General features: G+C 41.5%; 3 protein-coding genes across 6 annotated transcripts in view; all 3 read right to left on the bottom strand.

The window, feature by feature from the left end:
* Positions 1-10,015, bottom strand: part of LOC138616879 (circularly permutated Ras protein 1-like) — an 11,161-nt gene extending 1,146 nt beyond the window's left edge. Inside the window, exons 1-17 of one of the 2 annotated variants that reach the window (XM_069691458.1) lie at positions 9,331-10,015; positions 8,276-8,542; positions 6,649-6,861; positions 6,441-6,557; positions 6,279-6,359; positions 6,102-6,175; positions 5,654-5,839; positions 5,527-5,568; positions 4,474-4,563; positions 4,201-4,352; positions 4,010-4,091; positions 3,372-3,502; positions 3,158-3,242; positions 1,524-1,630; positions 1,250-1,362; positions 633-750; positions 1-114 (exon numbers count right to left, since the gene is read on the bottom strand). The exon at positions 1-114 is cut by the window's left edge and continues 27 nt beyond it. In XM_069691458.1, coding sequence (XP_069547559.1) covers positions 1-114; positions 633-750; positions 1,250-1,362; positions 1,524-1,630; positions 3,158-3,242; positions 3,372-3,502; positions 4,010-4,091; positions 4,201-4,352; positions 4,474-4,563; positions 5,527-5,568; positions 5,654-5,839; positions 6,102-6,175; positions 6,279-6,359; positions 6,441-6,557; positions 6,649-6,861; positions 8,276-8,542; positions 9,331-9,421 — 2,063 coding nt within the window. In that variant the 5' untranslated portion in view covers positions 9,422-10,015. The remainder of the gene's footprint in view (positions 115-632; positions 751-1,249; positions 1,363-1,523; positions 1,631-3,157; positions 3,243-3,371; positions 3,503-4,009; positions 4,092-4,200; positions 4,353-4,473; positions 4,564-5,526; positions 5,569-5,653; positions 5,840-6,101; positions 6,176-6,278; positions 6,360-6,440; positions 6,558-6,648; positions 6,862-8,275; positions 8,543-9,330) is intronic. The other variant, XM_069691459.1, reaches the window with a different exon arrangement.
* Positions 10,016-10,755: 740 nt separating this feature from the next.
* LOC138616883 (protein kinase C and casein kinase substrate in neurons protein 1-like) lies at positions 10,756-17,887 on the bottom strand. Of its 3 annotated transcripts, none has more exons than XM_069691464.1 (11): positions 17,706-17,887; positions 17,218-17,382; positions 15,958-16,051; positions 15,688-15,844; positions 15,210-15,445; positions 14,236-14,391; positions 13,702-13,877; positions 13,472-13,592; positions 13,080-13,147; positions 12,875-12,954; positions 10,756-11,370 (listed from the first exon to the last, which is right to left on the bottom strand). In XM_069691464.1, exons 3-11 carry the CDS (start codon positions 16,012-16,014, stop codon positions 11,258-11,260), a joined length of 1,164 nt encoding a protein of 387 aa, XP_069547565.1. In that variant the 5' UTR covers positions 16,015-16,051; positions 17,218-17,382; positions 17,706-17,887; the 3' UTR covers positions 10,756-11,257. The 3 variants fall into 3 exon arrangements, with proteins under 3 accessions (XP_069547565.1, XP_069547563.1, XP_069547564.1); XM_069691462.1 differs by having other exon boundaries at positions 15,958-16,028; XM_069691463.1 differs by lacking the exon at positions 17,706-17,887 and having other exon boundaries at positions 15,958-16,028; positions 17,218-17,394.
* A 3,175-nt stretch (positions 17,888-21,062) lies between these two features.
* Positions 21,063-66,800, bottom strand: LOC138616875 (SH3 and multiple ankyrin repeat domains protein 1-like). Its single transcript, XM_069691454.1, has 28 exons — positions 66,405-66,800; positions 55,957-56,008; positions 53,460-54,018; positions 49,351-49,554; positions 46,705-46,776; positions 46,500-46,608; positions 46,136-46,287; positions 44,518-44,685; positions 44,184-44,225; positions 43,367-43,483; positions 43,184-43,261; positions 42,963-43,029; positions 42,532-42,707; positions 42,247-42,377; positions 39,860-39,999; positions 39,285-39,398; positions 37,854-37,932; positions 32,537-32,619; positions 32,241-32,365; positions 30,490-30,625; positions 30,232-30,312; positions 29,590-29,616; positions 29,439-29,495; positions 29,151-29,272; positions 28,432-28,558; positions 25,124-28,337; positions 24,127-25,023; positions 21,063-23,851 (listed from the first exon to the last, which is right to left on the bottom strand). Exons 3-28 carry the CDS (start codon positions 53,913-53,915, stop codon positions 23,800-23,802), a joined length of 7,026 nt encoding a protein of 2,341 aa, XP_069547555.1. The 5' UTR covers positions 53,916-54,018; positions 55,957-56,008; positions 66,405-66,800; the 3' UTR covers positions 21,063-23,799.
* Between the last annotated feature and the right edge of the window lie 4,383 nt (positions 66,801-71,183).

The following is a 71,183-nucleotide window of genomic DNA, read 5'->3' as shown; positions in this document are numbered from 1 at the left end:
AACTCTCCTTCCCCTCTGGCGTCGAGGAAGCGACATCTGACAGCCAGAGCGGCGCTGGCCTGTGACGAGTTGAGCTGAATGATGGCCAGAGACAGAGAGGACAGGGCTGCCGAGCTGAGGAGGAGGGCCACTCTGTTATTATGAGAGTGCTTCTCAACATTTACAGCATCAGCCTTGCCATTATATTCCTGTGCAAACACACTCAGGGGCCACTTTGTATTGGCTCAGACGATGAATTGCATGACCTTCATTCAGTATATGAAGCAGGCGGACCGGGTTGAGTGGTTCATTTACTGTGTAACTAAATGTTACAATGGAAGAGAAATTATTTACATGGTGTGATCACTTCTGCATGAAAGCTCCAGTATCTCAGCAACAGGCTGTCTCCTTGGATTTTTAAAACTGCTTAGCCTAAAGGTTCACTGAGATTGGCATGAAATAATACATCCAATCAATTGTCGTCCTGAGGGTGAGAACGCCTTGTTGATTAAAGATGTCAGAAGATAATGACTTGTTTAAGCTTATGAGAAAGCCACAGGCATGCAGATAGCTCAGTGTAACTGTAGTGTGTATGAGGAATATTCAAAACAAAAGTAAATGAAGCATTGTGATTATAAAAATATCATTATCACCTGTCATTAGTAACATCTCGGTCTGCGGTTATCACCCTAAACATCCTCTGTCCGGTCCTTTTCCTGTACCTGATCTGCAGCTGGATAGACACACGGCTACCAGAGACCGGTAATGACACTGAAAAGAAGCAGAAAATTAACACGACTGATGTGAGATGAAGGCTTTTAAACCAACAATCATGTACAGACAAATTACATGTTGCTTTGTGGCTGCTTGGTGGGGTTCATAGATTTAGATTTATAATTAAAATGGAGCAAATGTACACCAATTAGCCACAATAACAACAACAACAACAAAAACTAATATTGTTAGTGTCTCTCTCACTCTACCAAAATGGACTTCTGTAGCCAGGCAGCCTTTTTACAAGGTCCATTTTGGTTTTTTTCCTTGTAAGTTGTTATTTTCAGATGTGATGACTCACTTCACATGTTGCTGTCTCTCTTGCGGTGATCTCAGACTGAGACTTACGGTTTTCTTGATTGGCAAAGACAGAAATCATCACATTTCTCCATGTTCTCGAGACGAAGCAGCACACATCACTCGCCTTATTCCTGGGAGATTATGTACGACTGGAACTGGGAAGATAAATGAGCCACTACCAGTTTTCTTTTCTCACCTTCTGCATCCTGTTCATTGGCTCCAAACTGGAAGGTGATCTCTGTATTTGGGTCCACGTTCCCCACCTCTCTGGTCCCTTTGTGTGCGGCCTCCCTCTCTCCTCTCATATGCCTGCAGCACAGGAGAACATGAGTCAGTGCTTTCTGCCTTATACTATTAATGTGCTCACAATTAAAGTGCATGAATTCCTTTCATGTGCCAAGGATCTCGAGAGACCAATTCATGAAGCAAATACTAATATTATGGGTATTGAAGCAGAGTACAGATCTTACAGTGATTTGGGCAGCAGAAGTGTTACAGTGCACTGCGTAGCGATGGTCCTGTTTTGAATGATCTGTTCAAACTCTGAGTGCAACCTGCTGGGACTGGCTATTACGACCTGGATACCGAGAGACAACACAAATTGCCAACATGAGAAATGCATGATTTGTGTTGAGTGATATACATAATTAAAACGGCAAGCAGTCCGAAATATGAAAACAAGGCATGTCGTCCTAAATATGATAAAAAAGTCATACTGCATGTCGTCCGAAATATGATAAAAAAAAAGTTACACTACAGCATGTCGTCCGAAATATGATCAAAAAGCCATACTATAGGAACACGCAAATTCCACATAGAAAGGACCAGCCGAGTATCAAACCTGGGACCTTTATAATGAGATGATAACACTGACAATTACACCATTGTATTGCCTGCCATTACTTGAACGGAAGTCATACTTATACCATGTCGTCAGAAACGGCACAAAAAAGTCATACTTATTTAATGTCGTCCAAAATGTGAAAAAAACATATAACTTATATAAGTCAGACAAACATGCAATAAAGGCAGCACAATTTTACAGTTGCTAGCATTGTCATCTCACAATCAGGAAGTACTCGGATCGATCAGGGGCTTGGGACTCTGTCTGTGGAGGATTGCATGTTCTTGCTTGGAGTGTGACTTTGTCACATTTACGACTACATGCATGATGTTTGTTTTACATCATGGACTGCATTGCATAAGGAAGTCATCCATGTTTTGGACAACATAATTTACTCTTAGGTTATTACTTATGCAGGAACATGCAAATTCCACATAGAAAGTCCCAGGCGGGTATTGAACCCAGGACCTTTAGACTGTGAGACGACAACGCTGACAACTGCACCATTGTGTTGCTTATAGCATGTCGTCAGAAATAGCACAAAAAAAATCATACTTCTTTAATGTCGTCCAAAATGTGAAAAAAATTTCATACTATAGCATGTCATCCGAAATATGATCAAAAAGTCATACTATAGCATGTTGTCTAAAATATGATAAAAAAAAAGTCATACTATAGCATGATATTTTTTTTCATATTTTGGACGACATGCTATAAGCATGACTTCTGTTCAAGTTATTGAAGCTAACACAGTGGTGCAGCTGTAAGTGTTGTTGTCTCTCAGTCTAAAGGTACTGGGTTTGATTCCTACTTTGGATGACATAATATAGTATGACTTTTTTTAGATATTTTGGATGAAGTTTAGGTCTTTGTGTTAAGACACTTTTTTTTTTAATGTAGGTATGATCTACATGTCCACCGAATTTTGTGCATATAGGTGAAAGTAGGTGCCGGGGCTGCAGTTTAGGGGGCGCTAATGAGACATTTGGCCACGCCCACTCGCAAAACCACTACAATACGTCAACCTTTGCCACGACTGACACAAGTTCCAAGTTTCATGAGTTTTTGAGTATGTTAAAGCTGCCAAAAAGGCGATTGAGCTTAAGGAACGAGAATAATAGGGAAGAAGAGTTCCTTGAAGAACAATAGGGCTTTCGCACCATTCGGTGCTTGGGCTCTAACTAAAAGGAGTGGATATAAAAAATTTGACTCAGCTGTGGAAACAAATGACATGAAGCACAGTGTAACTCTGTCTCTTACTTTCCCTCCAGTGCGATCAGCGAGCCTTCCCAGCTCATCCAGCCTGCAGTCTGTTCCCTCTATGGACAGCACAGACACTGTCACACTAAAGAGAGGAGGATACATCAGAATGACCTTCATCACAGAATATCTGGATCAACTCAGCAGCAGCAGTCCTCCTCCATCTTTTAACACTTGTTCCCATTTTTTGGGATTTGGAAAAAAAAGTACCAACCCCTGATTAGCAGCGTACTCCCCCATCTCCTGGTAGAAGATGGTGGATGAGAGGAGGGTGTGAGCATCGTTGTCCTCCACCTCTAGATTCCCCAAGTCTGTGTTGGCCTTCCCATCTGTACAGATAATCACCTTTAAGATCAGCAGGGATAACAAATCAGCGTTATATTGTTTAAAAAAACAGAAATATAATTGTTCACCACAGGAAGTACTGACATGTTTTTATCCATTTACTATGCCTAAAATTTCTGTAACCATAATTCAGTTCAAGCCTGGAATGCAGGAAAGTTATTATATAACCCTGCTAACTAAGGGTGTCCTGGTCAGCAAATAGTTGGAGTGGTTTGAGTCCTGCTGTTGAATATTACATCCCTCATTCTCCCCCTTATTCCTGCATCTATTCAGTCTGCTATCCATTAGAAGACAGAAATTCAAATCCCTAAAATCCTGATGAACATACATCAGATTAAAATTCCTGTTTAAAATCATTATTTTAATATTTTTCATGTCTACACATCTGTCATGAAAACTTTATAAGAAGTTCTATTACTACAGGTTGCTTGTAAAGTACATGTGACCTCTAAACTAAACAGTGCAAGAGACAGACACGTACTGTCAAAACTTAACAGTCAAATTTACCTTTGAGCCTGGCGCTCTGGAGGCCATTGTGATTGCAAGAAGAGAAGCTGGACCAAGAGCTGTGGTTCCATTTGCAGATAAACTTTCAACAAAAGGAGTGACCAGATTACATAAATGTAAATATAATGCAACGCATATAATGCAATTGTCTACAAAAAGAGAAAAACAACTGATTGCAGTTTTCCGCGTACCCCATAACTTGTCTCTGCAGGTAGTCCTTGGTCTGTGAAAGAGGAGGTGGACTGGAGAAACTGCCTGCAGCTTCTTTCAGATAGTTGCTGTCAATCAACTCGGCACCACTCAGGGAATGTGATGTGAAATTTTCATATCCATGCATTGTCACCTGCAGATCAGCAGATGAAAAAGGCCACAGTAACGTCTTTGTTCGAGATAATAATAAAGTGAGGAGAATCAGGGAGAAAAATGTTCATCCAAATCTAAGAGAGTTTTTTTGGAACATGTACCTGATAGTTGAAGGTGATGAGCCCCACTCGTACATCAGGCTGTTCTTCACTGAGTCTCTGAACACACTGGAACATGGCCTCCTGGACAAACTGTTGAAATAAAACTTTGTTTTAATCAACAGTGGCTCCTTGATAGCTTCTCTTCACAGCTGTTAATATTGTAATAATGCATGTACACGAGCAACACATTTCCTGTTTTGTAAGTCTTAATTTTCAAGACAGCTATTGTTACTTCAACTGTAACATGGAGGTTCATGTGGCCTCTTTTAAAATGAGCTCTAACTGGAATCACAGTATGTCAAGACTCATTTACAACCTTCCAAATGTTACTTTAGAATTATAAAACTAAAAGTGAAATTTTGGGGTTGTATGCATCTACCAACCACTCAAGTTGCAGCTTTTATCCATGTCTGTTAAGACTCCAATATGTACTGAAGACTTTGACAGAATTTGGCCAATAAATCTGATTTTGATAGAAAATGAGGTTGCAGCTGTGACAGTAGATGATGCTTCAAATGTAAATGTTGCTGCAAAGAAACTACAAATTCTAAATTATGGATGCTTTACATATCTTCAACCCAACAGCACAGAAGATCTACACACTCACCACAGTTTAAAGGTGGACACCCAAGATTGACTGACCAATTCAGTATCTAGACTAACTAAAGTTTATATGTGGTCACAATCTCTGCTTCTGTTCCTCAGTTATGTGTGTTGCGTAAGGGCCATAAAAGTGCTTTTGCAGAACATAATGTCACAATGAAATATTGACTTTTTGAAATGTGATCACGCCATCATTTTGTTCTGTAAAACATTTGTGTGAAAATTTTTCATAATTAGCACATTCATTCTTGAGTTGGCGACACTCACAGTCACAGTGACCTTTGTCCACCAAAATTTAATTAGTGTATCCTTGAGTACAAGGGAACATTTGTTCCAAATCAGAAGAAATTCCCTCATGGCGCTCCTGATATCATACACATGGGACTGATGTACAGATATATGTTCCTTAGATGCCGCAGCTGTTGCCTGCACAGAGGCATAAAGACTCACCTGGAGACGGGATCTGTGGATGATATTCTCTCCCTCCGACACCTGGAAGCAACAGAGTTCGATCATTTGAAACACTGAAGTTTGACCTCATGATACCAAGAGTAAAGTGTCAGTTATGTTGTTGTACCGGAGAGGTGATGCTCATGGAGCCTGAGATGTCGATGCAGAACAACAGCAGAGCGTCAGCGGCACACCGGGGCTTTTCATCAGGGTTCAGCAAAAACAGGCCATCCTGGTAACCATTTAGTGGCCTCTGTAGTGCATTGGCAGAGCTGGTCGAATCCCAGGACTGACAGAAGTAACACACACTAACCTGCAGTACAGCAAAAGGAGGGAACATCTCACTGAGAAACTGGCTTGCAGTCATCAATCAGACTAGTCCAATCATCTGTTGTTTCATTATGTTGTGATCAATAATACTTAATATGCTCGACTGCCTCCAGAAGTTTGTCATATTATATTTCCCATCAGTAATAACCAGCAGATTTACAGGTGTAATTTATATTTGAGATCAATGACTCTTAATTGTGTTTCCATTTATCAGTTTCAGACTAAAGGTCAAATGTGATTATTACCACGTTGTCATAGCAGGAGTCCAGCAAAGAGCCACACTGGGAGCACGAGGTGGGTTCTCTTTGTATGGGATTCACTGGAAAAACAGGCAGCATAATCATCATAAGTAAATCTAAAAAAAAAAATCAAACCAGATGGCTGATAATGGAGGTATGAAGTTATGATAAAGGTTTACTGACCTTTTTCCTCTGAGAGTAATTTGCCTAAACTGACAAGGACCACGTTGGGATTTCCTGGCAGAGGACCTTTATCCTCTGATCCTGCGTTGGGAATAACACAACATTATTACCAAGATATTGGTCATTGGATAGCTTGGCAGAGACTAATGTAATTACCTTTACCTTCAAGTGGTTGGATGGAGGAAGACTTTTGAGAAGATGAAGGAGATGATGAAGGTAACAGCACCAGGTACTCTGGCAGTAGTTTCATAAATGAAGGTCTTGGAGGTAGAGCTGGGGCTGGAAGGTAAGAGCAGAAGAAACTGTTATGTACGGGTTGTGATCTTTAACCCACACAAACTGGAATCAAATTATAAATTAAGTCTTTTACCTGATGTCTGCACGATGCCAGGATTAGGCAGCTTCACCTCAGCCCCGGTGCCCTCTGGTGTACAGTAGGAGTACACCCAGGGAGGTGCATTTAAATCCGGCTCACTTTTTGGCAGGTCATAGGCCTGACTGTTGGTGTTGAGGGAGGCGAGTGGCTGGTTGTGAAAAAGGGACGGGTTACTTGCTGCAGGTCTCATACGTGGTGGAAGAAGAGCTGGGTAAAGCAGACAGGGGCAGAGTGTTAAAGGAGTAATTGATCCCAAAATTAAAGATTATTATTGATCTACTCAACTACCAATTGGTTCAGTTAAATCTCATCACCAAACACAGTGATGTACATCCACATCTAGAGATACACCAATCTAGTTTGTCAGATTGGTATCAGAGCAGATGTAGAGTGTCATAATTGATGCTATATATTTGGGCTGGGGGCAGAAATCACAGATGTTGATGTATCAGAGCTTTATTGAACTTATTAAGCTGTTTAGGTATCAGCCTGTGTGACTGAAACATATGTTACACAGTTTTTTTTGTCAATGTCACTGACATATCTGGTCTCATGTTACCTTACAGACTTCTAATTTGTAAAAAGAGAGCAATGATATTCAAGTTGAAATCATGCCTTCCTCACATCTGATGGTATCAGACCATGCAGATTAGTTTCCCCCCGTGGCTGCGTGGGTTTTTATTCTGGCTTTTAGTCCAAACTCATGCATGTGAGTTTAATTTATGACTCTAAATTGGCCGTAGGTGTGAGTGTGAATCCTTGTACGTGTAAGCCCTGTGAATGACTCGCCTTTTGCCCAATGTTGGCTTGGATCAGCTCCCAGGACCCCCTGCAGCCCTTTGGATAAACAAGTAAAGGTGATGGATGCTCAACATCTGTGATTTCTGCTTCCACCCCAAATATGAAGCACCAGTTATGCTACTGTATCTCAAACATGCACAAATGAGACCAGGACCACTTGCAGGATTAAAAAACAATAATTAAAAGAAGGTACTTATTTATTTTGTATTTTTGGCTGAAGTTATCTTTGAATACCCCCATATAAATTCAAAGAACTCCCCCAAGATCGGTCTGGGTAATCTGCTGTTTCAAAAGTATTTCTGACTCGAATAATGTGTCCAAATTTAAATGAAAAATTTCACATTGTTTAACTCACATTTTTCTTTGACATACCTCTGGACACACTCATAATTCTGCCTTTTTTGTTGAATATTCGAAGAAATAAAGTAAACAGGAATTTAAAGCTCATGATAAGAACCTTTGATGACAAATGTTGCTGTGGAAATCGAAGGTACATTAACACCAGCAGGATAAATCTGGGCACATGAAATGAAAGAGCAGCACTTGCCTGAAACATCTCCAGTGGAGCTGCTCTGTGGCCATTAGTGGCCTGTGATTTTACAGCCATGTGTGTGTGACTGTGATGAGAAAAGATCGACTCTTTTTTAGAACCTCACAAAGGCTTTTTGAATGGCTGCATTTAAGTAAGTGGGAGAGCAGCACCTCTTCTGTGCATTCAGGAGACCTCAGTGTTGTGTCAGGTATCTGACATAATGAAACAGCACAGAAACTAACCTTCTTCAGGCATACAGCTACAGTAATAGTGTTACAGTCACTGTACCTGTCTTTCGTGGAGGTGTTGACTGTTGAGGAGTTACGCTGCTGGAAGAAGCCACCTCCAGCTTTTTGTGAAATTCAGCATTTTCGTAGAAGACACTGGGCTTCATGACCTGCTGCACCTTCTTCTTTTTCAGCTGCTCGATGATCTTGGGAGGAGAAGTGAGGGGCTTCGGTGAGTTGGCTTTTACAGAATTTGTTGAGGTAGGAGGAGGAGGAGGAGGAGGAGGAGGAGTGCTAGGACGGATCCGGTTAATGGGAGGAAGGAGAGCTAGAAAGCATGAAAATCAAGAAATTAATACATACATGGGCTGTTAATCTGAAGGGAGCCTCAAGCAAGAAAAATGTGAGCACAGACAAAAACAACTGGCGCAGCGATGACCTTTATGCTGTGAAGAAAATGTGACTCAGGTGGCAGATGGCTTTTTCTGGGTAAAGCAAAGTATGTGAAAGGAATATCTCCTCGAAGACAGACAGGAGAGGTTGTGTGTGTCACTGATTGCATAACACATAATGGTACTTAACCAACCAGTCACCCAGAAGACTCTGATGAAAAGAAAAATACACCTACAGACACTTTTACATAGTTATGTATCATCAATCTTTGATATTCAGAGCAAACAAGTGCTATTTTGTGATTACGTTTTAGAATATAGTTCTTTAATCGTTCTCTCAACTTCACTTAATGATTTCCTACATTTCCCAGTATTTATTTGGACGTCCTCCGGAGAATGGAGAGTGCCAGCAGGTGACAATTGAGCAGAAAGTAACAGCTTTGTGCGTCTTTGATGGATTTTTTTCAAACTGGTGAGTCATCAAAGACGCTGTTTGAATCTGCAGCTGACACTAAAATCGGATGTTTCCCGTTCCTGTTATGGATAGCTGAAATAGGTTTTGTCAAACTTCACTGAAGCTGCAAAGTACCTGCGTGTTTTGTTAGTGATGCGTGGAATTGGGAAAAGTACAACTGAGAAGCCAAGTGGACACAGAAATGTGACATCTGTCTTTTTTTTAAAGGCAGCGTCAGTGTTTTAACTTTAGACTTGAATGAAATCCCACCTGAGCGTTTCACGACATTGGCATTGGGTCGCTGGCTGTCCTTCTGACTCAACGACGGTTTCACATAAACAAACCTACAAGCAAATTCCATCGTGATTCAACCTGCCAGCGACAGAGAGAACATGATTTAAGAGAATGTGACGACCAATAACATAACATCAGTAATCACAGGAGCACATGTGTACATTCAGCCTCATATAAGAAACTTCAACAAGAAGATAAAATTCACAAGTCCTCTAAACATGAGAACATCTGAAACATACTTACCGATGCAGAGTCATCTGAATGCAGATTTTACAGTACAAGTACAGACATCAAATACTCCCAGGTCTTAGAAATGTTACAAAGGCAGTTTCACATCTTTTCATTCGTCAGTTGTACCTAAAAAATGTCATCCAACAGGTTTCTTTCCTAAAGAGTCTTCTGTCACAACACACTGTGTTGTGAGGCTGGCTGGTTAGTTAGATATTTATCACTTGTTGCACATCTCTAGTTAAACATTTCACAGATATAAATGAAATGGGTGGGTGAAGTAAACCAGGGCAGTAAAGTGGCAAAGGTCAAAAGGATTAATAGCCTTTCAAAGTAAAAGAACATCCAACACTCATTGTATTCTTTCATGTTTGCAACTGAATTCTCATGCTATTATGCTCTCACATATCTTTTTATTTAGAAGATGTTTTATTTGTGTAATTACATAAATTTTTCATGTCCAAAAATTACCTGGTTATGTTATCAAATACATTTTAAATTTTCTTTTCAAAATTATTAGATTAGATTAGATTTTACTTTATTAATCCAACAGTGGGGAAATTTAGTCGTCACAGCAGCATAGAGAAAGACACAAAAAGTGCACACAATATGAATAAATGTACAAATATTTATGAGATTATGGCACATATGAACACATGTATGTTTTTGTTTTTGATCTGTTGCTGTCACTGTACGAAAGATCCTGTCTGGTCAAACAAAAGTACTCTGCTTGGAATAATAATTTGCATGTAATATAATTTAACCAGAAAGTTAAATTGCTTTGTTGAAATTTTTTTAATTACATTTTGGCCTTCTGCCAAAATCCAGAATCTCTGAATGTGCAAATCTCCTACTTCACTAAAAAGTCAATTTTCATTATGAGCTCAGGAGGTTTCAACTTTCCTCATTATGTTTGCGTTAGATATATAATATATGGAATCAGGACTGGTTCTGAAACTAGTTGTTACATCACAAAATGCATCCCATATGTCTTCATCTCAGATTTTTAGGTGAGCACAGAGAAGCTTTTCTGCTTCAGTAGATGAATGTGAAAACAATCTTCAGGGAAAATCAATAGTGTTTTGTGAAGTTCAAACGTTTAAGTGAAGGAACAAGAAGCAAATGGTATTTTTAAGCAGAAGAGGACTATAAAATATGTGTCAACAAGATGGATTAGAGCCATATACTTATACTTTTATTTTGAAAATCCATTCCCTTGCTCAACGGAACTGCTGTGTATTCTACATAATAATAATTATTAAGTAAACATTAACCTTGCCTGCACCCACCATTGTAAACTGTGGGTGGATAAACCCTGTCTATCTGCTTCCTCTTCATTACAGCGGCCTAATGACTCAGACATGATGGCAGTAAATAAATATCTTCTCTGGTTCTCTTTTGTTTTGTCTGAACATGCACACCTGCATGCAAACACACAAACACATATACACATTCAGCACAAACAGTACATTATAGTCTTTGATAAGTTAATTCATATTTCAGAAATTCTCAAACCAGGTAGGTTAGAATATTAAGGCCTTAAAACTTTTCATTTTAAAAACAGCTGGGAACAGATTATATCCGACTTTACACTCAGAATCAGTGTGACAACATCTTAAATGATAATAAATGTTATTAAAAAAAACAAAAATATAACATGTTTGACAGTGTGATTTCACTCGGCAACTTCAACATAATTGGCTGGATAGAAGCCCTCCTTGTCGTTGCTCAGAACTCCTCGACACCAGCCTTGGTCGTCCTCCTCCTCGACCTTCAGGAACACTTCACCTGGATTCAAAAAGAAGAAAGCACAGCTCACTCATGGTCACAATAGACAAGTGTTTTCAGACCAAACATTTCTAAGGACTTTCTTGAGAGGAACTATCCCCCAGAAAGTTCCCCTGACAGCTACATAGGTTCTAAGGCTTTTTCCAGTTTGCATTCACACTGTCAATATGAATTCTGAAGTGACATATCACGGCGTAACAGGGCGACTTTTGATTTTTCTCTTTGTCAAATGAAAGCTCAAGGCTTACTGTTTACACAGTTTTCAAACATGGCGGTTGCCTGTGCTCGAACAATCCCTTCACACTTATGTCACCACAGTTCTTATTGTGACGGGGGAGATAACCAGGGTGTGGACACACAATAAAAGAGGAACTCCCTCCCACTGTTCTTGCAACTGTGAAATAATTTATGCGGTCCAAAAAACGCCTATAGATGTTTTGCCTCTGAGATTTAACATAATCACATTATAAACAAACTTGTTTCAATAAGAAGCGAGTTATATGCATGAATGCAGAATTCAAAAGCAAGTTGGATTCTTAGTTTATTTTGACTTCCAGGAAAGTCAAAGGTTTTTGGAGTATGTCCATTGGCCACCTTGCTCATAATCTGACACTTTGACAATAAACAAACCTCTGTGCATAGTGTACATAGAGCAGCTAATTGATACAAACATGTTACAACTAATAGAAAAGTGCTTCAACATGTATTTCCTGTTAAGGCCACTCGATGCTGGATCTAAACAAACCACCTCTACTGTATCTTTGCCATCTTAAATATCTCTCATTTTACATGCGTTAGGATCTAAATTGTGGTTTGGAGGATATTTATAGAGGTGTTTTGCCTTAAGGTGGTGCATTCACCCTGAGCCTCATCAAATAGCCCAGATGCGGGTTTTCTGACTCCAAAACCACCGGCTGCAAGCCAAACAGTAAATCCAGGCTTCAAAACTTCCCACCAGAAACCTTGCAGATGCTACGTCCCATTTTCGTCAAGCAGAGTTTCAAACCAAATGAAAGCAATGGCAATAAATGCACTTTCACAAGCAAAATATCTTTCCTCAAGCAAATTTTAAGGACAGCTTTTGGACTTTGCAGAAACTGAGTGATCTTAACGTTGAGTTAGCTGAGGAAACTACTCTTCCACAAAACAAAACTTTTTTCTAGTTCCTTAACATATGCAGAGGACAGAGCATTTTTGTGGGCACACTTCAGATTTTTGGTCAGGCAGACATAAAAGAAACTCCACACAGGTCAGTTTTGTCCTTCAAAGCTACACCAGGCAATTTCCTTTGTTAGTAGCGACAAGTTATGAAATTAAAACTTCAGGTTTACAAACCACACAACACACCCGCCTGTCTGTAATCATTGTGGAGGGATGGATTGCCTTTCTGTCTGTCTGTACTGTCATTCAGATTTATGCGGATACAGGGGTTGTAATTCTGTATAAAAATGTTGCTCTAATTCTGAGATTTAATGATGTCATTGCATCACACTTAATGTGTCACCTGCTTTAAAGGACAGCTCATCACCCTCCTCTCCCACGTAGTCGTACACAGCTCGCACCTTCACACCTCCAATCATCACACTAAGAGAAGACATGTCAAACTCCATAAATAAGACTCAGGCTGAAATGCTTTGGGTTTAAATCTGGGTTATTATATTTTTCTTATTCATTAATCTGAGATTATATAACAAACCAACAGAACCTACGGTCGGCTTTCCTTTCCTTTCTGGTCTCTCTTCTTTCTCTTTAGCTTTTTCACTGGTGGGACCCATTCCTGGAGGACAAGACAGAAAATCATCTTGTCAACAAACAGGTCCACGAGAACAAAAACTGTACTGCAACGCATGTTTGTAAATTCAAATCACACTGTATAAAAAAAAATCCTAAGAGTTTTGTTTAAATGGGTGATGAAATGTCCTCTCCTACCCAACAGGAAGGACAATTTTCTGTCATAATAGAGAAAAGTTACCTTTCATTTATTTGTCTTTTTACATTTGTAATATAGAAATACCCACTCAATGAAAGAGTTAAAATTTCTTCAAGTAAATATTTTTGAATTCTTTTTGTCTTCACATTCTGTATTTTTCTGCATGTATACCTTAATCTTTGGCCAGTCGGTGGGCATGCCAGGACCGTGATTGTTCTTCCACCATTTGAGATCATCTTGTTCACTGATGGACATCAGTGTGTGGTGGAGCTCACTGTAAACTGCCTTCACACTGACACAAAGACACAGAACAGTGGCTACAGAGCACTTGCCTTTGTGGTGACTCAGTAATTTGTGCACCATATATATGGATACAAACAAGCACTCAGGTGGCTACTCACCTCTCGTTGTTGGTGACATCCAGATGTCTGTGGATGGAGAGGAAGGCCTGCTTCAGAAAGCTGATCCTTTTTCTCTCCTCCTCCTGCGACTGCTCAAAGATGGCCTCCATCTCCTCCATGTAGCGAGGCGTGTAGGACGTCACATCCTCCAGCACTTTCTCATATCGCTCTCTAGTCTGCAGGCATTTCAGGAGAAACCATTTCACGGAAGATCCAATATGTATAAATCATCTGCCGCTCTCCACTGTTCCCATGCTGGTCTCCATAAACACTGAGCAGACTAACAATAACACATCTCCATACAAGGGAACTGCTTGGAACTGGAGCTTGTGTTTAGAGTCGAGTTTCTCAACTGAATAAATATCCCCACATGCAGCAGGCCAACAACACTTTCCTGGAATGCCACATGTTTAACTCCATTAAATGTTGTGGATCAGGAATTGTGCATTTAGATGTGCTGTGAATGCATCCCTTATTTAACATGCAGCACTGACTTGGAGTGAAGGGCTGCAGTGTGTAAACGTCTCTACTCACCTTTTCCTTCTCCTCGGTGGCCTTCTCTCTGGCCCCTGCGATCTTCAGCTTTTTCTCTTCACTCATTTCAGAGTTTTCGTTTGCTTGCTTCTCTTTGTCAAGTGTTGCTTGCTCTCTCTGACAGGACTTGTGGTACGCCACTCGCACCTTCTCCAGCTGTTAAACCAAATTCACATATACATATTATTTACTTGATTGAAAACTTTGGGAAATATGCTTTTATTTCTGAGAGTTAGATGTTTAGTTGCCAGTGAGATGGTTAGCTTAGCTTTCCGCAAAAGCTTGAGAGAAAGACCTGGCTATGCTCTGTCAAAAAGTTAAACATAAAAATCCCCTTCCAAAACCTTTTAAGTCCATTAATTATGTTAACATTGTCAACATGTTGCCTCTTGGAGCCTTAATTGTAGCGGGCCCAGAGACTGCAAAGGCCTAGCCAAGAAATAGCCAGCTCACAAAACTTTCCATACAACAGGTTGCATTTTATGTAGGACTTCATTTGATATGATTTTGTGTCCATATTTTAAATTCAAAAGGCAAAATATTGGTCAACTAAACTTCCTTTACTTGATTTCAAACATTTATTTTTCATGGTTAGTTTAAGTCTATCGAAATTAGCTTTAGAAATTCATTGTCGTTAAAGTTACACATGCTTTAAATACAAATAGAGAAAAATATATTACAAGTTTGACATATATAATCTTATTTGCCTTGCTGCTGAAACTTAGATGAGATACTGAATACTAATCTCATTTGTCTGCAGTAAAATTTTGAGTTATGGCCGTCAACCGGTTAGCAGCTTTCAGCAGATGTTTTGTACGAAGCGCCAGGTAAAACAAAACTGTAAGGCATGCTGTCTCCCTATGTTTTTCTGTTAAGCGTTTTGCGTTAAGCTAAGATAACTGGCTGCTGGGTGTATCATTACAAGCATGTGCAGACACACATAGAAACATGTAAAGGATTTATGTGCGCTGGACCTTCATCAGCTTTTTGGACCAGGGTTTCTGGGCCTGCGAAAAGTTTGTGTTGTTCTCGTGGCTCTCCTTGAAGCCACAGAAGATTTTCTTTGGAAAGGTCTCCTTCTGCCAGGTTTTTACCCGCTCCCCTTCCTCTGTGACGAGCGACTGGGAGATGGAGGAGTGGAGGGCGGACAAACGCTCGGTGGAGGTGAAGAAACACTGCCACGCCCTCATGAGGGAGCCATAAAGTGGCCCTGGGGAGGCAGAAAAATAAAGGAATGAAATAACACAGAGCAGAGGTGAGTCATAGAACCAATAAAGAAATAATGACCTCCATTTATCCACTCGAAGTTTTCAAACAAGTACAGATGCTCTCATTTAATCAGAATCACGATGTAATTCTAACTTGATGAAAGCCGAGATGGTGAAAACAGCCTGGGAGTACATCTGGTTTTAGGCCAGCATGGCTCCCCATCGTGCAGTTTCTCATACTCACGAGAATCCACTATGGACTTCCACTTGCTGCTCCACTGGCTGAGCTGCTGGGCGTACTGTTTCTCTACCTTTGCTCTCTCCATGAAGCAGGCCACTATGTCGTTACAGGCCTGGAAGGACTGATCTGTTCGTTGCACTGTACGCACATAGTTCCCTGGCTGGGAGGAAAAGATGGAAGATGGTGATGATATGTAAGAAAAAGAAGTATTGATGCACTACTGTTTTGGTAATTTTCTTAGATCTTAGATTTAACCATAAATATATTCCTCACCATCCAGAAGCTCTGTTTCTTGGTACTCTCAGGCGGCTCTTTGGGGAGACTCGCCATTGTTGGTAACTCGTCTGTCTCAGAAGGCAGAAGATATCTGTGTTAAGTTGCCAGAAAGGTTAAAATGCAAAACATGCAAGGAAAGACTGCTTTTGATTGGCAGACACAAGACAATGATTATCGTGCAACAGGTTCAGTGAAATGTGTAGCCACAGCAGGATGACTTCCTGGTAAACAAAGCTGTTTCCTCTCTGTGGCACTGTGGCAGACATGTCTGACCACAAATTAGTGTTGGTTAAAACCTTGCATTGCACGTAAGTGTTGCTGAACTTATTGCCATTACAACTACTGATCCTGATGAAGTGTTATGTACTCTGTACAATACTCAGATACCCTCAAACCCGCCTGAGTGAGGGGAGTGTCCTTCCAGTGGCAGACTGGAATTCACAGGGGTGGGATCTGCCAGCAGGAATAGAACAGCTGCTCCAGCATTCTTCCTGTTGCCTTCCCAAAATAAACAGCACAGAAAGGTCATCTTTCCCTTTGCTCTGACTAATACAAGGCCTATTAGAACCAACTGTCTGCCACTCCTGACTCCTCCCGCTATTCAGTTCAGGGATCATAACCACAAGAGCGCAGTGGGGGACGATTTCTGATCCGGCAACATATTTTCAAGGGAATAAAGTTTCCACATAGCAGACATCTTTTGAACATGCATGTGCACATGAGGCAGATAGACAGGAAGGAGAAGGCAAACTGAACAAAAGAAGGGAGATGCATGCACAAACATGCAAGGAACAGTCACATTCAGGCATATTTCCGTCTATGCAAAACATTGACACATTGCTGGCTGAGTAATATAAAAGTGACTAACCACACCTTATCACAAGACTGAGCATGACCCAAAGTCATGCTCATCGAGGACCTTCTTTCCCTCAGCTAGCTGGCCTTTATGCTTACATGATCATGTGTTTTCAGATTTTCTTTCTTGCTTTCTATGAGCTTCTGCAAGTGGAAAGTCCCTGTTGAGTTTCTTTTTGACTTGATCCTCATGTTCTCTTGTCCATGCAGAAGTAAGGAAGAGAAGCGAACAGGTGCAAGTTTGAAACAGGACTCAGCAGCTCACCCTTTTGATTTTATCACACAGATGCATTCATATCAAAGTATTTTAATACTAAAAACTTCATTCAACAAGCAGAAACAAAAAAACAAAAGCAAAGAGTGGCAGCAGAACAGTCATGCCTGGGAGCAACCAGCACTTACATTTCTCTGGATCACCAGTGATTACTCAAGTGACCACTTGTTACTGCACTTCAAGGGGCTGCTGAGGATTTCTCTCCATGTCTGTCTCCCCCTCTCCTGGTGTGTCTCTCCTCCTCTAACACATGCTCCTCTCCCTCTCTCCTCTCTCACTGACCCAATTTCCCCCTGGCATTTAAAGTTACACACACACACACACACACACACACACACACACACACACACACACACACACACACACACACACACACACACACACACACACACACACACACACACACACACACACACACACACACACACACACACACACACACACACACACACACACACACACACACGTTGTTGATCTCAAAGTGGGCGTGAGACACTCAGACAATCCAAGCCAGCAGGAAAAAAAAAAAGAAAAGAAAAATTATCAAACAAATCAGAGCATCTGCATGGCTCAATGCTAATTGGCTTCAGGGCAAACAGAGGAGGGAGAAACTTACCTTTCTTGCGCTCCTCCCCCATCAGCTGTGTTGTCTATTTTGCAGTCATACCAGGATGAACTCTTCTTCCTCTTTTCCTTTACTTTAACCCCATCCTTTGCCTCTTTAACTCACTGGCTTCCTCCCTACAAGGTTGTTTAGCTCTACTAGCTCTCTGAGACTATCACCCTCTCACTTTGTCTTCACTCTGTTATTAAAAAAAACAGCTGGAAGAATCCCCCTCCTTCTCTCTCCCTGCCTGTCCCTCCCACTGTCTTTCTCAATATGGTGCTAATGAGATGCCGAACCTTCATTTTGAATGTTCACTGGTCACAGAATTGTGTCAGTGTGGCACAAGGTCATGTGAGCTTATTAGTGAGAGTATGTGACAGCAGGGAGGGGGAAAGTCCCATGAACTGCCACATTAGTCCTGTGCTCCTCTATGACCTGCTGTTCTCTGGTCAGGCCAAGAAAGAGAGCACAGGATGCAGCATGTTCACCCATACACTGTTTACTTCTTCTACTCTCTCCTGGATATGAGCCAGGAGTTAAAGAGAAACACCATTGTCATCCAGAGTTACAGTGTATTTGCTGCTGTCTCTCTCTGGCCTCAGAATGTATTTGGCCTGTTGGGAGCAACAAGTTGTGAACACGACACTGACATGTCACTTTTTAGAAATGCGAAGGCAAATCATTTTTAACTCATCCAGCAGCATTATGTGTAATTTAGTCGTGTTTCTGGTAGTACAGTTATTGAAAAGCCAATATTCTGTTATTTTGGCTCTCTTTCGGTCACCACTTAGCCTCGCTCTGCCCGCCTATCGCTCAAAGCTTCAGTCTGGAAACCCTGTTCACATGAAGGTTTGCTCAGCCACTCTGAATGGCAGACCAATCAGCGAACAGTGGGCGCGGCGATGAAGCTAAAGTTCCAACCACAGATTGTCTGTAGGAGGACGTAGCTTCCGGGTTGAAAAGTTAGGCCGATGCGGAAGCGCCTAAAGCTGCAATACCACCAAGAGCTGCTAGGGGTTTGCGCCAAAAAGGCTCTAGCTCCATAGACTCCTATTCAACTTCACTCATTAAATATCAAGTCAATACATATATTTCACAAATCCTTATGGTGTTATTCACTAAAGTGGTTCATCTGAAAATAATCCCGTCATTATTTGGAAATTAGGCCTTAAAAAACACGTTTTTTTTGGGGAGGTGTGTCTGTTTGATTGACAGGCCTGCGCTGCAGTCAGGTTTCCACTAGAAGTGGGCAGGACATAGTCACCTTCCAATCAGATCAAGTCAGATCCCCCGCTTGCTCCTCCCCAGCTGGCCCAAATACAGTCACGTCTGGCTCCAAATTGCTCCGAACTAGCAAGAAGGCGACAGCAAAAATCTGAACTTGAGGCTTCATAACATGGATTCTCAATGGGTGAGATTCCGATTGGCTACTGCTTGGTTCCAAAAATGGCAGCGTTGGTAGAGTTCCCTCCGCTCTGCTTCTACCAATCGGCTTGTTGCTCCATCGCTGCAAGCTAAACAATCTACTAAATCACGACTGTTTGCTGTCCTGGCTCCTAAATGGTGGAATGAGCTCCCCACCGACATCAGGACAGTGGAAACTCTGTACATCTTCCACCGCAAACTAAAAACACACCTCTTCCGACTTTACCTTGAACAGTAGAACTTTAGTAGCATTTAAAATGACACTTACTGATAGCACTTTGTAGTTTGGCTTTCTTGAAGAAAATGTATTTTCTTGATTCCTGTTGTTCTGGGTTTTGTACCCTCATGGTTGAAATGCACTTATTGTAAGTTGCTTTGGATAAAAGCGTCAGCTAAATGAAATGTAATGTAATAATAATAAAGTTAAACATTCGTGGTCAATCCGGATTGGTTAAAAGCTGCTGGAAGAGCTACAAAATGAAGGTCTACACCAGTTAGGTTGCACCGAATGGAAACATGCAGTAAACTTGGTAATACTTGGCCACCACCATCTTTTAAGGGAAATCGTAGGTTTTGCTATGTTCACGCCTCACGTCCGCACTATTCCTTAATCCGAAACTTTTATGCACCCATTTTGAAACGTTTTGGTCTGGTAAAGTGGAAACAGAAATGTCTGAAAATGATAAAAACTCCATAAAACCATTAAAGCATTTGGACTATTCTGACAATTGTTTCAATCATTATCTGACAATCTGTAAGGGTATCACCATTTTCCTGTGTCCAGACATAAAAAAACTGAGAACAGGAGACTGAAGTAAAATGATTTTAGACTCAACTTTTACCAAATGCATGGTAGCCTATGTCACAGTACTTGGAAGCAATTGACTGTACACACATTGAATTAGGTGTCTAATTCAGGTCTGTTAGTACGGACATAGGTTATTCCTGAAAGAATGCTATAACACTTGTGTGGACGGAGATAGTTTTCGTTTTAAAACGGCGATTAAAACAAAAACGTGTCATTGTCGGGACGTATAGCCTATGAAAGCCGTGAGAGTGAACTGAAAAGTTGCAGAACAAACAGTTAAACAATCATCTTACACAGTTTAATAGGGAACCAATACCCAACAGACATTCGATACTGTCTCTTTGATTGTTTAGCTTCACCACCATCATTGTTCCTTTAGGTTCTGTAGAGAATTTAAACAGGTTTCTGGTCTGGTTAAATTTGGTAACAATCAAAAATTTACAAAGATCAAATTATGACATATGTGAGTCTTAAGTTTAACATTCTACCAATAACCTTTTGCAAATATTTTCTCAAATGAGAGATTTACATTTCTTCCAGGGTTTCCAGCTGACATTAAAGAGTCATGTTATCCAAACTACAAAAACATAAATTTTGTCACTTGGTGGTTGTATCTAGTATCAGATAGTTTCTGCTTTATGTGCCCAGGTCTCTCTACGATTTCTGCTGTCACCCTAGGAAGATGCAGGCAAAAGGAATTGTGTTTGTGGTGCTCACAACTTTGGAAAAGTACTTTATAATATTTAACGACTAACAGCATTTTTCTGAATCAGTTCCCCAGTTTACTTTGCATATTCCACAGACCTCCATTCAAAACAGAGATGAGTGGGAAATTAAGGACATTACCAGATTAAACTAGGGAAGAAAGAACAGTTGCAGATACTTAATGTGCTGTGGCATTTGCGGTTGGAAATTTTGAAGCGATGTGTTAACGTAACACTCTGCACCACCATCATTAAAGCAATAAATCAAAGAATGTCTCGAGGAGGAATGGTGTACATCTTTCCAGTATAAGTGCAAACACTTGTTGAGTCTTTGGAAAAGCACAGAAGCTGTTCTGATGGCACATTGGGCCCAGCATGTTTGTAACTGATGGTTTCTCCTTTAATTTGTCACACATGTAATTTGTACCAAAGAAAAGATCACAATGAAAACTGCACTCAAAGATTAGTCAGATAACAAGATAAAGCAACTTTTAAAATCCCTAATTAAAGCTATGTGTGTAGTGAGGAATGTTTTTCACCATTGACGTTTTCTTCACACTGTGCAAAGGAAAATGCTGCCTTGTGGCTTCATCTGCACAGAAAAAAATCTCTGACTTCTGTAATTTTGTTAATTATGAGCAGAACCCAGCTAGAAAAAAACAAAGAACGGGCAACCCGGACACCTGGAAAAAACTTTAAATAAACAACAGCATTATATTTACAATTTTCTCCCATGAACCTTAAACTGTCCACCATGCCAGCAAACAGTCTCGTATTCATCTCCTTCCAAGTTGTTTTTCATTTTCTTCGTGCCTTACAGGTGTCTTTGGGTTTGCTGCATGAATGCAGCTGCTGCTTGCTTTGAATTAAGACATCTCATCTTCTTCCTACCCTGTGAGCTCCAAACTTTTGTCCTATTAGCTCACCGAGCCTGATGGGAAAACAATCCTAGACCCGAAAACAATGTTGTGTTCAACCACCGCAGGGCTGCGACGAGCTGCTGCCAAATGACTCAATTGAAACACAGCACTTTAAAGCGGATCATTACGTGAATCTGTCAGAGGAGGAAATTAAAGGATAAATGAGAATCACGACAGGGCCAGAGTTTATTTTAGCATTTATTTCAACACCTTAGTTGTACCTCTATCATGTTGTTTATCAGTATATAGTATATTTTATTTTAAACAATTTTATATATATATATATATATTTATATATATATATATATATCCTTTTATCTCTGCATACTTATACTGTATGTAGTCATATTCGTTATGCATCTCACTAGACCTAAAATACTCTTTTAAATCATAGTAATGTAATGCTTTCTACACTACTGCTCAGTCTTTTCACCTCTTAGAAAAGCGCCCATCATGAGATAGTATCGAGGCAACTTAGCTGGAGAATAAAGAGCCATAATTTTAAACTCACATGTAGAAAATATGCATTAACTAACGTGTCAGCTTCACTGGGGTCACCACAGGGCGAGCAGTATAGAAAGCATTTACAGAAAACCCAAAAGGAAACATAAACAAAGCTTCAAAGAATTTGCCCACACTATTTGGAAGACGGAGATTCTTAAAAATGTTTACATACCTAATATTATAATCTTTATTATACTATATTTTTATGTTATCATTGTCATCGTCTTCATCATTACATACAGAGCTATAAATGATTTGTTTTTGCCTTACAGTTGAAGTCACTGCAGGAAATGGCTAAACTGGTATGTTAAAAAAAAAAGAATCCAGGATGTTCACCTAAATGTAACATACAGTATTTTATCACAGAAAGTTCCGTTTTAAAAATGGGTCAGAGCATTTCTTTTCCAGGGATAATGTGTGGACCAGGGAAACGTTGGGATTGTCAACTGTTGCAAGAAAGAAAAAAGTTTTCTGACCATTATAAATATGAATTGGAAAAGGCATCAGAAAGAGAGAGGCGAGAGCATTTGGCTACCAACGCAGGCTGACGAACACACACGCGCAAAAATCAGACACACTGACTCACGGAGGCTGAAGGTTGAGGGAGTTAGGCAGACAGAGAAGCAGTAAAAAGCCCTTTTTGATCACTGCACCTGCTGTGTGAGAGAGCCGTCAACATTATGGCATCGAAGAAGATGGGTCCATCCCTTGACCTGTGCTATGGCCATAAACACCAGTAAAGTCTAAGAAAAGATGCTCTGAGATGACATGCTAACCTCTTTCTGATTCCGCTCCTTCCTAGGATTTCCTCTCCTTCCTGTAGAATAATCAGGGAAAAACATTCACAACAAAATTTTCTCAGTATTTGTATGTCCTTATTATTCACAATTTGATTTCAACAGTAATAAATACCCTGACCAGTTGGAAATGAATGATTGCGATCAGCACTTAGTACAAAACAAATGGTTCTACTAATAGTGAATCCCGTTTAACATGTAAGATATATTTAGCGCTCGCAAAGTACATACATACAAAGCTTATTGGGGCATCCTTTGGGGGGAATATGGCAATTATATAAAAACAGTACTATTGTTGTCTATCATTTTCTTCTAGCATCATTTACAAACAAAACCCTTTCTATCATACTCAGACTTTGGCTCCAGAACTCAGCCATTTGATACTCTGATCTGCTTAAAGCTACAAACTGATGTTAGGATGTGGCCCTTATGTTACTGATTTCACCAGTTTCTGGCTCAGCCACAATCAATCACATTTAATTGGGCTTTGCCCTTTAAGCAGCAACTTTTCAGCTTCTCTTTGAACTCAGACTCAAGTTTTCTCATCGCTGCTGAGCAGCAGATGGTGTGAGAATCCATCTGTCAATGTGTGTGAGAGTGTAAGTGTGTATATGTGTGCTTATTCTTTTACAGCACAAAACGGTGTATTAATTAAATGCCTGTCCATCAAAAGTTTTAAAGTATATTTTCAGTTGAAGAGTGTCATCTTTAGAAATTCTGACTGTCTTTCTTGGCCAATAGTCTTTCCACAAATTTCAAAACAGTGTTCTCTACATGTAAAACAAATTTGAAAGACAACACCTTCCCCCACACACATCCATCACTTAGTCTTAGTTCAACCTGTTGGTGTCCACTGATCTTCTCTTGCAAATCTTCTGTTATTGTTCATCTTTGTCAATTTGTTTCTCTCCCTTTCTTTCACCTCTGAATCACCCCTTCACTCCCTCAGTCTGTGTCTCGGGGAGAAGAAGTGACATGCAAAGGAGAGGAGAGCCGCCTGGGGAGAGAAGGAGGCCAAATCAAAGAATAAGAATGGGAGGAAAAGAAAGAAAGATGGATCAAACTAAACAGGGTTGATAAAACACTGGTTAATAAAGAGAAAGGGATGGACAGAAGATGGGATAACTTATCAAATGATATGACTCTACTGAAGAAAGGGATGGCATTGAAATAATGAGACACTTTGACTTTCCTTCACCATCCAGTGTTTCCTTTTTGACCTTTTGACCCCGGTGCCTCTACGTGTTTCAGAGTCTATTCGTCCTCCCTCACCTGTCAGTGAGTTTCTTCAGCGCCCTCTCGATGTTCATTCGATGTCCCACACGTGTCACTCCCAGGTCCAAGAAGTCGTCCTTGGTGAGCGAAGGCAGATGCGATCCATCTATCTCATTGTCTATAAAACGCTCTCTGTGTTCACCCAGGTTTAGATAAGCCAGCCAGTCGGCAACGTCGTACTTGGTCCAGTAGGGCAAGGGTTTGATGGCAAACGGTTTGGCTGGTGGAGGAGCATTGAGGTGGGGGTAATTCACACAAGAGGGGCTAGGTGGCAAATGCATTGGGGAGGAGGCTCCAGAGAGAAAATGAGTGGGGGAGAGAGAGCGAGAGACGAGCAGCGGGTTTGGACTCGGCACACCTGATGGGGAGAACAGGGGAGGAGTTGAAGCCCTGTAGGTGTCTCCTAGAGGAAGGCCCGGAGATGGAGGAGTGAGGGGCCCTGGGAATTCAAAGGGGCTGTTGTAGACAGGTGTACTGGGAAGGATGGGGAGAGAGGAGGGTCTGGGAGGAGTCGGGTTTGGTTGTTCAGTGTTATAGATAAGAGGACTGGGAGCCCGGCGCCGGGAAACTGACGACCGCATCTCCTTAGTGGGGCTGCACTGAAAATCAAAAGTCTGCCTGCGCAACTTGGACCTATGCTTTGGCGACGTCGGGTATGGGCAGTAGGTTGGAGAATGAGGAGGATGAGAGTGAACCGGGGAGGAAGGCATCTGTGGAGAGGGAGATCGGGTCCAGTTGCGCTGCGCTGCGACTTGAGAGGAAGGTGAGACGGAAGGGGTGGCCGAGAGGTTGGGTGTCAGGATCTGACAATGCTGCGGGGAGGAGGTGGGTAACGGTGAGGTGGAGTGACCAGTAGGAGGGCTGTGAAATGCATCGGTGAAATCTGCTGAATACCTGAAAGACACAAAATGAACCAGAGAGGTTAAATTTACAACATTAATATAAAACTGTAGAAGAAATAAGCAGCAGAAAGGACTGGTTGATAAAAACAAACCTGTGCATGGTGGGTGACTTTGGCATGTGGCTATAGTCATCCATGCTCTTCATGCCACTCATGTGTTGCAGCTTGGAACTCAGTTCATTAATAATGCTGGCTTTCACACCAGAAAGCGGTGAGTGAAGTCTGCGGCTTTCCAAAACGATCCCACCTCTCTGGAGTCCACCTTGCTCGTGTTCCTCGATGTCACCCCAGCCCACTGATCGAGTGTCTATGGGCCTCTCTAAGCAGGCAGCCAGGGCAGAGCTAAAGCCATCCTCCATTTTGGACCGACTGTGCTTGTGCTTCCTTTCGTCTACGAGAGCTCCGTCTAAACTGGCCTCATCTGGGATGCTTTGTCTCTGTAGCTGCAAAGGAGCAGGGTTGGTGCTGTTCTGCCTACGTAGTGCTACAGGCGGACCCCTCCCTCCCCCCTCCTTGTAATGAGTCATCTTTGGAAACACAGGGTTTGCCAGTTTGGCGCTGTGCACCTCAAATGTTTGCCCACCTGAGTAGGTTGTGCAAGGATCCTGATGTTCACCGCCTTTTTCTCCCTCTCCCCCTCTCCCATCTCCTCCAACCCCTCCTCTCTCTCCTCTCAACCCGCTCAGTCCCAGCATTTCCAAATGGTGGTCACTGCTGCTGTGGCTGTCCAGCTCCTCAATCCCAGAATCCACCACTGCATCCTGCCAATCTCCGCTCTTGTGTATAATAGTGGTGTGATGAGTGTAGTCAGCAACTCTTCCCCCAGTGCTGAGGCCGACCTTGGGCCCGGCCATGGTCATGCTGTAGTCTGAGGATGCTGGAGAGGTTGTGGTGGTGGTAGCGGCGGCAGTTGCCGTCATGGTGGTGGTCGCATACGTCATGGTGGTGGTGAGTGCAGCTGTGCCTCGGTCCTGGGCTGTGGTATGAACGCCTACTGAGAAGTCGTTCGAGCCGCTGTAATAGGGGTGAGAATGGGACATGGGTTGGGGTCTGTGTAGTGACGAGGCGGGCAGAGCAGCAGCCGAGGCAGAGGTGGTGGAGGACGGAGGAAATATCTGTGGGGACGGATAAGATGGCGAGAGAGCTGACTGTGTGAGGTTAGCCACCTCGCTGTCATAGGAAGTCAGGCTGGAGGCAGCCGAGTCGCCGCCCTGCGAAGACTGCTGGGGAGCGTTTGAGGACTTGGTAGATGGAAGTGGGGGTGGAGGAGGTGGAGCAACAGAAGCAGAGTGTTGCCTCTGGTGCTGATAATGCTGAGAATACTCCTGCACTCTCTCGTTCTTACCATTAGCAAACTGTAAGGGAGGGGGCAAGGGATCTGCAAACACAAACTCATCATCTACGTCTATTGAGGGAGCTGGTGGTGGTAGAACCATAAGTCCCAGACCTCCACCACCCCCAGCTCGTGCCTCTCCCATAGTGTCATGTGTCTGTGCTGGGGCTGTTGGAACAGTGTACTGGGGTACGTAGCTGGTGTTGGGAGTGCTTTCCATCTGCAAAAAGGAAGGTCTGCGGGGGGCGGGTTGATTTGGTGGGGGAGGAGGCTGTATGTTTGGAGCAGGTCGGCTGTCGTACACCTCCTTTTCTCTCTCCCTGGGGCTCTGTGGGTAATACGGGGTTGAAAACTGGCTGGTTCTGTCTTCAGAAAATCTAACTCTAAGACCCTCCCTGGGTCCACCCTCCTTTTCTCTCTCTATCCTCTCGCCACCTCCTCCTCCCAAGCGCAATATCCTTGGCGACTGTGGCCGACTCAGAGATGCAGGTGAGGTGGTGGTGGTGGGGGAGGTCAGGTGGAGGGACACTGGAGAAGTGTAGGCCGATTGTGTTGGGGTTGCAAAAAGGGAAGGTGTCGGGGTCTGAACAGGGGTGGGGAAGGCTCCCACTGTGGACAACTGCCGGCCAAAGTGTCTCTCCTCTCGGCGTGTCCTGCGGTCGTCCTTTAAGGCTCTCTCTCTTGCAGCCAGGGCCAGGCCAAGTGGAGATGAGGGGTCCAGAACTTTCCCTGTAAGTGGGTGAATGAAGGTAGTAGTTGCTTGGATGCCATACACTGAGGGAGCAGACTTGGGCTGACCATCCTGACTGAGGACCGGGGAAGAATACTCAGGCAGGCCAAAGGCTGGGGGCATGCTGCTGGAATAGTTGACATAGTTGTCTCCAGAGAACATGCCTTCATCTATAGATTTGGAAGGCCGAAGTCGAGGGGTGGGCACCTCCATTTGTAAAGGCTGAATTCGCACCCCTGGTGCTCCTCCCTCTCCTGCTCCTGCTCCACCTCCTGCCTCCCCTTGGATGTCCTCCTCAGACGAGAGGAAGAAAGACGCACTCTTTCTTCTCATATCTCTAAAACGTTCTCTTTCCCTGCGCGCTCCTCCTCCTCCCCCAAATGTCACACCAAATGTTGAGGTGTAATCCAGGTTTTCCAGGTTTTGTTGCGAGGAAACAGAAGTGGCGACAGTCGATGAGGGCAAGGAAGTGGATGTAGGGGTTGGAGGTGGCAATGGGCTGAGTGGCGAAGGCAGGCTGCTATTGGGGATGTCTGGGGTTGCGTCTTCGGAGGTGTGGTCATCCACGTCCTGGGTGTGCTCAGCCTCCATGCTGCTACCCTGGCTGCTTCGACCACTGCTGCTGGTAGAGGGCGCTTTGACAATGATGGTGGGAATAGGGATGGAGCTCTTCTCTTTGGCTGCACCTCCTTTACCCCGATGCTGTCTCAGCCCATCCTCCACTTTCGACTGCTTCATCAAAGCTCCTCGACCTCCCCTCCTTGCAACCCCCCTGCCAACCCCTCCACCCTGCTCCCGATTGGACGCATGTGGGTGATGTTGCGGTGCCTGTTGAGCCTTAGGCTTAGCACTTGTTGGTGGCGTGGCACTGCTGTAGCCTCTCCTTAACCCTCCCATCTTGCCACCACCCCTCCTGGACACCTCTGGCTCTCTGGTGCACAGTCCTTCTGATTGTCTGCGGAGGGTGCTGACCATGACCTGCTGGTTCATCCCACCAGGTCCCCCCCTCTCCCAGCCAGCTTGAGTCGAATGCCCTGGCTGAGAGTGGAGCTGGTAGTGGGCTTGCGATACAGGGGGTATCGGCATTGCGGGCCCTCTCACAGGATGAGGGCCTGCAGATAAAGGTGGCTCTGGGGCAGACGTGTTAGGCGGTGGGGGGATTTCCTCCGGTCCCGGCACTGACAGGCTACGAGCCAGCTTCATAGCTGGTGGGTGGAGATACTGCCTTTCCTCCTCTGTTACACCTGAGCACAAAAACACGAGCAGTTATAAAAACGTTGAAAAAAAAAATCTCATATATTAAGCTGGCAGAAATCTTTCCATGACAATAGGCGTTACCAATAGATTTTTGACGCATCATGACTGCATGCTGAGGACCGTGGCCGGGTTGAAAATGAGCTTGGTTGTAGCCAAAACCTGGTCCGGGCTGTACCATACTCACGGAGGATTGCTGCTCGTACGGTTGCTTCCGGTGTCCAAACACATTTTAAACGGAGGAAAAGGGAGCAAGAGAATTTAAAGGAGGGAGTAAAGAGAAAAGAGGAAGAAAGGAAACGTTTATTCATTTGTTATCAAATCAAATTGATGCTGGCTGTTGAGCTAATGTTAAGTACATATACAGTACAGTACAGTACATTGCAAATACAGAGGAACCAGTCAGTCTGCGTATTTGTGCATCAGGCAACGGAGCACAGATGAATGGACACAACCTGACTCACACTTAAACAAATGTTTTCGTGTGGGTGGTCTGTTGTCAATCATTTTCCCTTAAGTGCAGGAGGGCAGGAGAAACCACACAGAGCTAAAAAAAAAAAAAAACGCGAAAGACCAAGTTGCTTTACAGACACCCAGCATTAGTCACTTCCATGACTAAATATGTGCTACTTCCCAATGCTCTTTTGTATATGTAAATCGGTACTACGGCACAGGGGGGGGATTCATAGCTGTATTATTTGTTCACATTTTGTTAACAGAAATTATTCCTAAAAAGCAAGCAGGACCCCCAGTTATAATGATGACCACAGCTGGGACCATTTCCCCCAAATTCCCAACAATACCTCATTGGAGACATTGGGAACAATGCTCTTGCTCCGGTCCCTTTTGCCTCCATGACCTCTTTGGCCCTGGTTGTCTGATGTAATAGTGTGTTGGGCAGCAGCCAAGATTTCATCCAGTTTGTCTGAAACAAGGACAGAGCAGGAGAGGGCGTGAAAAAAGCCAGAGAGGTAGTGGAAGGGAGCACAACAAAGGAACATGAAAGGATTTCAGTGAGCCTCCTCCTGTGCCCTTAAGGTTTAAAAACACCCTCTTACAGTATGACAAGAGCGGTGAGAGCGATTTCTTACTTAGCGCCATCTGATAGACTGTCCTCTTCTTATCAGGACCCTGAGAGGACTCGTATTCTGGAAAAGGAGGAGAAAAAAAGAGCATCAAACAGGCTGACTTTTAATTAAAGCTCAGGGGCTGATGGGGGTAATGATAAAGGTTGATATTCACCTGCTTTCTTTTTCCACGGAGAGGCCGCTGTTGCATAAATAATTCGGGAAACAGAAATTAGGTGTGACTAGAACAGCTATGTAGTCAGGTGTATAAAGCAAATGAAAGGATGAAATACATACTCAGACACATGTGATGGTGTGAATGCTGATGTGATGAGAGGGATGGTGATGGGGACAAAAATGATCATGAGAGCACACAAATCCTTGATTCTCCCACCTTTGTCCACTGTATGCAGCACATGTGGATTATAGGGGGGAAAAAAGGAAAACAGCTGTTGTCGAATGATGGCATTAGAAAACATCATTTCACATCATGCAATTGCTTTTATGCCTCTTAACATCACTGTTTAATTAACAGCTTCATTTTCATCAAAAGCAAAAAAAAAAAAAATCCAAAGACTCCTTCCCCATCAAGCTATTGCTAGTGAAAAAAGTGATAATTTTCTTGGCCTTCTGCGTCAACTCGGTTAATATTTAATGCTGTGTTTCCCTTATAGTACCACGGTACTAAACCATCCTCCTGCAGAAAAACTGCTAGCCCACCTAAAAGAAGCTGTATCAATGTGATCCCTCACATTGTGTGGGACTCAAATTTAATCTATTTTTTGGTTTCATTCCTTCATCCTCTCTATCATCTTACCCATGTCTTCCAGCTCTGATGTCATCGACTTGGAGCGCAGGGCAATGGCAGGAGGAGTCAGTCTTTTAGTCTGCTGCGGGGCTGCCAAGGGAAGCCAGCCAAATGCAGACTTAACGTTTGGGATTCTTGTATAAACACAGTCGCTAACGACAACCACATTGCAACAGGCTTTTAAGGCGAAATAAACATGCAATCAGCTTTATCATCACATCATAAACCCAGGAGGGAAGTGACATACGAGGAAAATGTTACTCTTACCTCTCTTCCGAACCGTGTCCTCCAGTTCAGGGTTTCGAGCGACCATCACAACTTTCACCATGAGACTGTTGCCACCCTGCCGGATCATGTTGACCACCTGCCGATGGCCAACCTTCACCACGTTCTGGCCGTTCACCTGAAAGACACGAAGACGGGGACAGGATGCAGAATGAGAGGATGCGTTGCATTCATTTCCATTTAAGTGAAAAATCCATTCAAGGGGTGGACGCAAAAACAGACACTTCACAGTGCAGACTCCCGTGGGAGTCTACTTGTGACATCCAATGTTTGGCGTAGGTTGGTGATTTTATTAAGCCTTAGCCTAAACATACATATTCTTGCTGGGTTTTGCACAAATGCAGCAGCAATTCAGGCAGAGACTAAAGTACATTACAGTCACAAAAGCTTGGGCAGCTACATAAGTGACTCATATTAGGTTGAATACTAATTAGCAGTATGTGTCAGCTTTAATAGAGATTTGACAATCACCAATTTTAGTTTTCAAGGCAGCCGGGACTACATACAGAATATGTACTTTGAAACAGTTTGTAATGCACAATGTCTACAGTGTCTGTTCTTCATTTCCAAAATTTTCTACAGTCACATTTGACAATATGTAACTTTCTAATGTGATGGTAAAATGTAAAATAATGTAAAATAATTTCGGCAATAGGGAGGATCGCACCTTTTTCATTGCCACTTCGCACCCCAAATGCCTCTACTGGCACTATAAAACTTGGGTGAGTGGGTACATTCTCCTGGGAAAGTGCACAACACACTACATTACACGCTAGCTTAGTATCCTCCAAGCTCTATAGATCTACACGACTCTGTGTATTCTCCAATGGACATGATGGCAGAGGCTGGTGAGAGCTGGTGTCTCTCCTTGGTGTTGGACTAGTAAGTAATACTGGCTGATCGCTATGTCTGGTTTGTTGCAATTGCATAGTCTTTAGCTGTTGGCAAAGTTGTCGACATGTAAGTCTTTGATCATAAATCAGCCCTTATTGACAGGGGTGTATTGGCTATCTAGACATCTACACATGATGTTAACAAAGTAGGTAGATAACACACTCTGACATCGGAACTGGAAATAAGTGCTCTTGTGTCAGTGGCTGTCTAGCTATGTTGGCTAGCTTGCCACGTTTGCATCATTTACTGTCAGTGGAATCCAATTTTTGTGAGCTTAATTTAGTTGAAGAGCTGTTCTTTGTCCGTTAGCATCCCATTTATTCTGACTTGACATGAGTGTGCCGCACAATTGCTGGTTTGCATTTAAATTATGATTTTGTGTAATTGCCACTTGTGGCCACAGAGGTCACTGTTGCTGTTGCTCGGCAAAACATACATATCGCTGCTTTAAAGGAACACGCTTAAACCAGTTGCTTTCAGTGCATGAACAGTGAGGAAAGCTCTCGTGATGAGATTGTGTTAAAAAAGTATAATGTAATGTTCTGTGTCCTGTAGCTTGTTGTACTTGTTGCATGATGATCCATCAACATGTGTATCCCAGTTTGGAGAGTTCTTCCTGTTTAGTTCTTGGAAAGCCAGTTATTTGTTTTGATGGAAATTAGAAATACACAACACCAAACCATTAAATGGACCCAGAAATGCAAAGTTCATCAGTAGTGAAGAGGCTAATATGCTAAATCCAAACATACATTTGGGATGAATTTTGTTAGTAAACTCGGGACCTCAGATTAGGTTAAATACCGGGTTTAACCTGTGTGTTAGTGTTAAGTCTACTCAACCTCGATGAGGAAATCTCCCATCCTCAGGCCTGCTCTCCACGCCACACCGCCCTCATCAACAGACTCCAGGTACTGTAGCGCGGGGAAGGCTGGAGTTGGAGTGAACTCCTCTATGGGAGTCTGGGCTGCAGTGGATAAGACAAGAGGGATGACCACAAGTGGACCCATATAACAGGAACGTGGATTTGATAATGGCACAGTAATAGAGAGATTAGAATGGCAGAAAAAGAGCATATGAGACTGAGAAATCCCGAGAGATTGAGGGATATGTACAGAATTTTGGAGAAGAGGCTCACCTTTGGCTCCCCTAAGAACAAACCCAAAGCCCTCATTGTCTTTCTTCTGTAGGAGCACTGTCTTCTCCTTAATGATGTAGTCACTTAGAAGGAGTAAAGAGGGAGCAGAGGATAGGGGGAAACGGGGATGAACAGAGACAGGGTAAAAAAGAGAGAGAATAGGAAAGAAAGAAAGCTATATGACTTCCATAGCCACAAAAAAAAGTCTTATTGTCATGCAAATAATGCATTTTCTCAATGTGGAAAACAGCTACGCTGCATCACATTATGAAATCACACTGCAGCAAAAGATAGGTTGGCTTGAGAATGTCATACAAAAAGCGCTGGTGCACAAAGGGATTGATGGCAGGGATACAGTTAGTGTCACAAAGGGGGGAATTGTATATGAGATGACATTCCATACTATGGACTAATCCAGCCCAAGCTGACAAACACCGAGCCAGGGGGGAACAGCACATTAGAAAAATGTGCACATCCACTGATAATGGAAACTTCCAAATGCACCTAAATCGCTGCATTAGCTTTCACCGCCTCTGGCAGCTTTTGTAAGGATACTGCTTCACCGACTCCTGCGCACCACTACCGGTCATACATGACACTTCAAATTAGAAGAATAAGTCGGACAGGCCTCTAATCTCCCACTACAAACAGCTCCTCTTACTCAAAAACCACAGCCTGAGAGGACGGAAACAGCGATCACAGACGTCGGAGTAGTGGCTCAGCAAGCTCCTTCATTATTCTATTACCATGTCTGGGACTTTTGGCCAGGCTGCTTTACAACCCTTTTTTCTAATACAGGACTAGTTCAATGGACTCCATGGAACTACACACAGACACATCTCATGACTCATTTGCTGGACTTGACTTTCTGACAATGTCAATTCACCCTGCCTCTATTAGAGAACCTGGGGCCTGAGCAGAACTGTATGGTTTAAGAAGAATTCCAGATATTTCTCTCCTAGGCAGCTCGTTTCTGTGTTAGTTTGTGCGCCCCTCTTCTTAAATGATAGGATTGGATCAATTGAGTGTGTATTCATACAAGAAGCTTCTTGAGAAGTAGTGAACATATGTAGGATTTTTTTTAGTTGAATCTGTTAGGGACTGCTTGAGTCAGCAAACCCAAAACCCAAATAGTGGCATGAAATCCAACATAAGCTACAACCTAAATACTCATTTTAATTGGCTGCCAAGCAATGACGTCTGCAGCCAGGCACTGATTGGGGTAACTAGGCCATATAAAAATTAAAAAAAAATTAACATTTAAAAATGACAACGTTTGAATTCACTTTTAGGTTTTAGGCAGCAGACAGCTTTCTTTTCTTTCTTTTTTTTATGTCTGGCAAAGAACTCCATCATTCAAACTTATTTCTGCCTCAACCACTTCTGAAACACCCACCGGTATCAAAATAACAATAACAGAATAATATTATATTCCACACTGTCTCTTACAGTACAGACCCAGCAAGTTCTTGTGAATCGAATCCGGCAGAGCGCATAACAAAGTTACTGCAGAGGTACAGAGGAGTCATGAGCGTTGGCCTACAGGCCGAAAGATCCAGACTTCAAGCCGTAACTTTAGCACTGAACAGACGAATGCTAGTTTCCCCTACTGAGGTCCGTCTCTTGTGTGTTCTCCATCAATGTTACTGTTTCGCCAACGCACAGCCGCCTTCCAGCCATCTGCTCCTCACACCTCATTCCTTTTTCTCTCACCCTGTCCTCCATCACACTTTCCCTCTCTGAGGATCAAAGTAACACAGAGTGGGTGGACAGATCCATCGGGCCCTTCATCCATCCTCTTGTACAAGGGGGACACATGGCCGGTGTTAGTCCTCCGGGTGCTTCTGAGTTGCACAGTTAGCTTACAGTGAAACACCTTATCTCCTTTACATACGTAAAGCCATTCCACTCGTCTGTCACTTCCAGTGACCACCACTGCCCTGCCAAGTGGGACCATAAAAAGCGCAAACGTCCCTGCTTAATTGCTGTTGGCTAGTAGGACGCGGTGTCTCTGAACTGGCTGCATTGAGGTTGTAAACCTACTTTGAGACGATAGTTATTATGTACCCTCCTGAGTCATCCTCTCTTCTATCCACAATCACTGAGAAAAAAAGGCAGCTTTTTAACCATTCACCTGCTGAACGTGGATGCAGAGAGACCGGCTGTGCAGGGACATTACCCACACAGCACAAGTGAAGCTTTTGACAGATGTTACTGACACACTGTGGATGAAGACGTGGTAGACAGATGAACAGCACATAAATATATGTACAGGAGACACTCCCACAGCAAGCTCTACGACATACACACTTATATGTGAAAACCACATATGTTTGGTTCAGTGTGTATAGTTTCATGCACACGCACATCAAGACAAATGCATGCACACACAAACATGCACGGAAAAGACTGGTGTCTCAAAATTTGAGCTCAAAAGAAAATGAAAAACCGCACTCTCGCCACTTACTGACTTATTCACTTTCATCCTTCAGTACAGTCAAAATATCACACATTTTAATGACAGTGAGATACATAAAAAAAAAAAATACAGGATGTGACAATTAAAGGAACAGGAATATATGGGAAGTCCTTGTAAATAAAAAAAATATCTGCTTACAGAATTTATGAGTCAAAGAGAATGAAATACACCCACACTGTCTGACTGAAATGCATCAATATGTGCTCTCTTTCATGCACGAACACACATACAAACGCACACAAACGGTGTTCAAAAGCACACGGAAAGAAAGCACAGAAATAAACATGCTGCAGAGTCTCCATTCAATAGCTACTTCCGTTCCACAGATATGCACATGCAAAGGAAAAATACAAAATCTAACACACACGGACATATCCTTGTATGCACACACGCAGACACACACACACACACACATACACGCACAGACAGAATACATAGCTTATTAGTCTGTCTTTGAAAAGGCACGGCCTCTCAATAGCATCATCTACCTCTCCCCTCTCTCCATTGTCCTCTCCTCACATCCATAGCCAGCCAATGAATGAGGAAACAGCCGCTACCTGTAAATGAACCACACGCTCCTGTTTCTGGGGCCCAGTGACGGCCACGAAGAAGAGAGGGAGAGAGAGAAATCTCTCTCTCCGCATCCCCCCATTGCCATGTCCCCCCCTCCTCTCTCTCGCGCGCGCTCTCCACCACCTCCTCCCTCCTCCTGCCTCCCTCCTCCTCCTCCTCTTCCTCCTCCCGGTCTTCCAGCGAGAGCTCAGTCAGAGAGAGCCGCGAGAGTGGAGGAGAAAGAGCGAGAGAGGTGGCGAATGAGAGGGACAGGGAGCGTGTGATGGTCTGCACCCCGCACACTTCAGACAAGGCAAAGACAATGCGAAGGAAAGACGGAGAGAGAACACCAGCGATTATCACAACAGGGAGAGTGTGTGTGTGTGTGTGTGTGTGTGTGTGTGTGTGTGTGTGTGTGTGTGTGTGTGTGTGTGTGTGTGTGTGTGTGTGTGTGTGTGTGTGTGTGTGTGTGTGTGTGTGTGTGTGTGTGTGTGTGTGTGTGTGTGTGTGTGTGTGTGTGTGTGTGTGTGCTGGTGGATGACAGGAAGAGGGTTTGGTTGCAAAATAGAGGGGAGTTGGAGAGAGCTGAATTTACGGGGTGGGGATGCGGGGGATGATTCTACATGGAAGGCAACACAGGGACAGACAGCTCTTGCATTTGCACATCCACTGACTGGTAGATCACAGATACACTAACAGCTGATTCCCACCCTGGGTGTACAGACACACACACACACACACACACACACACACACACACACACACACACACACACACACACACACACACACACACACACACACACACACACACACACACACACACACACACACACACACACACACACACACACACACACACACATATTTTCCAACTTCGCTCTCCCTCCTCTCCTCTGAAACAGAGCTGTCATCACCACACAGGCTAACAAACACTCTCCTTCTCTCCATCTCCCTGTGAAACAGTAATTGACATTCTCCCAAATGCCTAGCTGCAGTGACAAAATATGCTCTGGATCGCCTTGCTCTTAATTGAGCACCACTTCACCACGGTGCTGCAATTACGCCTAACCAGCTTAGCACAGGTAATATAACCCCAATGGCTGCTGCTTCCATTTGAAACACAAGCACAGCCCGCATCAAAGGGAGAGCCTTTTTCTTTTCTTTTTTTGAATGACAGTGAAGGCTGCTCAGCACAAGGGCAATGTCAACTATAATGTGTAAGAGGGTGTAAAACCTCGACTGGTAAGTCCTTCTCACTCGCCCAGGGACCTAAACAGCGCTCGGAGCTTCAGCCTCCTCATGACTCATCAGCTGGATGATGTATGTACACACAAAGACACAAGCTACGTCACATTCACATGCACACTAACTCTAAACAAACACACAGAGCTTCATAACCCACAACCACAGCTGCCCAGGGCTGGACTGCAGCTTCAGGCAGATGAAGAAACAGCAAGAAGACCCCCCCCCCTCTCTTTCATTATGGCATTACAGAGAGAGACGAGAGAAGCATGTGGATGGAAATATGAAAGAGACAACTGCATCTGTCTGGTGGAGTCAAAAAGGGGCAGAGCTGAAAATGACATGGCTGCTCTTTGTTCTTCTGAGCGCTGACGTGTTCGCACAGCGCAACAATGGAGGACAAGCAGTGTTCAGGATCAACAGAAAACAGACAGGAAGACGTGGAGGCACAAGAGGTGAAATAAGTGCACACAATTGCACTCACACACACACACACACACACACACACACACACACACACACACACACACACACACACACACACACACACACACACACACACACACACACACACACACACACACACACACACACACACACACACACACACACACACACACACACACACACAACAACCTCCTGTCAGTTACTCACAAAACAACCATGTGGACTGTTTCAATCACCTTGACTGGCCTCTATACCAATAAACAAAGTTTGTGCCCACGCTAATGTGACAATCCACAACTAATACTACACGAGAGGCTGCAGCCAATCAGGTTTAGTTAACTTTTATTAAACCATCTATTTTCTAAACCCAGCATGCACAGGGTGAGAAGTCTGAGACAGCCAAGAACAAACACTGCCAACTTCACATTTACACTTCCAGCATCTTAGACCTTAAAAAAACACTGTTTTACTTCAAGGCAGCTTGATTTACTGCAGGATTGAAACAGACAGATGATTATTTCTGCCCTAACTTCGTTACTGACTCCTACTCTCGCGGCTGATCTCAAACTGTAAAAGTCACAGCAGCTTTTCTTACCTCGGGCCATCAGTGCCGTCGTAGGCTCCAACTGTCACGTTACGGAAGAGCTTCCTCTTGGCTTTCTCGCTGCGTGTCTCTGCAGGGTGCATGCAAGCAAAACACACGTCCGATTTAAACCTGCATCTTCCGTCATGACACCTTTCTGTCTTTTTGTAGACGTGTTGTGTCTTCAGCTCGACACACAAATCAATGAAATACACATTTACACTCTGCATTTGTGTCTTCAACATGGCATATGGTCTTCTTACAGCGTGAACAGTGCAGCTGTGAAAATGGGTGAAAAGTGAATAACTGTGTAGTATGTGTGCCACTGTGTGCTTCAGAACGGCCTGCTGGTAAACATGAGTGTGACATGTGCCGAGTGTTACAGTGATTTAAAGGATGATTCTAGCCCGAGGAAATGTGTAACCCATTTTCCAGCATGTCCCTTTTCCGGTCATGTGCTACTCTAATACAGTATGTCATGTTAACCCACCTTTTGACATTGTGAATGTTATAACAGTATTTCTTTACTGAAGACATTTATATATGAAGAAATAAAAAACAAGAAAAAAAAGATTCTTATCAGGCAAAGGATTCCAATTTTTTTTTTTTTTTTTTCTATATCTGTCAATTCAATTCAGTTAAATTCAAAAGGTTTGTTTAGCATTAAAGAAAAAAAAAAGCAATGTTGCCAGAGCACCAAATTATAGTTTGTCCAAATATTTGGCCACAATGGCAGTAATAATCCCTGAGGTCGTAGCATGGTAATACATATTGGGCAGAAATGCTTTTTTAATTTGAAGAAGTCATTACATTTCTTACACAGTTGAACTTGTTAAAGTAAACGTTCCTTATTTTATTGAATGTTTTAGGAATAAGCGCATCTCTGTTTCAACGTCACCTAAAAGGCATCATATATTCTTGTTTTCTTTTGGTTATCATGATTTTTTGTGTCTTCCTTTCTCAATTTCTAATTCCCAGTCACTGAACCTGTACTTGTTTAGTATGTATCTCTGCTTTCTATCTCTGACAGTATACTGAAAACTCACCTTTTTAGAGCTGCTTTTGATGTGTGATAAAGGCTGCGAGATTTATATTTAGTTGTTTGTGTCATTTTTAATCATTTTAACCTGTAAAGTGTTTTTTAGTATCTTGAAAGGCTATGTAAATATAATGTGTTACTATTATTATTATTATTACTACAATAAAGGGATATTATGCTAATCTCATTTTAGGGATCGATAACATCCTGATCTACTTTGGTTTTAGTGTCTTCTTTCCAAAGTGATGATGATGGGTGTTTGGAAAACAGGGCTATTGTGTGTGTCTTTCACTATCTCATCACAAAACTCAAAGGCGCTCAAAAGAAAAGTCTAAACATGTCATGAACAAAGAAATATATCAATATATAATAGTGTGGTGACATTCCTACAAGTTTTCTCTCACCTGATCGAATGTCTTTGCCGGGAGCTGCCACCTCTTGAACACAGTCTGAAGGAAACCAGCCGGTGCGTCCTTTCGCCGTTCCCTCCCAGTATCCTCCCTCTCCTACACTTAACACTGGGACAGATTGGTTGACAGATAAACAGGCAGACAGACATAGATGGGTAGAGTTTAGCTTGGGTAGTTTATCCCCTCTCACTGTCTTTCTTGTTTATCTTTGGCTACCTTTTTATCATAGCACCGTTCAATCCACTGAGAGTATCCTGGAACATGTATTGCTTTGTGGTGAGCTGAATGTATGTCTGCTGATGCTTCTCATTTCTTTTGTTTACAATCCTCTCTTCCCTCATGTACATTTCTGCCTTGCTGTTGGTGTTTTAGAGACAGTACCTCATGTTTTTCTGTATTGAAACTACACCAGAAATATCTCAACTTTACACCAAATGATCTGCAGTTTAGGATGTTTAGCTAATTATCTCAAACCTTGCACAGTTTAACAACCACATGATTCCTATGTCACTACTGTTAAATTGTTTTGTATTCTTATATTTTATGGGAACATTTTTGGCTCCTCTCACCTTTAACTTTGTCTCCTTTGTTAAGTGAGAGCTCTCTGTCTCCAGTAGCAGAGTGGGCACGAGTGGCCACGTACACTCGCCCTGGCACAGCGCTGTACATACGCTTCATCTGACCTCCCCCGCTGCCCACTGAGGGTGCACTACAAAGGGAGAAGGAGAGAAAGAGTCTTTTACAAAACCGTGAGATAAGGCTGTGTCCTACACTGTGGAAAAACAAGTGAGAAGGCACACGGAGGTCAGAGGCAGTCAGGAGCTGAGTCATACAACTCAGTCATGCCAACAGTGAGAATGAATGCTGTAATCTTGTATTTACTAACAGTGTCCAGCATTCAGTGTGTCAGGTAGATAGCAAGTCCTAACAATTCTATGATATAATTCCACATCTAAGTATACTGGCGGCTATTAAACAATAAATTAAATATAAGGTATAACTTAATGTCATTTAGTATACAACGGAATTATTAGAGAAATCAGACATTTCTGAATGGGTAATAATGTAAAGCATGTGGAGGTGGACGTCAGAATGCTATCACTACATCTTGAAATAAAAACATCACTTGTTGTAAGTATCATACATTCTGTATTACCAAGGATTTATAAGTATATTTTTAACCACTCTAATGTTGGTTTGTTGATCGGTCCATTGCTTTAAAAGGGTTTTAGTCCAGAGTGAAATTTCTCAACAACTGCTGGATGGATCGGGTAAAACTTTTGTTCGTACATTCAAAGTTCCGACAGATGATGAATTCTCATGATTCCTGTGATGGAGCATATCTATGACCATAATCACATCAATTTTTTAACAGTTAATTTGTCCACTTCTACAAAACTAACTGAATTCAGCCGCACTTTGTGTTTAGTGCTAATTAGCAATCGCAGCACACTAACCAAAAATAGTGAAAATAGTAGACATCTGGCATCTGTTGCCAGTGTAAGATTATTGGCATGCTAAAGCTGCATTTAGCTTAAAGTCCTGCTATATTTAAATAAAGCTTCACTGAGCCAAAAGTGTGGCTGTAGACTCCTGTCTTGTATATCATTATGATACAAACTTATAGCCACTGATCTATTGTACCACCATCTGACATTTTTTTTATAACTTTTTTTCAGGCATCAGAAACAGTATTTCGAAAATTTGTTTTGTTTTACAGAACAATGTCCATTAATACCATACTAAATATGTGACATTCTTGCAATTCAAAATAGTACAAAGTATATGCAACAGAGACAGAAATAGTAAATTACTTGTATACAGCTGATGGTAACAGGAGATAAGCGAGTCCCTCCCTCTGGATGGCCTTAAAGGACCCGGGGCCTCATTTATAACTGTTGTGTACGGACAGCATGGGGCATAAAAAAGGTGCACAAGGCTCCACACGTAAAAGTCAGGATTTATAGAAACTAAATTGACGGGAGAACCTGTGCATCTTTACGGAAACTCCAAACCATGAGTAGGAACTTTCTGGAGACAGTGGAAATTGGTGACGCAGATGGTGAGGTGGTGAATTGAAGCCAGAGTGTAGATATTATATGTAAGTTATCATTATGTGTGTAATGATGCCTCTCACATGTTTAAATTAACTTTATATCACATGTTATATAGATCCATTTTATCATAAACTATTCAATCCAACAGTGTAATCTGTGCTTGTGCTGGTGAGTCTGTAGACTCCTTTCAATTACAAAAGAATTGCAGAACAAAGCATTAATATGTTTTTAATAATATCTTCTTATACTGTGTGTATATATATCACCAAGTAAGAGTTTTCACATAGTTTTTCCTCTCCAGTGACAACAACTGCTGTCAGGCACACAGAGCACAGCGCACTGGAGACACCGTGGTGGCTCGACACTCAGAGGCCATTCTAGTTTCCAGCAGTGAGAGCTTGGATGTGTCCTTAAAACCACCAGTTGCAGATGATGGGAAGCATTTCTTTTTTGGCAACAACCTTTGAATCTGACTTTGAATCTTTTTGGAATTCAGGTACTGTCCTGTCAGATGAACTCACTGCCTTCACTGCAGCAGCAACATGTTGCCACTCACTGCATTTCCTTTTGTTTGTCACCCCACTGCATCAACATCCATGAGGTACTTTGCATTGACCATTTATGGTTAAAAGTAGGCGTGTAGAGTACATATGAGACTGTTCTCTGTGCGCACATTTCTAGGTGGACAGTGATTTATAAAGGGAACACTGCATGCGGGTGTATGTGTGCCCAGATTTCTAAATCTGTTAATTTTTTGGCTTTTGGACACACGAACACTTTTTGTATTGATCCTACACACTCCTACTCCTACTTTAACAAATGAGGCCCCTAGTCAGAAGAAAATCACAGCAGTCTCCCTCTCTTCATGTACACAGTATATCATCCTACAGGCTCCCTACCCCTGTCTGCCTCGTGGCTGCCGGTGCCTCTCCTCTGTGTCACTTTGGCCTCCTCTTCCTCTGGAGGGGGAGCGAGTACGAGTTCTGGGGCTACTGGAGCTTCTCATGCCAATGGAGGCCCGGCGCTGGCCCTGCAAAATAACATCAAGTACCATAGACAAAGCATCAAAGCTGATCCTGTAACGTATTAGACATAAAAGGCAGAGAAAGCAAAGCAATATCAGAAAAGTATATCTAATATCACAACAACCAGCAGATGAGCATGCAACTATTGGTACTCAGTACCTGTCCTGGGTTGGGATTGGTTGCAGCCTTGATGGGCACGGCCAGAGGGTCAGACTGGGTCATGGTGTTATCGCTATTAGCGCGCAGTAGGGGGTGTGAAGGAAGCGAAGGGAGAGGCAACGTGTGGGAACTCTCTTTTCGTTTAGGAACAAACTTTGGCGATTCCAAAAACGGCACTGAAGATGTGACATGTGACAGTGAGGTTTATGGCGAAGGGGGAGAGGTCAGTAGTGAGAAGTGAGGAAGAAGGGTGAGGTTAGATGTGACAGGATGAGGTTGGATGCGACAGAATGAGGGGGGGGAGGACATTAGGTAGATTGTTAGGGCAAATACATGATCAATGTGGGAAAGTACACAGCAGGCTGGTGTTGGGAACTGAATGCAACACTTGAAGGCCTCTTCAGAAGAGACAGCTTGGCAGGAAAGCTTACCTACGTCAGAATCTTTGTGGTTTTTGATGATTTCCCCGAGTTCAAAGTGACCAGACATTACAGCTAGCTGCAAACACACAAAAAAAATATATTATTATCTCTTGCAATTATTTATTTTGTTGCCTCCTTTTCCTCTATCAATTTGTTATTAAACTCTACAATTTCATTTTTACATTGCAGACATGAAAAAAATGTCAAAACTTAACAGTGAAAGCATGTACCTGAAAAGGGGTCTGACCATGCTTGTTCTTTGCCTCCTTATTTGCTCCCCTATACAGAAGAACACGGACACAGCTTTCCTGATCATTCAGAGAGGGAAAGTGATTGGTTAACACCTTTACAAAAAAAATCAGTAATTATTATGGTAATAATGGTTTAATGGGAGGGATCATCTCCATACTTGCCTTGTTGTACAGGGCACAAATGTGAAGTGCAGTGTTCCCTGAGGCATTTTGAGAAGCGGTGTCTGCCCCATAAAATAGCAGATGCTCCAAGTGCTGTGCAAAGCCATTCTGGCAAGCCTTTTAATGTCAAGAGTATAATAGAAAAATCCACAAATTGTAAGTATTATAAAGTACAGAAGGAGACGAGTTGAGCTGAAAAGAATAGTTCCATACAGGACAAAGATGGCAAAAGAGAATCAGGTAGAAAAAAATAGAGAAAAAGAAACACAATGGGAGAGAGATACAGAGAGAACGAAAGGGAAATGATATGTCTTACATAAACATTTAGATCCTAAATTACTCTCACAGAAAAACAGGTGAGAGCTGATTATATTGCACCATGATGGAAAAGAAAGGAAACAAAGACCATTAAAACAACAGTAATGAGCCTTCAGCAGCCTGAGAGGTTTCCTCATATTTTTCTGCAGGGACTAAAATATCACAAGATACATACAAAGTAAAGAAAGAAAACACGGAGCAGCACGGCAAAACCAAAATAAAATACCATGACAACCAGCTCGCAGCACAAACAGAGATTTACCAGGAAGTCACAGAGACATAATGCAGGCAATGCACCCGTATCTACAGTAAGAAAGAGATAATGTCCAATTCTCTTTCTGAACTGGACTCGTCTTGAGATGGCTCAGATTTGGTTTAGGGAAATATTGTGGTGACATCATTCACCTTTATGCATTTTTATAAAAATCACGTCATGATTCTCAGTGCCTTTGGCTCTGAAAGGCTCATAGGGATGATAAGATGGAGGGATGGAGGGTACCTTATGTATTTCTTCCATTCCAAACTCCTCTTCATCCCTGTGCTATGGAAAGAGAGAAGAGGGGAGGCAGGAGGGAGATGGGGAGATGAGTGAGGAAGGCAGAGGGGAGGGAGGTGTGAGAAAATGCTGAGAGACCGAGGGTGATGATACACGACATCAACCACATAGATAAGAAATCTTGGTGCATTGCTTAGTTTACATGAACAGAGACAAAGACCAGAGAACTTTTACGTAAAAATATGAGCGGAAACCATTAAATCAACACGTGGACAGACAGATCGATTGACGTGTATTTGTAGTTGATGAGGTCATTATGACTCTAAAATGGGACTACCTGATGGGACTCATCCCAGCCATTCTCATCCCTCGTCCCCAGCCTCGCCCTGTAATAGAGCAAGGTCTCACAGCAAGAAGTGTCACCCCCTATCAGCAGAGTGTGGTACAGTGGGGTCAGGCCACAGGGGTCTCTGTAGTCTGGAGACCCTCCGAAGGACAAGAGAGTCTGGCAAGAGGGCACGTGGAGAGCAAAAACAAAAGAAAACTATTATGTTTCTATTGCATGTACAGCAATAATAATTAAAAAAAGATTAAAACATTCAAGAGTTGACTAAAATTAATTTACAGAATGTGAGTAAATAACAAGTGTCAAAGACAAGACATGTCAAAGACATCTATGTATTGTGTTGAATAGATGTCCTGCTAACCAGCTACCACCCCACGCCTCAAAGGGCAATAGTAAGTCACTGTAGCATCCCCCTCAGTCCATCATGAGAAGAAAAAGAAGTAGGTCTTCTAACAGACCACAAATCGTACTGAAAAACATTTCTAAATGTGGCGGTATATTGTTTTGCTGTGGCTGTTTTCTTGCCAGATAAACAAGCTGTAATGGAAACTATAGGCTTAATCGATCACCATTTTTTTTTTTTTTTTTTTTTTTTTTAATCAATCCACTACTGTTTGAGACAATCTAACTAATTGCTAGTGCAATAAACTATCCACTTCTTTGAGAGGTTGACTGAAGGCGAACTGCCTTGACGCTGCAGTGACTCACTATCACCTCCTAACGCACAAAGTGGTATTACAAGATAGAACTTAAAGATATTTAAACTTGAACAAAATAATGCTGGCATGTTGTGCTAATTATTTTGTCACCTACATAACAAAATTTTAAAATCAAATACTAAATAGATCAAAACAATTTTTAAAAAAATGGAATAATACTGTTCTCTTAGCTTTGCTATATGCGATCACACATGTAACAACACACTGTAATACTGCAAATGATTGTGGGAGTGGAGGTGGGATGTGTGTATGTGTGGGGGAGTTGTCTATACAATAGGTTGACTATTAGATGATTACACAATTGCTTTTGGGTTGATAACATGGATAATACTAACGGATAATGGATAATTTAAAGGGCAGAAAAACAAAACAAAAGAAGAGAAAAGAAAAGAAAAGAAAAGAAAAGAAAAGAAAAGAAAAGAAAAGAAAAGAAAAGAAAAGAAAAGAAAAGAAAAGAAAAGAAAAGAAAAGAAAAGAAAAGAAAAGAAAAGAAAAGAAAAGAAACTACAAACATTACAAAACAATTTGTTACTTAAAACAGGTCTGGAGAGGTACGTTTTTCAAAACAACAGGAGGCAGCTATCCGCCATCAAAACAGGCCAAATCCTCAGGAGCATGTCGTTTATTTAAAAAAATAAAAATAAAAAAAGGAGCAGTGGTCAACAGTGTAAGCTAAACAAAAATAATGTGACAAACATATAATTTATAGGCTATTAGAACATTTCTTTTGAAGTAAAATATGACCCACCTTTATTGCAGGGCTAAAGTGGTCATTTATTTACTTCAAAGTTAAAAAAAAAGTTGAATGTGTAATTACAATAATCCCTCTATTTATTTTACCTTATTTGAGTTTGTATTCTGCATGCATGACCTTAACTTGAAGTCCTTACCAGCAGCCCAGCATGATTCTGAGCTCGAACAGCTTTGTGCACTGCTGTCAAGCCATCTCTGCCCCTGAAGTCCAAGTGGGCGCCGCCCTGAACCAGCAACCTGATGCCCTCCACCGACAGACCGGACTGTATGGCCACAGAGAGCGGGGTCTCTGACCCACAGAGAGGTGGTCGAGACAGGAAGGGTGACAGGTAGCAAGGTTAAAGTGATGATCCACCCTCAGAGAATCTTCTACTGCTATGATATTATCACTCAATATTACTTGGAAAATCATTTATTTATAAGAAAAGAATGAATCTATGTACCAAGATAAGAATGTAATTACTCAGTGAGAGGTTGCACACAGTCCTGAGAGAAACTCACCTCCATTGTCAGGGTCATGAAAATTCGGATCAAGACCTTTCTCGAGGACTTTTGCCATTTTCTCTCCTGCTCCTGTCTGAATGTAATCCATAAACTTCTTTAGACTGGCCTGAGTGCAGAAAAAGATGGTGGAGCATATCAGCGAATGGAACTGAATACCAATCAGTGATGAACTGCATCGTTCAATAGACAGGAAAATAAATACCTTTGTGCTGAGTTTGGCGAGAGCCTTTTCATCCAGATTGGTCTGTTTATAAACTCTGGTTTTGTACCTAAACTGAGGACCAGAAAAAGATTTGTGTGAAAAATGTGAATCATCTCACTGCAACACAGTTCAATTTATCAGTGACAGCCTACATAGGGGAAATGCAGTTACTGCTGTTAATCTGTACTTCAGAAAAAGCACCAGTATTCATGTTAGCTGCACCTAAACTCTTCCAATGTTTCTAGAAATTCACTTTTAAAGTTAAAGTTCCAGGATATATTTCTTAAAAAGTTTAGATTTTATTTTGGAGGGGGAGGCTTGATTACGTGTGAAGCTGAATTGGTTAAATCTTCTGCCCATCTCACTACTTGAATAAGAATAAAACGCACACACAGCTTTGGAGAAGTGTTTTTGTTTTCTGTCTGGTTGGATGAGGTGATGACAAACGAGAATACCTGTGATTAAACACATTCATATCTGGGGCCGTTTTCTTTTAATCACAGCAAACATTTTATGCCCATATAAGGTGACATACGTCACGGGATCTCATCCTACATTTCAAAATATAGTTTCTCACTGATAATACATCCCGTCAGGTTATTGTAACACTGGTTTACAATGGAAAACCAGGGTCTAATGGAGGTTCTTTTCTGAACAGCACTGTGAACTGTGCATTTGTTCAAATACTTTGTTTTATTTTCTGTAAATGTTAATTATGTTTTGGCAGCAGTGTGTCCCAGAAGGTTTGTGTGTGTTGTTCCAAATGTTTCAGAGCCTTCTCTTCTCAGTCAGGAATAAAAATCAGGTGTGGAAATCAAAAACATGGGCCTGACATATACTCGTGAGAGTCAGTCTTTGAAAATCCACGAATCCAAAAACATAACACCCTTTGAAAGATGAGTACACTGAGTTTGGATGGGTTTACCTTTGACTTTCTGTTTGAATGGGAAATTCCATCAATGAAAACCGTCTGGCTGGATGTGTAGTCTCCACATCAGTACAATATTGTGATGGTAAACCAATTTCCAACTGAGGAGCTTGGAGGTGAGAAGTCTAAGATCCTATCTAGCAGCTGACAGCTGAGTTCAACCACACATCGCACCTCGCTATCTAGAGAGCAGCCGTGATTTTCCAGCAGCAGATATGGGTTTGGCAGCCAGCATAAAGGAGCAATCAGGCCTTATACTTACAATAGACTAATTTTCACTGTGTCTATTAAGTAAAAACTAATAGTGTCCAGAAACACTCTTTATCAATAAATACTCATTCACAGAAGCACAGAAGTGATTCAGATGACAGCGCTTATGTTATAAATACCTGCATGAAAAACAGTATTGTGCAAAGGTTTGGGGCACTTTATATTTTAAAATGTATATCTGTTCTGAAATTGAATCAGGGAGGTTTCTGATAGTTCACAAATTCAGTCTGACAAGAAGAATAAGTAGTCCTGCAACAGATGGTCTGTTCCACACAGAGTCCTGGTCTCAAAATCATCGAATCAATTTGGGATTACAGAGAGAGACAGAAGACACTGAAACAGCCTAGATCCACAGAGGAACTGGAGCAACTTCTCCAAGATGTTTGGAACAACAGTGTACCCAGGAAAGTTAAAGACAAATGGTGGCCACATAAAATATGTAATACATTCAGTTTATTTTATTTTTACTGCACTTTTAATTAAGTTAACTGATAAAAGAAAAGATCAAAGTATTACTTTTGAAAGCTGTCTTCACTTTACTTGAAGTGCCTCAAACTATTTCACTGTACAGTACATTCTGCTGTGGAGCAATATTTATTTACAAGGCCTCATCGGGCCACAGACATCTCCTCATCTGGAACTTTGTCAGGAATGTAAACACTCTGGGTTGAAGCCAAACTCTGAGTGGAGGATACTCTTTCAGCCAACACCCAGCTCAGCAGCACTTACAGTAGCTGAACCACCAGAGGGCACTGTGACATAATTATATTACACCATGAAAACTTCATAATAACCCACTTAGGTAGATTATATTGTATTTCCCCACTTTTTGCTGTTATATAATGTACAAAATGCAATTAAATCCATCCAATTTTGTAAAGACTTAATTTGCTATGTTCTTTTTATGTGAGCATGAAAAATCTCATAAAGACAATTAAACTATGAGTTGTTTGTCTGCAGTTATGAGTAATAAAGTTTTCAAAGTATGATACAGCGTAAAAGTTAAAGCTATAAAAGCTTAAACATGTACGTTAGCTGTATGTACGTAAGCTCAAAATGTAACACGCACAATACCACAGTACAGAGCAGCCATAAAGAGAGCACTCAGTTTCACGTACAGTATATCCGCAAAGAAATTGAAGTCATAACTTTGGAAACTTTTCTGGTAAATTGGGGACTCTGCAAAGTTAAATTTGACTCAGTTTCATTCGACTATTATTGCTGACGGTGTGGGAGAGGCTATGAAACAGAATTTGGCTTTTCATTTTAGGGAATTAAATTATTGACAGTGCAGAAACTGATCAGATAAGAGTAAAAATAAAGTATTCAAATTCAGATCTCACATCTTGACCATGTGTTTAAAGTTTCTTGTGAGTGTTGTGCTAAGAAAATACTAAACTTCTTGTTATGTGGCCTTGTGCTCTATCACGTTCCCACCCGCCATATACCTCCAAGTAAGGCACCCCTTTCTCAAAGGACTGTGAGTAGTCTCGCAGGAGCCGCTCCTCCTCCAGGAACTTGGCATCCCGCCCGTCTCCAGCCGGCTGGAAGAGGCCATAGTTATAGGCGTCCCACAGTGACTCGCTGAGGGAGCAGATAATCTGCTGCTTGGCGCTCCACACCATGCAGTCCTGGTCAAACTGGAGGCACCTCTGACAGACAGAAGGAACAGGGCAGAGTGAAGGTCAGGGACCCAGTGGAGATGTGCTTATTTTTTCCCTCATTAAAACTTGTTCTGGAAGCACAAATAATGGTTGAAAAAAATTACAGCATTAAAAGAGTTGCTTCACGGACACTCCAGTGGCAGTTGTTGACAAGCTCTGCCATTGCTTTTAGAAAGACTTTATTACATTTTCAGTACTTTGACAACCACAAACAAATTGCCAATGACCACATTTGTAGTGTTTCGAAAAGGATATTAGTGGGACTAACGTTACTTGTTAGTAGTACAGGTAAATAAGAAAAAAAAAGTATTATTGACTGGTTGAAACTCAATTTAAAATAGAAATGTCACATGTTGGATCCCAATAAAGCAAGCAGAATTTGTTGGCTAACTAGCTAGCTTGCTAAATTAATCTACTATAAAGACTACATTGCATTTTTCTAATGTGAGAACTGTACCCGAGTACAATTTTGAGATCTACTTGAGTATTTCTGTTGTACTTTAACTTCAAGGCAGGGGGAAATATTGGACTTCATATTCCACTAAATGTGTAGCTAAGATTGGAAGGTGTTTTTTACATTTTAGAAAGAAACACTTTGATTAAAGTACACTCAACAAAAATACATGCACAACACTTTGTTTTTGCTCTCACTTTTTATGAGTTGAAGTATAAGATCTAAGATTTCTGCACACTAAATGTTTATATCTCTAAAAAAACAACTGGATAATCCATCCACTTGACAGGTGTGACAAATCAAGATGCTGATGAAACAGCATAATTATTGTACAGGTGCGCCTTGGACGGATCACAATGACAGGCCTCTCCAAAATGTGGTTTTATCATGCAACACAATGCAATAAATGCCACAAATTTTCACATGCTTACAGCAGGAACCTCACCATTTGTGAAAATGTACCAAATACAAAAAAAAAAGAAAATAATTCAAGATAAAACTACACATTTTAGTGTTCTTTTGTTGTGACCAGTCAAAGTCACACCTGTGCAATAATCATGCTGTTTCATCAGCATCTTGATGTCCCACAGGTGTCAGGTGAATGGATGAAATTGTCAAAGGTGAAGCGTTCACTAACGGATTTTGTTGTCATCAGAATTTGATAAAGAATAAATAAAACTTTTGTGTGCATTCAAGAAATCTTTTAAATCAACTAAAAGAAAAACAGGAGCAAAAACAGAACTGTTCTGTTTACACTTTTTTTTGGTCTATGATCCATGTGTATTGTTGTAGGATAGAATAAAGTATTTACATCCACACGAACAAGCTCATTAAATAGCTTTCTATATGTTCATATATGAATAATATTAACCCAGATATAGAAATACCACTCCATAGGGGCCATTCCTCAAATTGAGTTTAAAAACGATGACATGTTGTTGATACTAATGTACTTTATCCTAAGACTGCAGTATTTTTGCTTGTAAAGTTTACTGCCATTTATACAAAAGCAAAAGGTCTGAAAACTTCAATATTGCCTCATAGCCTTTTTTATTTTTTTATTTTTTATCATGTAGTTCTTTTTCCTTGATATCGGATAATTTAGTCATAAATTAGTCAGTCTGGTTTAATATCTGGCACACGGTTTTAACATCAGATGGTGAATGATGGATATGAGAATGTGGTGTGTGTAGAATATGAATGCATTACTTTTAAATAATTGATCATCTGCCACATTCATGGAAATAAGATGACATATGCTATCCTTTTAGTCTGTGCTATCAGGTGTATTGGCTCTAGCTCATTTATTTTCACACCATATTTTTTTCACTTTTCTGCAAACGAAGAAGAAAAAAGTTCCACACTGGGATAAATGTTCATATTTTGTTACTTCGTTATCGAATATCTGTACAGAAAATATAAAATGTGCACCATGCAACAGAAGAGAAAGAACAAAGTAGTTGGGGAGAAAATCTCCTTTCCCTCTTAATGCATGTCTGTGTGTGATACACTCAAGGCTCACTAACCACAATGAAAAAGTACTTTGGATGCATTATGTGTGTGCGGTATGGGTAACTAGATTTCACCGTGATTTCTTCACAGCCCATTTCCTCATATTATTCCATTTTCTTGCATTTCCAGAGAAAGACCATCTTTTTTTATGCTTTTTTAATTGAAGTCTAGGGCTGGAGGAGAAAGATGACTGAGAGCAGGAGCAGGGCTTTAACTACAGGGCTGAGAGGTCTGAATGAAATGTATACATCATTGCTATTGTTCCATTTCAGAGGACTGTAAGGAAAATTGCACAGCTCAGCACACTTCCATGTCCCTTCTGCCACCACCCCCACCCCCTCCCCCTCAAACCCCACCTAGGTTGCACTATTTGATACTGTAGCCAACTCCATTGGCATGGCAACCAGTTCATTAGTAGAGGCAGGCACCCGTTGCCGTAGCAATGTCTTGGTGGTCCCTGGGAGGTAAACCACATGACGTGTGTGTGTGTGTGTGTGTGTGTGTGTGTGTGTGTGTGTGTGTGTGTGTGTGTGTGTGTGTGTGTGTGTGTGTGTGTGTGTGTGTGTGTGTGTGTGAGAGAGAGAGACAGATCGAGTGGCTAATCCCTGTGAGAGTGGTCTAATGTAATGTATACAGTATGTTACAGTGACACCTCTCACCGTTCTGTTTCATAAAATCAAGGATTTTCTGACATCTTTCCGGCGATGTTTGTCCCGACTCAGGAAAATTATTTCCATGTTCAACTTGCAGTATTAAAGTTTTTCAGATTGCATATTTTAGTCTTTGCTTATTTAATTTGCATTCATTTTCTCCCGCCGTCTCTAACTAGCTCCTAATATTCACTCCCTCTCTTTATCCCTCTTTAATTCAGCTCAATAACATTTCAGCTGAGGAGTTTGGGATGCTGAGTGTTTGTCAGTGATGTGCAGAGGTGAATATGATGCCTGTGGCTGACGGAGACCTAAGAGCAACACAGATGCCTTCCACATCTTCCTTCTTTTCCAGAGTCACTCACTTCCTCAGCTCTCCCCAAACTCATTAAAAACCTATTAGATAATTAGCAATTACTGTTATATTGAGGGCAGATTAGCTGACATGTAGAACAGTCGGCATGTTCAGGGAGTTGAAAATGGAGAAAGGAAGATGGGGGAGGGGTTACAGTGGGGCACCCGTTCTCACCTGGATATGGTGTGTGGGCTGGCCAATTCTCACCTGCCTTTCACCATAAACCTGAGAGCTGCCAAAGTGTGAAATGATACTAGCTTCAGTTTTGGAAACTAATTATGACCTGACCCAAGGCAGATGCTTACATGGTGTTATTGACTGAATACGTCTGCCCTTGTGGGTTGCTCAGCACAAGTTAAGCTCTGTATTATTTCCTACCTGCTTTTGGGACACATCCCTGGGCCTGTGGGATAACTGTAATGAAAATACTTTGAAATAAGAGATGTGCTTGTGCAGTTGTGTGCACTATTTGGCTAATGTGAAATATTCTATGCATCAAGTACCCCTGGGTACTTGATGCATAGAATCACATAGAATCACATAGAATCAGTAAAGGTCACATAAGTCACATGTAAAACTGCCCTAACACTATACATGGCCCGAGATATTATTTTTTTAATTCTGTTTGTCGAGTTAAATCTCTCAGTGTCTCTCTCTGAGGCAGTAATACCAGAGAGACTTGGCTTGAACTACTTTTTCATTTGGAAAGACGTCCAGTCAGTGCCCTGTTTGTGAGGGAGACTTTAGATAACTGCACTTTTACATTGTTGGATTTTTGATTGAACCGGTCAGTTTATTCTTTCAAATGTTCTGTCCTGTAGATTTGAATTATGGGTCAAGAAGATCCTGGGATTGCTGTGAAGGAGTCGACATGTCATGAATTTTATACACACTGTATGGCCGGTATTTCTGATGCACCTACTGTTTGTTTGATGTCAGGAATTCCAATGCGAAACACCATCATAGTCAGAAAAGTGTCCTCCAGCGGCGCCACTGTGGTCATGCTGCGCTCCATGAGAGCTCGTCTCTTTGCTGCTATGAGATGCTGCTGCTTGTTGGCAGCGGGATGGTGTAGCGGGGCTAGATTGGGCATGTGAGTGATACCCCGGTTGCCCAGGTTTCCCGGCCTCAGCGGCCGGTCCACTCTCTGTCTACCGACCACAATGGCTGCTGGTTTCACCACCTCACCAACTTTCCCTTCCCAGGATTGTCGTCCTCCCGTCATTTCCTTCTCCTCCAGACCCTCTAATCCTCCATTCTCCGTGTCACGTCCACCTTCCTCTCCTCTGTTTTCTCTTCCCTGCTCCTCTTCCTCCTCCTCATCCTCCCCATCTTTGTCATCCTGACCGGGATAAAAGTGCTCATTATTTCCCAGCATCCTTTGCTGTGCAGGGGTCACTGCAGAGAGGGCTGAGTGATATAGCTGTCATGGAGACAAAACATGGCTATCCCATGAGACTGGCTTCATCCTTAGAAACATGCTGTGGGAAAAAGGCAGAAAAGGGAGTAAAGCTTAAGTCATTTAACTATTATTTCATTGACAGAGTGAAATTAGCCAAATTTGTGTGCAATTCAAGTATGCAAGAGGCACGTGCAATAATAGAAAAACTAGCTACTGGCAATGCTAATAAGTCCACATGTGTGAATTAGCACAGAGCTGGTCCACATTTTCCATTTAGCCACTGGGAATGCAACGGGGAATAGCAGACTGATGAAACACAGGCTAAATATAAACTCTGTGAATTTGCATCACAGGTTCTTTGCAGAAGAGAGTGAGTTGGATGTGCAATTTAGCATCACATGAGGTCAAGATCATTCCTACTTTGTGATAAAGGAGTGGATTTATGTTTGAGGTGCAGCCCAGGGCTAACAGCTAAATGTGAGCATTTTAAAGGAAAATTCCACCATCAGACACTTGTACACTGTTAATGTTCATTGTGATGCAGGTGTTATTTTTAAATCAAGTGTTGGGATTGACCTTGAAATGTACTCAGTGGCCCACAACCTGCCTTGATCATGTCTACGTGGTTCAGGGATGGGATATTGTTCCAACAATACCTTGTGACAACCTAGAAACATGCCTCGACTTGTTGCACAGAGTTCAGTGCAGCGACGACACCCACAAAACAGTATTGCTGGCAGTCTACTCAAAACCAAATCTTCTCCTTGGCCAACTTTAAAGCTTTACCAATCAGCATGAACATCATCAAAAGAACAGGCCGTGAGGGCTTGCTGAAGGAAGCGTGTTATTTAGACACCTTAACATCAATCCATGTTCCAGATTTGAGGGGCTTTTGGGTTTTATGTATTAAAGGTATGCAGATAACTCAGTGACTCAGCTTCTGGGAAGTCACATCTGAGCATACTGGCATTTGCTGTCCGTGCAGTTGTTGTTAAAGAGTATGTCAAGTCAATTCAGTTCGGCGTATGCTGCGAAAGTGCAAGAGTTTTTCTTGCTGAGAAAAGTCACAGTCTTCCCTCTTCATCAAAACAGAAAAAGTGTGGAGGCTACATGGCTTCCTGGTCAATTTTCACTTCAATTCAGTTTTTTTCATATAGTCCCAAATCATAACACGTCTCAGAGCACTTTACATAATAAGGTCAAGATCTTACGGTACTGTGGAAATATATCTGCCTTGAGGAGGCACTTGGTGACAGTGGAGAAGAAAAACTCCTTTTTAACAGAAAGAAACCACAGAAAGGACTCAGACGCAGTGGAGAGAGAAAATATGAGCTTTGAGGGCTCTTTGAGCAGAAAAATCACTTTATATGCAATTGATTTCTTCATCTTTGAATGTAGGTACAATGTCTTTCTCTCTGACTGTGACAGACTTCTCCTCAAAGGAGGATTACTACTGATATTTTCGATAGCTTTTTATCTCAACTGACATTTAGTAAAAAATGACTTGTTTGACATATTGTCAAACACTAAAATGGACCCAGAGATACACCACTTGCATCACCAAAATCTACGTTAAAACAGTAAAAGTGTCTTAGGGTGGATTTTTGCTTGAAGATTGTTTTATTGCTTTGTTGTCCTTCAGATTTGGCATTCTGGCACCTCCATATGTTTTGTCCTGTTTTTTCTGTGGTGAATTCTGGCTACACGGGCTTTGCCATCATGCAGATATAGAGCATTGCCAACAGCTGCAATGATGGTGAATGACGCAAGGACTCTCCCACTGTCTCATTGGCAGTTTGGTGCTCTGAATATCGCATGAGTTGGGAGTCTGAAATAGATGGGTATCAGAATGCTCAGATGGAACTCAACTCGAATTAGGACACAGATCTAAACTCATTCAATCACAGATTACCAACATGCAGATACTTCAGTCGGTTATTAATAAGATATGTAGAAAACATGGTGCTGATGAGGGTTAAAGGGGCATTAAGTGATCTATGACTTTTGACGTATCAACCTCTATCGGGGACCAAGGACATCGACAGGTGTTTGGCACAGCTTACAGTGGCCTGCAATTGACATAAATAATAACGTAGAGATGAAGAAGCTAGCCAATAGCTAGACATCCAACAGAAACATTTGTTGAAGATTATACCCATATTCAAAACATTGTAACGAGAACACTGCTTTGTTAGCTGTTGTAGCTGGAAAACAAAGTATGTTTTTTGTTATTGTTACAAAGTTGAAAATGTATGCTGTCTGCCTGGCTGTGGACATTTTTGTGAGGACCAAATATTCTACCAATAACAGGTAGATTAAGGAAAACCTCCAAGAGGGTTGAACGTTCAGCTGGTTGGAAAAGATTAGAGTTCGTTCTAGTATTCAGTTAGCCTAGCTCAGCGCAACTACTGCTCACAGTTTCAGTCTATGCTGATCATCAGAATTGAGCTTTTGGTTAAGGGTTAAGGCAACTTTTTAGATTTGATACAAAACAATATCAAAGTGAGAACCCCAGTTAGTGTTTATATATGTTTACTGGTTGCCTGTTCACAAAAAATAATTAGGGAAAAGTCAGGAAGAATATATGTATATTTGGTAGCAGAAATATTTTTTCTCGTGCTTCCCTGTTCTGCTGATCTTGGAATTCCTCCAGTTTATCTGGCATCTCCTTGTGGAGATGCTGATCCCCAGGTTGGCAACCATTGAGCTGAGATTAGGTTCAATTCAGGGTGTAGAAATAGGGAAATGGGATAAATGTCTAAAATAAATGTGTAGAGTTTTAAATAAATGTATAGAAAGATTGACCTAGGGATCTGATTTTACCTTCTACAGTTTTGCACTATTAATGTTTGTTTGTTTCCTACAATGGAAAGACAAAAACATGTACTGCATCTTCCAAAGCAGCCATATTTTAAATGCTATCATTACAAAGTCAGCAGTGTTTGAATGGCTGACTGGATGTATGCAAAACGATCTAAGCTTGTTCTGTTCATGTCTCACTGGCCAAAAGGAAGTCTGCTAGTTGAGCATTTCTGGACAAAAGTATACCGCAGAGGGAAGAGGAGTGATGGTGGTCGATTCCCCAAGACTCTGTGAGAGTGACAGGGTTGGCCACTTCAATGCAAACACAGTGTCTGTCAAGGCAAATGAACCATGACAGACTGGAAGAGGAAAAAAACTGAGGGACGATTTTAGTGAAAAAATTGTATCCACTTAGGATAGATTAAGGGAAGGTGATCTGATAAATGAATAAGCATTAAAAGCAACAGTCACCAGTGTTTCAAAGAAAGCGTGTGGCTGGCTAATATTTATAAAACTTTTTTCATTAAAGTTTTTCGCCCCTGGCAATAAACTTAAGGGTCTCATGCCTTTACAATATCCATTAGGAGACCTCAGTTATTTAATTGTCTTCAAGGGCCTGAAATCCATATTCAGTATACATTCAATGGGTAGGAGATCGCACACAATGGGACCCACCTCTGGTCATTGTTGTCCAGTAAGTATGATTTACATGTTAAAAACTGACCACATTTTAGGCCAAAAGCTCCTCTAATCAAAATCTGACAAAAACAAAGCTTTGGAGATGAACTCTATCATTCAAGTACACCAGGGGGGAATAGAGGAGGCTGATTTATGAACAAAGTCTCATCAAATATTGAACAACATTGAGTCTGCACTAGGCAAGATAAGGAACTCGTAGGACAGGCTGAGAGTAGACAGGAGCCAACTAATTGGGATGTAAAAGGAAAAAGGGGAATACACAAGAGAGAAAGACAGAGAGAGTTGTAGTTTGCATAAAGCAGCGTAATCAGATTCTGAAAAAAAAAAGGGGAGGTGGGAGGACAACAAGGGCTGGAAGGTTGGTGAGAGCGCAAGCCAAATAAAACAGTAATGTAAGGATGAAAACACGATGAAAGGATAAAACCAGTTTTATGTCAAATGAATTGATATTCTAACTATGGCAACTCCAATCACACCTCCCTAAACTCTCCGCAGCCATCATGGATGTCAAACTTGTCTCGTCTTTGCCGTCCCCATCACGTCACTCAACTCCTACGCTCTGCAACAACAATAGCTTAGACAAGTCAGTTCTTCTTGGCAGCTGTTTGCCTCTGCTGTCCCTATGCTGGCCATCATCTTGACTTTTCTTCCTCTTGGGAGAAGAGTGGTGAAATAGGGAAATTAATTTCTACCTCCTGACAGAACAGCCTTTCTGTAGACAGCTCGTTTTTACTGTCTCTTCTTTTTTCAGCCACTCGCTTAAATCATTCATCAATATGTCTTCATTGTCCTTAGAAATACAGGACATTTATCAAATAATCCCTATCTTACATATTAATATCAGAGGGCTATGGTTAGGACACCCTGCACCTCCAAGTATGGGTTTCTTGTCCTGTCAGCAAGAAATTTAGACTTCATTTACAGTGTTTTCTTGTGGAGGGATTTTAACACAAAGAAGGTACTTAAAAGACCAAATGATCTGCACTTATTTACCATCTTTTTACCTTTACAATTTGCCTCCCATTCACCCAATCACACACACACATTCACACACCAATGGTGACAGCTGCCATGCAAGGTACTCACTTGCCATCGGGGGCAACTTGGGGTTCAGTGTCTTGCCCAAGGACACTTTGGCATGTGGACAGGAGGAACAGGAGGAACCGCCAACTTTTCGATTAGTGGGCAACCCGCTCTACCATCTGAGCCACAGCTGCCCCTAGGACTAGCAATGGAAAGTCCCTTGACTGCTTAAACCTTATTTTAGGTTCCGATAAATGTATGAGTTTATTCTTTACACAGAATTAAGACTGTGGATTTTGTTCCCAACCACTTTTGTCAAAAGTGCATTAGGAAGGGATCTTTTAATGGTGAGTACGACCAGGAGGAACAGTTGCAGTGCCTACATTTTATTTTATATGTTTTATACCTGATCATTGTTTGAAAGGACAATTCCCTTTACTCATTCATGTGGCTGTTGTGGCTCTATGGGTGATAATAACTTGTGCACTTTTCACCCCTGTTGTAGATGAGGATTTGCATAACACAGTGTGTGAACAGTGTATATTTGTGAGACTAGCATGGGCTCCATGCAGCTTTGCAAAACACCTGATTTTTACATGAGTCATCTCAGGCATTTGTTTTTGAGTCTGACTGAAAGACAACACAGAAATTGGATGCCTGGAACAGCCAAATTCTAAATACATTAGGGATCCCCAGCTGGGGATAATCTCCGGCTAACCTAATCATCCTGCATTTTCACTTGCACTTGCCGGTTTGTTTACATGTGTGAGGCTCACTTTCTGGAAAATGAACAGTGAAATGCAAGACAACTGGACCGTGCTGAAAGACAGTATCAGCAAACTGGTGGTGTTTCATCGGTCTGAGGAGGTAAACTTTGCTGCAAAGAAAGGGACGTGATGATGCCAGACATGGAAAATATCTATATGTCTATGTATGAAAGTAATTACAGCTATGTAACTACAACAAAGAAATTTGCAGCTTTTATCAAATTTGTTTAGTTCTGGAGATGGTGTTTCTCCTCCCCAAAATCAAATGGAGGAAATAGAGAAAGACCAGCCAGATGGAACGATCAGCTCTCTGTACGGTAAGTAACAGCTATTAAAACAAGCTATTAGAGTCATAAGTCATTCTATGTATGTGATATCTATTTCTCTAGCACAAAACACCCTAAGCAGAAAGCACATAAACAAACTGGAGTACATGGGTGAATATGCCAGTTGACATAGTCTGACTCACTATTGGTATAATATTGGTATAAACCGGCTTGGGCCGACTATTTCAATCAACATTCTCCTCCTTTCGTACGAGCTGCGTATCACTGTTTTCAAAATCTTTGTCGCAATGTGAAACAACAACAAACACCTCCAAGCCAGCCACCTATTCGCTAAAAAGTTTGTAGGAAAATTGGGATCATGCAATAAGATAGGCCCGCTTGGATCTTTCTTTAGACTTGAAAGTAAGGGTTCAATGGGATTCATGTTAAAATCTAGTTTTTTGGAAGACTGTGGGGAGTTTTCAGTACTTGCTCTGATGCATGACTCAATGAGCCACAGTAGCCACACTAAAGGGAAATACAGCAGGTTGAAATAAACTGGAATTATCCTTTAAGACTTTTAACATGCTAACACACTATATTAGCATTACATGATTTTGCAAAGAACAGCAGGTTGCTGTCCATAAAACCTATGTTATCAGTGTAAGATACTACAATTCAACAATGTCACCATTGTTTTTTTCCTTCTCTTATGAGCTCACACATTTTAACAGGCATGCAAGGGTAGAAAAGAGGGACATCTGAAGGTTTCAGAAGTTGGTGAGCTGCGCTGCCCTTGGGAAGTCAATCCGGAAGCTTGACTTCTGATGATTAGAAGCTATGAAGAGAGCATTTCGACAGAACTGGTCGGACGTGGATCTACAGGCAGTAATGAAATGGAGTGAAACTTAGATGAAGAATCAGGAACTGATTAATCATGATAACGAGGACAGAGATGGATGTCCTCCTTAAGCACCTGGAAAGCAAAAATGATTGGATGGAGAGGTTTGTGGAGAGAGAGGTCACTGATAATTCTCGTCTCTATCCATCTTTGCCTCTTCTGAGATATTTTTGGTCATCTTGCTTTCTGCAACATCTTTGTGGCTGATTTGCTTGCTTTTGTTCCCTGTTGTCCTTATAAACAAAACATTACACACATTTAGGCTAATAAGTCAAAACTCCAGTTTTCAGCAACATAAATTGTGAACAATGCAAAACAATGGTGGATTTGCACAGGATGCATCATCCCTACTTTACTTGTATTAAATTATACCATATCACCTACCTTAAAATAGTGTGTTCTCACTACATACACCATCTGTACTATGTGTGCCGTGATAACTGGTGTGACAGTATTGCCTCTGTGATGCACGTTTCGCTTCTTATTTTGGCCAAGAAAATTCACAACTACAGTCCTAGCACAATATACTGTAAAGACCTAATGGTCAGTCAGTTCAACTCATATTCATATTGTTTCTTTTTGTCAATCTCTCTTTTTCTCTCAGTCACTCACTCTCCCCCTATCTAGGACAGAGAATGTGTATAGATATATTTTCAGTGTATCGGTCCCCGGAAAGTAGAATTGGAGATCATCCAAGGAACAGATTGTCCCACTTTTACGTCCTGCAAAAGTGGAGCGGCCAAGTTCTGTCCTCTATATCCCTCTCTTTGACTAGGTCTCCACCCTTCAGCCTCTTTCATACCACCAGTGATGAGATACTGTGGAGAACACTCAAAACCTACTCCAAAATAGGACGGATGGAATGAATCACTAACATGGGGGGAGAGGGCACTTGGTTTTATATGAATGGTGCAGTGCTAGTCATCATGTTTGGGGGTGGTGCTCTGACAAAGGAGTTTATGAGGGGGGGGAGGTAAGTGGTACCCTATTGTGTATCACTCATTATCCCCAAATCCTGTAATATTTATTCTCTAAGACATAAAGAGAAGCTTTATACATTGATTGAGGAAATTTATATCATTTGTATATTGCGGTGACAAGCATTGCATTTTCAGGCGGTAATTAAATATATGCTTGATCAAATCTGATGAAATGCAAGGGCTTAATTGACAATCATAGCATCCTTGATTAATTTTGCAGGCAGATAACAATACCAGCGATAGATTCCTCCTCTATGCACCCAAAGATTGTGCCGTTTCTCTCAACGGGGGGAGGAACACTCCTATCCGACACAAACAGAAGCCTTTTCATCAATTGCATATCTGATGCTAATCAAACAAAAAACGATAACCCTGCTAAGCAGTAATTAAGTGGGTGATTAAAGTGATTACCCCCAGCTTCATTTCACAATTAATAATCTTCTGCTTTGATCTGCGTTCCAGCTCGATCCTTCCCAGCACCACATCACCAAGGACCATCTTTCTTTTTTTTTAGGAAAAAGGGGCCACAGTTTGCTTAATAGGTAACGCGTCACTCGCCTGATGATCCAAGCACGTGTGCATACACACAAACTGATTCTGACTTTACACACACTCCACGGTCAGACTTTTTAAGCAGCACTCAAACACATCTGTCCTGGAAAAATGTCTAGAGAAAGCAGGCATGCCAGTCAGCCCGAGCTTGGCCGGTGGTCCCATGTAGATCAAAGTGGGCTATCTTTCCCCTCAGACTGGATATAATTGGGTCAGGTGGAGTGTGCACTGAGGGCCTCGCCTGGGCTAAACTTGGTCCGGGAGACCTCAATGCAGTACAGATTTAGGAGTGAACATCCCCCGTGCTATTTTTGAAACTTCCCAATTGAATATTTCTTCACAACATTGCAAGCAAATCAATTGACCCCCATATGGGATACCTCCTGCACTCCAAGACTGAGGCCAAAATAAAGTTTAAAATCTCGCAAACATGAATAAATCTGCACTTTCAGTTTGAATATTATATGAAGGAAACACATATAATTTGATTTTAATATTCCACGTCTTACTTGAGGTTAATATTGATGTTAATGAGCTGCACATGTCTGTAGTCCACGTGTACGTGTCTGTAGCAGCACTGAATCCAAACTTTGTGCACAACAACTGCTGTCTGTTGGTGTATTATGCTAAATGTCGTAATAACCAAGGAATCATCTGAAGTAAATAAGACTGATACGTTGATACCCAATTTCTAAACGGTGACCCCCGTTCTCAGATATAAACTAGTTAATTTCATATTAAACAAACTTGCCTTTCACTCACTACACATGACATGACAGAAAAATGCATTAAAATGTCATGAAAACAGACTACAAAGGCAACTCTGCAGCAGGTTGCCTTCTGCTTCATGACAACAAAAGAAGGAGGAGGAAAAAGCAGATGCAGAGTCAAAAACATTTAGAACAACTATCTCAGACTATCTCTAGAAATCCCCGTGTCAAGTTACTTTTTCAAGGGCATCTTTTTCTTTTTATACTCGTCCCAGAGCTCCCGCCAAAACACCTCAGGCCTCAAATACAATAAAAGCAGGCCACAGACAGACTAGTCAGACATACGGAGATGAGCGCAGGTTTAAGGCTTTACGGTGGATCTTATGGCAAGTAAAAACAACAGCCACAAATGGACGGAACACTGTTGACAGTTTCACTTACCTTGAACGTCAAGTGATATAAAGGTAACAGTGAGAGACAAAAGTCAACAAGATACTAATAAATGCTGTTAGACACAGCTGACAAAGTGAGGACCGTGTCAATGCCTGTCAGGCCCCATTACAGTTTGTCCACCTTGCATGTAATAGACCGTAATTGGTTCTCCAGACTGGATTAACCGGTATTCTTAACTTTCACTTTATACAGAAGGGAAAAAAAGTGAGAAAAGTTTAAGATACATGTAATAGTTTTTATTTATTACTATTTGGATTCAAATGGGACAATTACTTGTTTTGGAGAGGCATCTGAAGCAAAACTGAGGTTGGATATTAGTTGGAAAAGCAATGTGCACTTTCTATTTGATATTTTGTTGAAAGCTTGTTTTGTTTTTTTACACCTGGTCTTGACTGTAATCAAATAACTCTGAGAAGTGAGCCTTAAATCAGCTGCTAAAGAGCATGAAAAACAAACTTGATTACATCAGGAAACAATGATGATTCTACAACCTAAAGGTGTGTGATTACCAACGCGTGCAATAACTCTGATATATTACTTCTGTTTTTATGTCATAAAGTAGATTTACATAATTTAAACTGTGTTCTGTTTTAACAGCTGCCAAGTAAACAGTTGTGTTTCCTTATAAACTCCCTGTAATCAGTGCTTTTAAAATCCCGTTGTTTCTCTCTGAGCCATCTGTGCGAGAAGACTGTGACTGAATTTTTCAGTCATTAATTTGAAGTTGTGTTTAGAAATTATGACGCTGAAGGTGCTGGGGTTTCTTCATAATGGTGGATGTGTTACAGTTTGCTGGCTTAAATTTTTATGGCTTACGGCAATCCTCCAGATCATTCCCCCTGGGGGAAATCTCCCTGTATGTAATAATGAAAAGCCTGCAGAGTCAGGGGAAACAGCTCTTCTCTCGTGTTCCCTCCTAATGAGCACAACAATGAGACTCTATCAGTTCCACAAATAACGATTAGAAGTTCATTAAAAATCGTATCAGATGAACATTTTAATTTAAACATGAAATTTCTTCTCAAGGTTATTTGATCTGTCATTTCTTTGTATAGATTTTTCCATGTTTATGCATGAATTACAAGCTAATGAGTGTGTGAGAGTGTGAACGTGTGTGCATTTGAATGTGCACATGTGTGTATTTTGTTTATATACTGGCTTTGAACATCTCATACAGCTGTATCCCAGTTTAAGACTCCCATGGGACTGATTTAAGGAGCCTTTTGTGTTGGGGTTTTGCATTTTCTGCTTCATAGATAGAGTGGTAGCTTGCAGCTAACAACCTAGCTGTATCCCTCCTCAGCAGAGAGCTGTCACTGGAAATATTCCCTCAGCATGTCTGTCTTTTGTCCTACACTCTCTCCATACCAAACCCCAGAGAATTACCGGACCATATAGCACTGTCACATTGGCTACACTGAACAGCCTGTTTATCGACTCCTGCTCTTCCTGCAGAGGACAGAACAGAACCAGGCAGGAGAAAACAGCATGAGACAGGACAGGATCTAGTGGAAATAAGTAGGTGGAAATTTTCTGAATCAGAGAGACACACGTCGCCACTGACACAACAAGCTGTCTGGCCAGTTGAGTGTGTTTCACGTCTTTCATCTTCCACTCAATTGTTTCATAATCACATTCTCTTTTGGCATTACCCACACATTACGTATAATCACTCAGTCCTTTTCTGGCATTGATAACGTCACCTTCTTTCTTTGTTGCATTAGAATCAATTGTTCTGTGTTTTGAGGAAGCCATTAATCTTACTGCTCCCGCTCTGCTCTAAAATGCCCAGTTTGTTTATTTTCTCCCTTTTTTGAATGAATTCCCATAGGTGCAATTCTCCAATAGAAAAATATGCTTTAAAAGCCAGTATTGCTTGTTGTGCAGAACATCGTGTGAGGCAGGTCTTAGGAGGCTGTGCAAAGTCAATTGTGTTACATCTATAGGATGAAGGTGCACAGAGCTGGAACACACTACTGGTGCACAGCACTAGTTTACACCCTTCTCCAACCAGGCCTGGAATAAATTAGGCATTCAGATGTGTGTGTGTGTGTGTGTGTGTGTGTGTGTGTGTGTGTGTGTGTGTGTGTGTGTGTGTGTGTGTGTGTGTGTGTGTGTGTGTGTGTGTGTGTGTGTGTGTGTGTGTGTGTGTGTGTGTGTGTGTGTGTGTGTGTGTGTTCGCACAAAAGTCAGTTCTCTGGGGTGCTTAGAGGGTTTCGACCTTTCCACCAGCTGACACCATAAATGCTGCAAGCAGGCAACGATTTTGACAAGTTGCAGCTGAAGAAGTGTGTGAAATGTGGGTGTTGATGAGCTCCAGTTTGACTCTGCTCACCTTTCCATTTCAACACCTTTTTCTCTTTGAACTCATCCAATAAAATACTGTAAGTGTCTGGGTGTTATTAATATAGGCATTACATAAATGTAGGTTTTATATAAGCAAAAGTATTCATATTTTTTCTAGTTCGAACTCTATCGACATCAGTTATTCCCCCGTTTCTCCTGTGCGTGCATCAGTGTCATACAACAGGTCGTAACCTACTTTGTTACTGCGGGGAAGCAGTTGTAAAATACTAAATTGTACTCTTATGATTCATAATGAACATAATAATGAGTAGTCTACATGAAGCAGGGTCTTAACCAGTCACAAGGGATTCAATTATGGCTATAAAGTTGGATTCAGCATGAAAGGCTCATTTAGAGAAATGAACTTTTCCAGCATCACAGTAGAAAATGTCGGGCAGCAATCCTTTTAGTCAGAATATCACCTAAGTATGTCTTTTTGAAATTGAACTGCCAGGATTTACATGAACTACAAGCAAACTTATCTAAATAGGCCCAGCTGTGTGCTGCATACCATATCTAATAAGTCCTATATGCATTAGAGCAGAGCAGCCAGCCGGTATTAAAGCTGTTCTGGAGTAATATCACTACAGGGTTTTCTTTGAAGGCTCTGTGATCTTTGTCATTTTTTTTTCTTCTTTTTGTCCCACTTTACTCTTCCTCCCCATCTACATAAAACATGTGACCCAGACCTCAGAGGACATGTACCCCACTTCCCACACACACTCTCTACCACAATTTCAGCAGCACCCACTTTGTAAAGCGCTATGACTTTCACCCTCCTGTTAAAGATGATTTTTTTTTTCCTTCTTCATATGCCCAAGACTTCATATTGCTACCTTTTAAATTCACTTCAGAGTTCACACACCCACATACAAGGTTTGTACCACTATTATTTTGTATTACACACTTAGATTGTGAGATACACAGCAGTTTTTCCAAAGTCAATGAACATAAAAAAGTAAATACCTTTTAGTCTGCAGTTCAGGCTGTGTTGCTCCTTGTTGTATCCGCAGTGACCTCCTTGATAAACCACAAACAGAGTAGAAAAAAGGACTGAGTTTAAAAAAAAAATGAGAGAAAGATCCAGTTGATGAAATATAGATGAAGAAAAAAATAAGAAAAAGTGATTTGCTTTTTTTCTCTCTTTCAGAAATCACATTTTCATGCCTTCTAGTCTTTAAATATGCAGAATCAGTGCGAGCCAGCCCGAGCCACTACATTGTGCAGCTACTCTTTCTATTTTTCATTCACGCACACACTTTCACCTACTCTATGCCCTAGTATAGCTTCTCTCTCTCTCTCTCTCTCTCTCTCTCGCTCTCTCTCTCTCTACTGCGCACACATTTATGCACTCCCTCTCCAGCATGGCATATTCTCCCTCTCTCTCTCACTTCAGCTGCTGGATTGATTTCTCTCCTTCGTTCTCCTTCCTCTCTGTGTACTGACTCCTCACCATCTATCAGTCAGTTGCTCTCTCTGCTGTTTTAAAAAAAAAAATTTGCACCCAAGTGTCCTTCTGTTCAATTATCCCCAATTTTCTTCTTAACTCTCTCTCATTCTGTCTTTTTGCCTTCGCCACATTTAAACCTCTCCAATGTCTCGCACTCATTATTTTAGCCACTCTATCAATCAGATGCACTCACACTCGTCCTCTGATATGATTCCCACCCTTTATCTGTCCCTGACTCACACACACTGGGGATGGATTTGGCCAATTCATGGCTCTCCTTCATTCTGAGAGGTCGTCATAAAACTAACAAAAATCAGTTTGGACTCTTTGCACTAATACATGTGTTAGCTGTGCAGTAAGAATAAAAGATAACAGGAAGCTACATGTTTGGGCAGTTTAAATAAAGTGCAAAGTACTGTGATGACCACCGGTAGGTCGTTGAACAGTCTTTGAGGAGTGATGCATCTTTGCGTAGCTTTTTCAGTGCACTCATCGCTTATTTGCTCAGATGCTGCGACTTCTGCTCCAATCTGAGTACAGTGAGCTGAGAAACATTTTGTTTAATGTGTTAAAGTCAAACTGAAAAATTACATTTGAAAAACCCAACAACAGAGAAAAGGTCCCAGTTACTGTTTACCGGTTCAGACCTACTACAGACCTAATAAAATCATTCACCTGATTGACCTGATAAGAGGACTATAATCAAGCTAAAAAAAAAAAAAAAAAGGCAACGTAGTTGCAATGCTATAAGTCTAACTGATACATGTTCATTTTCAGGCATTAATTCAGAATTACACTGACTGGCCTTGAAACCTGAGAAAAGACTAAAAAGATGTTTTTGATCATATTAATTTTTCCCACCCGTATACCTGATCTTCGAGTACTTTCACACCTGCCTTGTTTGATCTGGACCTTCTGACTTTTCAGTTTGGTCCGAACCAAAGTAGCATGTGTGAAAGGAGCCTCGGACCAAAAGACCGAAATTTGGTCTCAGTCTGGATCAAACTGAACCATGGTTCGGTTAGTGTGCAGTGTGAAAATACTTGGACGGTTTGGATGGTTCTGACTTTTGGGCCAATAACAGGAAGTAGAGGCAGGTTATTGTCACACATTACACAACAGAAGAAGAAAGACAACCGGAATATAACAACAACAACAAAAAAAATTTGTTGGGGGGGGGGGGGGGGGCAAAGTGTTCAATTTAATTTGGTGCAACAAATGAATTTGTTCATTCATTTTTCAAATGGAAAATGCTTCAGGCTGAATTGACAACACCGATGTCATATACGCACCCTTCTACAAACCAATCAATGTCAAGTACCGGAAGACGCAACTAGCTGATGATGAAAAGATGAAGTTATGTTATACAAATTATCAAGCTATGATCTGTGTGACCATTAAGTTCAGACATTAACAAACCTTTTATTACTTTCTTGTTCCAAAATCTAAAGAAAAACTATTTTAATTCCATTGGGTTACCTAAAGGTTGGGGAATTCTTGAAACACACAAGGTCTTCCAACATGTCTTTGATATTTACATCAACAGCCACCGCTGATTTCAACTGCTGTTTTAGAGAGGTTAAAGATGTGATCATTTGTCATGATATTGTGGATAAGGTTGCTACTATCAAATAGACTTTCTTTGGAAGTGGCTAGAGTGTTGGGATGGTAATAGTTGTGCAAAGATTTAAAAAAAATTAAATTAAATTAAAAAAAAAATTAAAAGTGATGCTTAAAACTAAATTGTTATCCCCACAGACTTGGCCAACTACTGTGTGAAAAAAAGGGTGTGATTGGTTTTGATTAGTTACAAAAATTGCTGACATCTGGACCCTGCATGATGTCAGAAAGGTGGCAGGGTAGTGGATTTCAGATGTTGTGAATGAGCACACAGGTTGAAGCGAGGACTAAATTAGGGAGAGAATACCTTTAATTTGAAAAAAAAAATAATAATACACAGATGGTCCATAGACGATATGTAAAAGTGGATGTAGCTTCCGAGTTTGAAAAGTGAAGCCAATGCAATACCACTGAGGGCCGCGAGGGGTTGGCTCCAAACAGGCTTTGACTCCATAAACTCCCTTTCAACTTCTCTCAAGAAATAAAAAGTATTTTTTTTTTCCCTCAAGTCATTATGGTGTCAATCGCTAAAGTCACTCTTTCTTCTTACTTTTTCTGTTCGTCCATCTGAAAATAAAACCGTCATTAATTAGATATTAACCCTCAAAAAGGGATATGTTTTGGGGCATGTGTGTTTGATTAACAGGCCGGTGGTGCAGTCAGGTTTTCGCTATAGGTGAGGCATGTAAGTGTCCTCGGGTTCCCAATCAGATGGAGTCAGATTCATTGCTTGCTCCTCCCCATCAGAGTCCAAATATGGTCACTCATATACTCAAAAAAGCAAGATGTCAAGAGCTGAAATGCCAAACTGTAGGCTTTAGCAGTTTACAAAGTAATGGGTGTCGTCACTGTTGGTCTACGCTTGGTTTGGACGGATGGTAACACTGTGTTTACGTATTTAAACGCCCCAAAACCCTACCAGTCCAGTCCTGATGAATCCAGGTGATTCCTGTTCAATCTTAAGGGTTGACTGCATCGCTATACAGCTTCGGGAGTCTATACATCCCACATGTTGCTCTCCTGTAGTAGTTTATCTAGGTTTAACACCTGCTGCAAGGACAGGTTATGAGTAGAGGAAACATGGACCCTCAAACCAAAAACTCAAAAACAGAGCCAATTAGATGAACCTTCCCCCCCTACCTCAAACCTGCTTCCACATTCCCTGTCCATATCTACACTAACCTATCCAGTAAAGACAAAATGCCACAAAATATATAAAAACTCAACAGTAAAAGTTGCTCGATGCTAATAGTCAAATAGAAGTAATCAACATGGAAATGATACATTCAGTTCTCTAATGTTGGATGTCTGTGACGACACCAGGTAAGTTTATATAACTCTGTTTCAGTGAATAGAAATTATAGAGCTGGAGTGTTTGAGTGAAAAAACTGTCCTTATGCGTTGCTTTTAGGACCATCAAAGAGAAGAACAGTGGAAGGAAAGCTTGGCTGAAATACATTAATTCCCACAACAGTACACTGCTAAGAGGGAAATGTAGCTGAATCCTGCCATATCCAAGCTCTTAAGGACGACATGACACCTGCATTGTATCCCTTGATAAGAGCTCTCCTTTAATAGTGCACCACTCCACGGTGCATATATTCACTGCACTTTCATCCTACTTTGGTGCCTCTGCTGCCCTGCCCAACATCCTTTTTTTTTTTCTGAGAAACTAGCTTTCTTCCTGCTTTCTGTATTAACCCCTCTCATGCCAAAAAGGAGAGAAAAGTGGGTCACGGGAGCATACAGTAGTAAGAAAGTGCTAGCTAGGATATGTATTTTTCTTTTATGTGTCTTAGTGAGTGCAGCTACTTTGCTTTGGGTGAAGTAGAGTCAGAATCAAACAGACAACAAAGGCAGAAGAAGAGACACAAGTAGAGGGCAGAAAAGGAGAGGTAAAAAGTATTGATTTATGAATTTGAAGCTGAAAAGCAAAGAGAAAGAATCACTTTAAATCATTGGTTTGAAATATAAAAACCTGTCTGCACATTTTTAGTGCGAGTGCTTTTAAAAACCGTCAATCATAAACCAATTTACATCAATCTTACTCAAACAATACAATCACATTGAGATTTTCTACTTAGAAGTGCTGCTCTTACAAACTGTTTTGATAATTCACAGCTCAAAATACAGGTATTCAAATTGAAATTGTTATTTATCTAAAAATGTCCAATCAAACATCTGTTTACTGTAAGGACAGTCAGTGAAAAACAGGCTGCAACCTGCTGTTAGGTCTCATTCATGTGTAAAACCGATGCAGTGCTGGACTCTGGTGGCCATTTCAAGTAACTGAAACAAGTTTTTAAACGTGAGCAATAAAACCAACCAAGTTGTCTTGTCTGAATTGTGTCAACTGTTTTCTATTTATTCTTTTAAAATATTATCATTATTATAAAGTAATTTCTCAAGATGTGTTTCGACATTCATAGAGTGAGCTGATGTGGGTTTATCATCACTCTGACCATACCAGTATAAAATGAGAAACTCTGTCCTTCCTTGAATTCTTAGAAACATATATTTGTTTTCTTAAATTCAGATTTGAGACAAACTCTCCACAGTGTTTAACGGTTCTTCTTTCACATAGCATTACAATAAAGCAGAAGCTGCTTTCAGCTATCACTCTTTCTTCAGTATCTCGTCACATCTCAAACCACACTGTCCGGAAATGACCTTCA

Source organism: Brachyistius frenatus, unplaced genomic scaffold (assembly GCF_029030835.1).
Source record: "Brachyistius frenatus isolate BFR_SWC_R1_liver_20210118 unplaced genomic scaffold, ASM2903083v1 Contig_11, whole genome shotgun sequence".
NCBI lineage: Eukaryota > Metazoa > Chordata > Actinopteri > Embiotocidae > Brachyistius > Brachyistius frenatus.
This window is presented reverse-complemented; position numbering and strand designations above follow the sequence as displayed.

Coding starts and splice junctions, on each gene's coding strand:
- LOC138616883 (XM_069691464.1), bottom strand. CDS start 16,014: ATGGCGAGTCTCCCCAAAGAGCCGCCTGAGAGTACCAAGAAACAGAGC. Junction 13,878..14,235: donor CCACCGAGGAGAAGGAAAAG/GTGAGTAGAGAC, acceptor AAATGCCTGCAG/ACTAGAGAGCGATATGAGAA. Junction 11,371..12,874: donor TGAGCTGTCCTTTAAAGCAG/GTGACACATTAA, acceptor TTTTGAATCCAG/GTGAAGTGTTCCTGAAGGTC.
- LOC138616875 (XM_069691454.1), bottom strand. CDS start 53,915: ATGCTGGGAAATAATGAGCACTTTTATCCCGGTCAGGATGACAAAGAT. Junction 37,933..39,284: donor CGGCAAAGACATTCGATCAG/GTGAGAGAAAAC, acceptor TGCACCCTGCAG/AGACACGCAGCGAGAAAGCC. Junction 25,024..25,123: donor AAGTCACCCACCATGCACAG/GTTTGTTTTTAT, acceptor TGTGTCTTTCAG/GTATTCAGCAGATTTCACCG.